Source organism: Mastigoproctus giganteus, chromosome 10 (genome assembly GCF_048544385.1).
Source record: "Mastigoproctus giganteus isolate SK-2022 chromosome 10, ASM4854438v1, whole genome shotgun sequence".
Taxonomy (NCBI): domain Eukaryota; kingdom Metazoa; phylum Arthropoda; class Arachnida; order Uropygi; family Thelyphonidae; genus Mastigoproctus; species Mastigoproctus giganteus.
Genome location: NC_143584.1, coordinates 91,533,954 through 91,606,042, shown reverse-complemented (window position 1 = coordinate 91,606,042; position 72,089 = coordinate 91,533,954). Strand labels below are relative to the sequence as shown.

At 39.3% G+C, this 72,089-nt stretch overlaps 1 long non-coding RNA gene and 1 pseudogene across 1 annotated transcript in view; both read right to left on the bottom strand.

Moving 5' to 3' along the window:
- The window catches only part of LOC150079149 (uncharacterized), a 10,432-nt gene extending 6,253 nt beyond the window's left edge, over positions 1–4,179 (bottom strand). The window contains exons 1-2 of the long non-coding RNA XR_016547538.1: positions 4,151–4,179; positions 618–693 (exon numbers count right to left, since the gene is read on the bottom strand). This is a non-coding gene — a long non-coding RNA (uncharacterized LOC150079149). The remainder of the gene's footprint in view (positions 1–617; positions 694–4,150) is intronic.
- A 13,779-nt stretch (positions 4,180–17,958) lies between these two features.
- Positions 17,959–53,864, bottom strand: LOC150079148 (zinc finger MYM-type protein 1-like; annotated as a pseudogene).
- Between the last annotated feature and the right edge of the window lie 18,225 nt (positions 53,865–72,089).

Here is a 72,089-nt window from a genome sequence, read left to right as displayed (position 1 = left end):
ATCATCCCAGGCGAGACGCAGATCCATGTGGTAAACATTTATTTACCTGGTAACTTTGTATCGGATAAAAATTTTGTATGACAGAGATAAATGTGTCACTTTTACCTCTGTCATCATCAAAAAATAATAATAAAACAATTCAGCAAAACTATAATAATGGCACGTTAATTTTTTTTTCATTTTCATTCTGTACCTGCTAATCAAAAGAACTCTGACGTTAGGTCAAGAACTAGATCACTGTTTTTTTTAATTATTATTATTATTATGAATTTAGACAAAATTTTTCGAGTAAATATGTGTAGGCGTATACTTCAGCTTGTTCGTTCTGTTAATCGATTAACGTAGACAATCAGTAGAGTGGTCATACAAAAGGCAGTTACGAAAGCAAAACTTGGGACTGCCAAGTAAACTGAGGGTTACTTTGAAAATGACTTTTAGGCCACACAACCAAGTTGCTACCAAGGCCTTCTCTTGAAGAGCAATATAACAATTACGAAGTGGAAGAATGGTTAATGCTTGTTTTAGCTCGTACCAATTATAACAGACAAATAATTGCTTTTACATAAATACAATATATTCCCAGGGTACGCTTGATCTATGAAGAAAAAGGTTTGTACCTCGTACTTCGGATGGGACTTATAAGTTGTGACCAGCATTCTCTGAAATACCACATCGATTAGAACAATTCCACACCTGAAAAAAACAAATTTTAATTAAAGAAAAGATACTATGGTGTTATCACAAAATGATTGAGCTAAGATTAAACTTTTTTAACTGTTAGCGTATTGCTGAAACCACTGTTAGCATTTTGTATACAAGGAACAACTCTAATCTGTATGCAAACAAAAATAAAAATAAGTAACAAGTGAAAATTAAAAAGAACGTTTGAAAATACAATGTCTCCACCCACCACTAGATGTGGCCAACACAGAATCCCTCTGGAATTCCTTCAGTTACTTTGAAAAGTTTTTTGGGGTAAATCTTCAGTTATTTATTTTCTTTTATTCCCTTACTTTGTAGTGCGATTTGTTTGGGTTTTTTTTATTTATTTATATACTATATTTTTATTTATTTCCTTATTTTTTGTGTATTTAGTTTGGTCAATCGAAATCAAAATTTACATTTTATGGTTTTATTAGTTTACGTTCGATAGAATGTATTTAAGTTCGTATTTTCTTAGTTGGGTCGTTTACAGGTCGAAAAGGGACCAGTGGACATTGGACTACTTTTCAGTAGTTCAACTATGGAAGTGAGCTTTCGGGGATCTATAGGTGTGGTGCTCCTTGATGAAATCATTCGTAAGATTTCCTTTACCGTCCAGTTTTTTATTTATTATTATTTGTTTTGTTTTTTTCCTTGTATGGGGTGCCTGAGTTCACCCGTGGAATCTCCACCCACCACTAGATGTGGCCAACACAGAATCCCTCTGGAATTCCTTCAGTTACTTTGAAAAGTTTTTTGGGGTAAATCTTCAGTTATTTATTTTCTTTTATTCCCTTACTTTGTAGTGCGATTTGAATTTCCTTGCATAATCTTCCTGCTTGGAAGATTATGCAAGGAAATTCCACGTCAGCAACTGCTGCAACAGGTTTCAGTTGCGTCATACAGCGGAATTGTGCATGGTCGCTTCCCGTGGTGGGTGGAGACGCTCTTTCTTTTTAAATTTTCAGTCGCTAATTACTTACGTTTTTATACTTTTATTTATTTATTTGTTTGTTTTTTGTTTGCATGCAGATAACGGTTGTTCCTTACATGCAAAATACTTGCTGTTTCAACAGTACGCTCAAGTGACAAAAAGGCTTTTAATCTTTAGTTTAAAAAAGTAAAGATTAGCAGTGATTGTGTTAATACGCGTGCGTTTTTTCTTTCATTTCAGCAATGACTCTTTGAGAGAAAGAAATATATTATATCGAATTCAAAAACGCCACAGCCATCAGACGAGCGAAAGGAAATTGTTATTAAAAAATAATAATAAAGTGGAAAGAAATTCTACAGACATGTTTGGATCATTTATTAGCTTCTCCCAGACGCCATTCACGCTATCCGTTCTCGTCGAAACTGTTGGTCTAAGAAACGCAATTATGTGGATGAAGGATATATGGAGCGCGTGCGTGTGTGAGAAAGGGATGGCGAGAGAGCTAGCGAATAACTTCCGATAGCTTGTAGAATTTCTCCACCCCACAGTGAGCAAGTTCTATTGATCTCAGTGTTAAAGGCCTAACGTAGCGGACTGATCAAGTGCGAGAGTGCAATAGTACACGCGTTCGAGCTCGCGTGACTGCTAAATACGATTAACGATTAATTGTCGAAATGGTTGTAAGCTTCTCTGACCTGGTGGTTGTGCCGCAGTTTAAATAGTTTTTTTATTATTATTAATTTTTTAATAATTTCTGCTGTTATGAAATATTGAATACTGTCAGACGAATTACCAGAAATGCCAGAGGTTAGACAAAAGAAGGCTGCAATTGTTCAATGGAAAATTTGAGAGTTGTGAGCATTATCTCGAACTACTTGATACACACAAGACGAAGATAATCATCATCTACGCACTGACTGAGATAAAATAAAATCTGAGTATAAGTATTCGCCAGTTACAAGGAGCGTTCATTATAAAACGCAGCCAGAACTTTAGGCGCCTACTGAAATTTCGGCTCCAAGATGAAACTATAATTGACTGTCTTTCATTCAGTGGACTTTCCCAGATACTAGTTGACGTTGAGGGTGTAATAACCATGGCAAGAAGTGTGTTTTTTCATATCTGTCTTGGTGGACATGATGCTCACACTCGCGTATGTCCACTGAGGCCGAACTGCATTTAAAATTCTAGAAGGCACATTGGAGGGAATAGTGGGAGAGTACAGAGCAAACACAAAAGTTCTACTGAATAATATCTTTTGAAGGAATATTATTCTTCTCGAATTGTAGTGCTAATCCTTAGACGCTATCTATAAGTGATTAGCTAGGAGGTCCCTCGATTTGACAATACGTCTAAGATTTCTTTATGAAATATCTTTTCTTAAACTAGATGAATTATTTTGTTACATTTATAAACAGTAAACTCACTCCCATTACAAGGAACTTTTCGGGGACAAATGAATCATTGCATTGCACCCGAAATTATTTCATTATGTGTTCAAATAAATTCTGCTGTACTTTTCTAATACATCGAAGTAGCAAAATCCGCTTTATTTTATTTGAATTGAATTTTAAATCAATAATAAATGAAATAACAAAATGCATACTTCTTCAAAAGTAAAAATATTTGTTCAGCGATCATCGCTTTAAAAGCATGAATATTTGTTACATTGTATGCATGTATAAAATTTTAATAATGCACTTCTAGAAATATAGTTTCACTGCAGGTATTAATACCTCGCTATAAAAAAGTAGCAAAAGCTGGTAAGTATGCGAATTCGTCTTTCACACCATTCGTTTTGGGGGGGGGGGAGGCAATGTGCTCAAATCCAATCTGATACGCCATACACAGTGGATCTGAGCATTATTCAAATACGTGCACAACTTAGATGGCGTGAAAATAAATCTTTTGAAACTATCTTAGCCAAAGGTGGAGCTCAAAAACAAGTAAATTTTCTGAATATTCAAATTATTCGTTGTAACTTTATTTTCATTCTAAACTATTTATTTCGAGAAATTTAAATAACCAGGAATGTCTAAAAATAAACTTTTCTGAATGAAAATCATTCTTTTGGAAAGTAAAGAAAACATTTTATAAGAGCTCATAGCTTTAATATAGGGTTGAAATTTATCCCAGGATTCATATTCAAGAGATCATTATTATTCATTTTTACAATATCATAACGATAAAATTAAAATTTGAAGCAACGACTTATTAAATATCGTCATGTGTGCAACTACTAGAAATTACTAATAATGGGAAATAGTCCGCTTTGCCTAGTGATTAAATCCCTATATACAAGGATTTAATCACTAGGCAAAGCCGAAATTTCCTAGGAGGATTAACATAAAGGAATACTTTTTTTTCTCTTTGTAATCTTTTATTCAAGTAAGAGAAATATCAGCGACACCGAAGCTCGTTTGCCTGAGCACAAATGGTGAGCAAATCCTAAAGCACATATGAGGTGGAAATAGTAAAATATAAAAAATAGTGGAAATAAGAAATAATACTCACTCGTCTGACTCCATCTGTTCACACCCTTTCTGGGGAACACCGAGAAAATAAAACAGATTATCACTATTTATTCCTCATGAAAAATTTTTAGGATTACCGATTAAAAATCTAATTAAATTAATGTTTTGATTACTTAGTTCTGGAAGTTTGGGTATAACTAAAATAGCGCATAAAAATACAAGACACAGCTGACTTCATGGGATGTAACATTGAGGTATCATGATGAATAGCCACATCAGTATCCACACCTTTGTGGAAGGTATCTTGGTTATCCTTATGGCAGAGTTTTTCAGAGGTACTGGTGGTCCCCCTACTTTAATTTCATGGACAATAATGAGCGTGATGCGAACTTCTAGTGAGGTCTGGGTTCGAATCACTTCGAAGACCGGGGAATTTCTTAAAGATTTTTTCAATCGGGACTGCATTTAGCTGATCTTAGTCGGAGTTCAGTAAGATTTTACCCTTTGAATTATTCAAGGTTTTTCAGCCCACACAATGCCGTAAATACACTCATATAGACGATGCAATTTGGTCCTAACTATCCTTGCTATATAAAGAGCAATAACAATTCCTTCCAAAGGTAAAATTCTTCAAAGGCCTGAATCCGATTAATTTCTAGGTCGTTTTAAGCCAACAAATTAGGGCATGTTGACTACCTCCAGAACTTTCAATGCGCCGAGATGGTTAGAGGCACATTTCTTTTTTCATAAGTATTTTTAAAAGGAAGGAATTATCACATATTTTAAATTATTTTTCCTTAATGTATATACAAATTTTGATGGTCCTTGTCGAAATAATCCCCATTTGATATAAGACGCTTATTCCAAATTTGTTACCATACTGTACTCCTCAACGTTATAGAAATCCATTTTTTGACTTCTTAAAAATAATCTCCTCCATTTTGATCACTGCTTCTGAAGAAATTACATCCCATTTGTTTATTTTTTAGTGATCGTTTCTATTCTTCTATATATATTTTTTTTTTTCAGGATGCCAAGTCCTAATTACTGGAAAGGATACAGTTACGCATTTAGCTGGTGGAAGCAAAGAACCCCATGGCCACTAGCCCAGCGTGAGAGCGCATATTGTCACGATGGAGCATCTAACTACCAGCACGGAGTTTGACATTTCCAGTGGATTTATTCTTTCAGGTGGCGCAAATTTAACAAATTCCTTGGTTTTAGAGTAGTGGCTGCTTAATTGGCTAAACAAACTAATTAGGGAAACAGAACACCATTTTTAGATCCGTACTGTACTCGAATCTCGATGTTATGACTTGTAAACAACAGAATAAAACTCAAAATATCCAAACACTAGCAAAACTTATAACCAGACGCATCGATGCTCCCAGAATCACTGATATCGTCAAGAAATCAAGGATGGTAGGACGTAACCAGGCTGACTCACGATTACCTCTTGAAGCTGGTCTAGATACCCTAGTTCGTCTAAGTTGCATGTTTCTGGAAAACACAATCGAATTTTTCAATAGCGCTTGACCTGAACAAGTTCGGTGGAGAAAATTCGTACTGATCAGAAAAACTGAAGGAAACTTTCCCGTTAATACAGCTGCTAGATCAGTTACCTCGCAGCTGCATCAACGTAAAGGAGCACAAAAAAATCCAGATTGAGGGGTGCCAAGGTTCTCTCCTGATTCATAATGCGTCTGATAGGTAAATCTTATGCTACACAAATTTGCGAACGATATCACAAAATAGTGATCAGCAAGTGTCAGTATTGCGTGATATGAGTTTGTTGCTGTACGTAAGTTATTTTTAAATGTACTGTATTAGTAAATTGCAAATAATTGTAAAATTGATCATCCTCTTGGCTGAGTAGTCGTGTTAGGAGTTTACACCATCTTTATTACTTGAATAAGCTAATTTTAATGAATAAAAAAAGAAGACATGCTGGTATACCATCCTATTAATGTCAAAAAAGTTATGGTCATAATTTTTCCAGCAGATGGCACCATCTTTGCTTTCTTTGGTTTTGGAGACTTCCAAATGGAATCCTGTTGTTGCTCCGGAACGTAACGTTGTTCGACTTATTCAACTTTAAGCAATTATAAAAAAAAAGCTGATTAGTCATTAATTAAAAGGCTACTCAACCCTGTAGCCTGAACACCCATATATCAGACGTGGCCAGGGATCAACACGGAGGCATAGTATTATACATATTTGAGTTGCTGTAGTTCGAGCCCACATGAGTGCAAAATATGGTTTGTTCTTGAAAACTGCTCTGAATTTATAGGACCGTTCCGGAATATAAACAGAAAATTAGTTTCTTTAATTACATTTCTTGGGACTGCATTGTTTCCATTTTTTTTCAAATACTTTGTGTTTCTAGAAGGGGGGGGTAGACATATTGAAAAATCAAAATTATTGTGTAATAACTTTCCTCTCTGATTTAACAGTACTTCAAAAAGTCCTTGAGACTCAAAAAAAAAAAAAAAAAAAAAACTTCGTGGCAATTATAAAATATTTAAAACGGTTGATTCTAAAAAAAATGAAGTTTGAAGTTTCATCAAATAAACTCAAGGTCCTCTTGGTAGAATCAATACATAGCTAATCGGCTTCTCTGACCAGTAACTTAAAAACTGATGATTGCGGCCATTTCAAAGATCCGTTAATACCACGAAAACAAATTCAATAACTTTACTCCTGGAATTTACCATTTCGTAAATCCTAAGAGTATAGGATTTTCTACTCCTATAATAATAACTGCGGGATAAATCTTACAGTTATTATTATTACAGAAGTAAAAAAGTAAAGTGCAGCCATTATCAACCCACTGCAGGATGGAAGCCTCCTCAACAATTCATGCGGAGGGAAATGGACCATAATCTACCACGCTGGGCCAGTGTGGGTTGGCAGATCGACCGTATTCAGCAGGCAGGGCTTGAACCCCGGTCTACTCAAAGAGCGTGTGCTACTGCACTCCCGCTCCTGCCCACTCGGCTACATAGAAGTACATTACCTAAAAAATTAAATATTCCATACACATATGAAGTTGGGAGAACTATCTGGACATTTCATATATTTTTGCGGGCAGCAGGATTAAACTAACTTTTTATAGCTTTTTTTTGTGAGTGTTGTCATTAGAGACCACTTGTTTATCTGATGAGGGACCAGTAAGTCTGAAAAAGGCAGTCATAGCAGTTGTTCATATTTTAAACAAAAGATGAACTGTTTGAAAGTAGTGCAATACCTGGGGAAACACGTTGTGAAGCAAAACTTTGTTCAGCTAGAAGCAATGTATAGTGCTTATTCAGCGCGATATGTCACTGTTCTACCATTAGTTTGTCAAGAGTGATGTTCAATTCCGTAGAAAATGTAAATTTTCTGAAGTCGTCGAGGCCAATTCATTAGCCCATTTAGTGGCGGGAGTGGGGTTCCCCCTCAGAGTTATTCAAAGGTTTGCAGTTCGCGTGTCATGCATATCGGCCCTTACACACTTCTACGAACAAATACACTATAACGATATGAGCGACAAGCTCCAGTGCTGTTAAAATTCGACTAGCTATTTTAATATGTGTGTCATGATCTAACTGAAAAGTTTACGTTTTATTTACGTTTTTGTGAGGACGGTTACAATAGTTTCTCTGTAGAAGGGCTCCTCGATAGGCAGAAAAATGAGTTGTGCTTGAGCCATTATTGTCACTTTATTCTAAAGGCAGTAAATAAACTCTGCCTACGTTTATTACAATCCACACATGGAACTTTTATATTTGAGGTGATGATCAATAACACTGATCCGCATCAATTTCCTCCCAGAAATAATTTTGACAGATTCTGGTAGGAAATATATTCAAAAACTCAGATATGTGCTTAAAAAGTTCTCACCACCATCAGTTTTCAAATATACAAAGTTAATAATCGATAAACAAGACCTGTTTAAAGCTTCATTTTCTATATTCTCATTTAGACTCTTTCCCTGAAAACTTGGGAGGGGTCTCCGATGGACACGTTGAAAAAAAGATAGCAGGGAAAATGGAGTCAAATATGTTGGCAGACTACTGTTGTAATCTCACTCTTAAAATCGACACCAGTGGACGATTATAAAAGGCAAAAAACGACAAAATGTTTTGCATTTTGTTATCAGATAAACATTTTTGTAAATAGAATAAGGTTAATCGACCCATTGTTCAGTATTTAGTACTATATGTAATATTTTCTTAAATTATATGAATTCTTTTTTACTAGAAACAGTATGCTTAATAATAAAAAGAAACAGCATAAAATACTTGGCATAAAGGGATAATTATTAAATTCTCTCAGGACATCAATACAAGTTATTTAGCATATTCTTACCTCATAATACTCATCATAAGGACGGCTTTCGATGTCAAGGGTATACGATACAGTTCTGGCAACGAAAAGACAAATATTAAATTAGGCAGAAGAGATACAAATTATTATTATTATCATTAGCCATATGATGCAAGGAAGCCTGAGGCTTATGTTGCACCAGCCAAAAAAATTTCCCGAATTACCCTGAGAGAGAGAGAAAGGAATCACCAAGAAAGAGAAGGATGATGATATCTAGCTCAGGATTCTGGGTTTGCCAAGCCCATACTCACCAGATGTGAGCCCCTGGGGTTAATTTGTTAAGAGTACGCAAGCGCGCGCGCACACACAATATGCTCATAAACATGAGACTCTAGCGAAGTAGGTCCTGAGAGCTGCAGAATCAGTTGTAAGAGTGTGAAAGGAGCATTAAACAAACAAAACATACTGTACCTTTATGGAACTTTAAAGATGTTTGATTTCGAATATCTGACGACTTCTTTCTTATGTGCTGTTGTAATCTGTTTGGATAATCCTATTATAAGCAGTAGTGTGGTTAGCCTGTTGGTCCAGATTTTCGAGCGCTGCGTGATATCCATGGGATACCACAAAATGTGGTCAGATATTTCAAAAGAAGCAAAATTACTATTCCAATTACAGTATTTTGTAATATCACATGGATTTTAATAAGGAAGCGTGCATAAATTTGTGTATTTATAATGACCACTTGGCTACTATTATAATTCACGATGTAAATCGTGAATTATAATATTTAAATTTATATCTGTAAATTTATTTATTTATTTTATTTAATCAACCGAACCGATGATGTAGCAATCAATAAAGTCGAAATCGGGATTCACTGACCCGCTTAAAGTAAAGAGGTACTCGGGAGTTGCATCTGTAATTCATCACTAGTTCGCTGAAATGGGGGCAGTGGGTAACCCTGGCTGCGAAGATATACAAGCATAGCTAAAGTTAGTGCTTCAGTCTGAAAGAGGTTATGTTTGTGGTGGCTGAACCTACGTAAACTGGATCACAAAGACATCAGGAAATTGAATAAACATTGTCATTTCGTTCAGATTTTGGGACCATTTGAAATTAAAGCGGAGGATTTTGGAAAGTTTGAACACAGGAGGGGAACATGACCCAGATATCAATATTTTTTGAGATATTGTTTGAAGGCGGAGAGAGGCTACGATCAGAAATACTTGAAAGGCTTGGTTACGGAAAGATCGCATTATTAATCATGAAAGGAAAGACAGTCTCTAAACATGGCAGGAGCGAATTTTTGTTATTGAAGATAGATAAATACAAAGTGGGTTGTTCATTTTCTCAATAAGTAGTTGTAGCCCTCATAAATAAGTTTCATAATACATGAAAAATGAACGAGAAATTTTATTTAATTGCTAAAACTTATTCTTCATCACGGAATGCTACGTAATATTGTAAACCAGCCGTTGTTAAATAACAACATAAAGGAAATATAACGCAGTAGAATGGGGATACTCAATCTGAGTTTTATCACCCATACCCAAGAACAAAATAAATGATTCCATATTTTATTTAAATTATTCAAATTTGCGTTACATAGTGCCAATAAGCGAGGAAGAAGAACCTCTTCCAAAGTTCAGAAATAATCAAGTACTTTTAACTAATAGGCAAACAACAGCATGAAAATAAAGATATGTAGTTTTATGCTGACTTATTTACACACTGACTTATGCTGAGGATCGGAAAATGGCATCGAAGATATAGGCGCTGAAATAAGTACAAACAAACCTCGAAAAATTCTAATGAAATGTTACAAATAACTTTGCTTATCTCTTTGAGCGTTAGTTGAACAAACTCCATTTCATGAGAGCAAATCCGATAGAAATGGCTGCGCGTCTCATTTAGCTGAATACGCCATATGATCTCCTTATTACTGAAAACAGGAACTGCACAAATAAGAGTAATCACAAGATCTCGAGCCAGCTTCTTGTCCACTACTACAACGCAGCTAAACAACACAGGCACGGACTACAGCCACCTTTCAACTTGAATAATTCCCCTAGAAAACAGCTTGTCTAAGGTCCTTCTTACTGTTAAACCAGAGCATGCGCACAGCGCAACTACGAAACTCATCACTCATCAAAATAACCACTAAACCAACACTAGAAACAGAGCACCTGTTGATGGTAGTGTCAGCCCTTGTGGATAGTATAGTTGGTAGGATCGCCGTCCTCCCCCCACCGGACGGAAAAAACCCGAGTTCAAATCCGGTCGATGACGGGAGGAATTTTTATGGGTCTTTTTCACACCGAGGCTGAGTTGGTCGAAATCTACTTGCAGAAACTTTTTTTTCACTCCGTGGCTGAGTTAGTGGGTCTCGGGGATAGATAGCAAAGTCCTCCCCCCCCCCCCTGAAACTCCGGATTTTCGTCCAACAAGCAGGCAGATCGACCAGAGAACACACAATTCACGAACATAATACACTTGGGCAGATAAAAGTATATTCTGGTGGCCCTAGTGTGACATTTTTTTTATTAATAATACATATTAATAATAAATTTATTTATTATAAATAATACATTATAAAATTTATAAATAATTTTAATTTAATTGTAATATATAAATAAATTCAAAATTAATTTTCCACAGTGTGTTGTAATATTCGAGTTAGAGAAGTTATAATAATCAAAATAGGGCCATAACAAAAGAAGTCAATGAAAGAAAGTAGCAATGAAATCGTGAATTTGTACATATACCCGACATTGGGAAAGAGGGAAATGCTTTAGCACTTCAGAAAGATATAAAAAATTGGCATAATTATCCGATAATTATAATCGATTTCCGTAATTATTATCATTATTTCGATGCTTACTGGCACGGCTCAGGGCAAAGGGAATAGCAAACTTCGATTTCCTCTTTGGTTAGATCAAAATCACCTGAAAAAAAAAAAAAGAGAGCACTTATTAAAAAAAAACAACTTATCATGTAATTATTTATAAAGGAACCTCATTATCGTTGTATGTCACTGCACCTGCTCAGTTTGTTTACTCTGGACAGAGATACCTAGAGATAAAAACTCTTAGATTATTTTAATGTGAGTATATTCAAAAAACTCAAAAGTTCATATCTATATATAACTGTGGGTGGGATTATATTGTGCGCTGTACTGTTAGATGTGCATTACTGCAATCAAGAATATCATTACCTTTCTTTTCCTTTTTATTTACTATGTTTTTCCAACCTCCCTAAAGTTCAAATCTGATCCCATTAAACTATCATCTCTTTGGTCCTTTGAAGGAAAAACTGACAGGTCCTTCCTTCAAGACTAAACTAAACCTCCCAAAAACTTCTTATTTATTTCACAAAGATACGTATTCTCATTTCCATCCTTAATTATGTCCATTTCCAAGTACAATCTGCTAAGTCACAGTTAATTTTTTTGAAAGAATCCCAATTATTGGTTGCCTCAACGACTACTCATCTTGGTTTTTCTAACTATTTCAGAGACTTCCTTATATGAAATCTTCTCTCCTCTGGCTTAAAATTTCTCTTCTCCTTCATGTAAAATTTATCCTCTATCGTCCTCCAAACTCCAGTAACCACTTGGAATTCTTTAACCTCCTTTCCTTGAAACTCGACTTTCTCCAGTACAAATTTCCTAACAGAGAGGTAATTTTTCTTAGTGCTTTTAATATACACAACTGCAACTGGCTTGTTTTCCAGTTACACAGATCCAGCTGGTCGAGCTGCTGAGGCTTTTGTGATTACTAATGACCTCGCACAGATTGTTCATTTAACCTACCAGAAATATCAGACAGTTCTAAACACACGCTTATCACGCTTCATCTGTTTTTTCACCAGGAACCCTTCAAAATATACGATAGCATTAATGGTCCTTTAAGCACTTCAGATCATAACTTGATGAACTTGATGATAGTCTCTTCTCCAATGGAGCCTCTCTCTCTCTCTCTCTCATTACCATTCTCAACTTCGTCTCGTTTGGCATTACAAGAATGCGAAATGATACGATCTGCATGATTTTTATTCCTCTTTTCCTTTGCTGAATGCTTTCGTGGGAAGGACAGTTGGTATAATTACCATCCTCCCCACACCAGGTGGAAAAGAGCTGAGTTCGAATTCCGTCAATGATGCGAGGAATTTTTATTGGCATTCTTCACAATGGCTGAGTTAGTGGGTCTCTGGCGAAGGTAGCATGGTGTTTTTCTTGCGGAAACTTGATTTTCAGCCAGCAAACAGCAAATCGACCATAGAACACACGCAATTTACAGGCATATTTTATACGGCACAAAATGGCCTAATTTGCCGAATCGCCAAAAAACTCTACCCTAAACCTGTTGGTTGAATTGCAGTTTTGAATCTTCTGATCGTAATATAAAGATGAAATCCTTTATTCGGAATTCGTCATGAAATATGGTCCTTTATCTGAACCCTGGTTATCCATTTAATTTACTAGGCCTATTCATATACCATATCGCAACTAGCTTGTATCCAGATTTTCAGCTTCATTTCCTACCTACACTAAAACTGGTAGCAATTGTGAAACAATTATTAATCAGTCCAAACTTAATAATATTGAACAGGCTTCTTGTCCAAATAAATCTCCTTCCAAAGTTGTTGGCAGCAAATTTTGTCCGTCTATATTTCCATCTCTATTACAACATAATGATTCTATTGCACACTCAGCTTAAGATAAAGCCGACTTACTAGCACCTTACTTTATCCTCGCTGGTAGCAGAGTAATTATATCCTTCTTCCGTATACCGGCTGGAAAAGGTCCAGGTTCGAATCCCATCAGTGAAGTGAGGAACCTATGGGCTTTTTTTTACTCTGTGCATGAGTTAGCCGGTTTCCCAACAAGTGTTGGTTATTTATTCTCTTCCGGAAACCTGGGTTATCCGTACAGAAGAACAGGCAAACCGATCAGAGAATAGATCCAATTTATGGATGAGGTTGTCTCGATAATCCTAATGTGATAGTTTTTTAGCGCCTTACTTTGCTCCTAACTCTCGTCCCGAAGATCTTGGTAAACCATCTCCTGCAATACTCAAAACACTCCCCTCAATGCCTCCCATGTTCTTCCCACCGAAGGATGTTAGAAGAATTCTGAACACTCTTGGTGCCAAAAAAAGCGCCAGATCCTGATGACACTTCTCCAGTTGTGCTACAAATTAGTGCTCTTCAGCTTGCTCACTATTGATATACTGTACTGACTTATATTACTCAACTTGGGAAAAATTCGATTATAAAATTTGACAAAACTCAAGCAGATACTCTTGGCATTTCTGAGGTTTTTCATCATGTTTGGCATAAAGACCCTTTTCAACAAACGTATGTCCCGTCGGCTGTTTTTTGCAATTGGGTGTTCAGTTCTCCCTTTAAAACCTCACTGTGTAAGATATGTAGACAGCTCTTTGTCCTATAACTTCTTCACTAATCATGGTATACCCCAAGATTCAGTCCTTTCTCCCCTCCCATCCCCTCTTTTCCTTCTTGTATATTATGACCTCCTTCCACTGAATGGAAATCCTATCCATAGCTTTGCTGATTATAGCACACTACAAGAGTTTCATTCTACCTTCCAGTTTGAGAAACCTTATCCTGCACAGACAAACTCAACTTCTGAAATATTCGTCACCAATTTCTAAAATGCCAATCTCAAGTTAATTCCCTAATGCAGCAAAGAAAATTTAATTAACTTCCATCCTACTAAAACCAGCTCTTGTCTTATTTCTCTCAAGAAAAAGGGCCTTTCTATGCTTATTTTTGATAACGCTCAGATTTCTAGACAAGATCTAGACATATCTCTATTAAGAATTACCCTGGCTTCTAATCTCTCTAGGCTTAAGCACAAATATTGCTTCCTCTACATCATAAAAACTGGATTTTCTTTTTTTTTTTTACCTAGGAGTTACTTTTCTTCTAAACTACTCCTCATTCTGTACAAATCTCAAAATCCTTTCTACCATAGAATATTGTTCCCAATAACTCCCAGATGTATCCCCAAATTCTCTCTCTCTCTCTCTCTCTCTCTCTCTCTCTCTCTCTCTCAAAGCTTCTTGACTCCATTCAAAAGAGGATAGTCAGGTTATAATTACCCATCTTTTACAGTTTCTCCATTCTCCGTCTCAAGGACGTTAAATTTCTACTGCATGCCTTTTCTATAGATATTTCCATGGACATTGTTCTATTGAAATTGCATCAGTAGTTCCTCTCCCCCCACTATTTTCCAATCCAGTCTGACCTCGTGCTACCACCAATCAGCATCCATTTACTGTCCAATTCCAAACTTACAGAATGAACGTTTTCCTCTTCCTCATTTAGTCTTTCTACTTCTGGTTTCTGAAACAACCTTCCATATTTCCCGAAAATTACAACTTAGAGAAACTCAAATCTAATATCAACAAGTATTTTCTATCCTCTCAGCATTCAATTCATGCACGGTGCTGAGTACTATAGATTCTAATACTTTTCGTGTTTGGGTTTCATAACAAAATAAGATTCCTGGGGTACTTATATTACTTGGTGGTAACGCAATAATTCTTTTGTTCAAGTTCTTGTTTCCTTTCCGAGAACCTTAATATCATCGGAATCTAACCAAAGTAGTATTTTTTTTATGTATTAAGTTCTCATCAAAAATATTTTTTTAAATAAACACGTACCTAATAATTCTAAACTATAACTTAATTTATCATTTAATTAATCAAAACTATTTATCAGGGCAGTTCACAAAGCGATGTGCCTCTTGGTTACTAAGGTACTGTATAGTGAAATATTCCGCACAATGACAAAAGGTATACTTCAGCCAGGTAAGCAATTAAAATTGTATTTTATGGAGTGCTTAAATTAATATCGCAATTTCTTTAATTTTAAATTCTTATACCGAATCACGAAATTAAAAGTACAGTATATAATATTTATATTTTCAAGATTTTCATTAATAAAAAAAATCAGCTTACTGGAATAGGCTTCTTTATCAAGTAGATTTGGATTAAGTATTTTTGTGCCTTTGCATATTTGCAGGCTGTGGGGATAAAGCACACTCCTTACAATGCAACCACGAGTCTTCAAGGAAATATTTAACTTGCATTCCTCTAGACACATCTGAAATATAACAAAAATTGAGATGAAATCAATCTTTCTCTCTCTCTCTGAATTTCCTTTATTTCTTAATTTTCTTTATTCATTTTTATATTGTTTCCTAAAACAGATTTAATGATCAAGAATACTGCGATTATAGGCATATACAACTTTTAGGAGCGAAGCACTCCTAAAAGTGTTAATATCTAACATTAAGCAAAACCATTTATAAATATGACTGCGTTCAGCGTTTATTAATTACCTGTTTTGTAACAGGCCCGTGACCTCCACGGCTTCTCCAAACTGCTATATAATCAAAACATTTGCTTTCATAAGGAGCTGGTAACAGAATTTGCTCCTTCCTCTGTAAAAATAATAAAAAAAAGTATCTCCAGTAAATATAGTACGTCTTTTGACGAGTCAAGTAATAATATGGATCCAAACTACTTTCAATCATCTCAATAGTAACAAAAACATTGTTATTTGTCGATGCGTATAGTGTACTTACCTCTCTTATGTATATTTGGAAATGATGAGCTGCTCTGAGGTTGACTCCCTCGAGAAAAGCGTTTGGTAGATGATATGGCCAATGGACAGCAACCTGAGCCTCAGCAGGCAGAGAACGGGGATTGTACGTCTTGAACTGGAGATTTAGTTTGATTTTTAGAACTGGAAGAGTCAAAGAAACTACTGTTGATAGTAAACACTAAAATTCTGATGTAATTTTTAAATGGAATGACCCTAAAAAGTACAAGTATTTCTTAAAATTCTTAAGATGTTCCTTAAAAATTAATCAAAGGAATGATTATATTAAAGTGAAAACATAATGAGCATTTCGTTGCGATATTATGTTTTAAATTTAAAGCACCAGCGCTGCAGTTTGCATGTATAAGTGAAATTTTAAAAAATGGAAAATCTCGTATTGCAATCGCCCGTTAAATATATTTAAAGTACCGTATTTCCTGCCATATAAGACGCACCCATAATTTAGCAAATATTTAGGAAAAAATAATAACAACAATTTTGAGGAACTGATTTATTTTATTTTGCGTATTACTTTACTTCTAATTCTTTTCAAACAAAAGCATTTCACTATACATGTGACACTATTTTATAATACCATATATACTAAAGTGAACCCAAAATATTCTAATTATCTCAGAATTCATATACAAAAATATTATTGCAATTCATTTTTAAAGAACAATAATAGCATTATGGATGTTTGAAAGTAAAGGTCATGCATATGACCAATTTTGCCAAGCTTGTAGTTTGTAGCCCTCTCAGCCTTGGTATTTCTATTAAAAGCGCACGCTCGGATACCTCATCATAGAAAATGGTCAAATTTGGAATGGACACCTTTAACTCTTCTTCTTCTTTTTTTTTTTAATTTGGTAGTTGTTGGCGCATCGGCTTCTGTGGCCATATTGCACCTCCCAAGGTTTTTGCAGTACTTTGATCCAAGCCCGAGGCGAGAATCGAACCCGCGACCTTTGGGTTGCCGGGCAGGTACTTTACCCACTCGGCTAGCCCGGTCGGCTAACTCTTCTTCAGTAGCAGATATGAGACTCTTCGCTTGCTATAATAATTAATGATAGACACCAGCCAGGAATTAAACTAAAAATTTACTATACAATGAAATAATATACAATGAAATATGATGCAAATAAAATAAAACACTGATTAAATTATAGTTAAAATATAGTTAAAAACAATAAAATTAAAATTAATTAAAATAAACTAGGTTAAAAGCGATAAAACAATACAATCTGGAGCTTTCGGAGAACTGCCGTCTCCTTCTTCAGCATACTACCAGTGCTACAACACATCCTTAAGTAGCCGGTCCACTCTTCGCTTGAACAGCCTCAAACATGGCTACTACTTCCTTGATGGCTGTTGATCTGATCTGGAGTTCAGAATGAAAGCGATCAATGCGCTAAAGCATCGCCCTCTTATTTTCACTGCTGCGATGCTGGACTCATTTTGCCTCTAGCTTTGTCACCACCTTGTAAAGAGTTAAGCCCTTAGTCTGCAGGTACTGCTGTGTAAGATTAACTTCCTGAAGTACATCACACCAGAAGTACAGGTAGCACAGAAAAGAGAAATCACAGACAGCAAGCAAAAGACCTTGTGCTGCACCTCTTGTGTCCAAATTTTCATGTGGATCACAAAGAGCTTCAATCGCGGCCACAAACTTATCGAACTTTTCTTTAACTTGCTTAACTGCAGCATGATGAGCACTCTAGCTTGTTGTTGATAGATAGCCTTTTCACTGACACTCCAGTATGAACAGTTAACACATCCCACCGATGGGTGGAAGCAGCAAAGAAAGAAAACACTGTCTCAAGAGTTCCAAAAAATGTCACACACGATGCATTTTCAGCAAAAGAGTACTGACCGCACAATTTAAGCGAATGCTCCACACAATCATTAAAAATAGCTTTCTTGTTTTTTTCCCTTAAGAATGGCTTGTACACCTCCATGGTTTCCATCCATAGTGGCAGCATTATCGTAACCTTGAGCGCTGCACATCATCACATCCAGTCCATCATTTTCCAGATTTTTAAGAATGTCTGAACTGAGGTCAGCAACTTTTTTCCCCTTTAAAGAGAAAAATCCCAGAAATACTTCTTTCACTTCAACTTTCCTATTGTTGATTTTTAAATATCTAATCACTTCGGAAATCTGGTCAGTATTTGATATGTCAGGTGTGCTGTTGAACATGATACCAAAGTACTTCACAGACTTTGTCCATGACAAGCATCTCCTTCACATGATTTGCCAGGGCACTTATAAATTCATTCTGAGTTTTTAGTGAAAGATAAGAGACTAATACTTTAAGTTTACATGTGCTCCGCTTTAATCTCATTAGGTGCTCTTTCAGCGCTGAATCATATTTTGAAAGCATCTCAACCATCTCAAGAAAGTTCCCTTTATTCAATGAAGGTTCACCTTCCTTGTGGCCACGGAATGCCTGATTCTGCTTGGCAAGAAACAATGTGATATCAAGCAATCTGTGCAAGATGTCCCTCCACTTTTTCATCTCCATTTCCATCAAAGCAATAGTTTCGGCGTCAATGGTTTTGTGCAGCCTAAGTCCTTCTGCCAATGTGTTCCACTTTTCAAGGCAACGTAAGTGCTCTTCGGATATCTCATGGTTATGTACTTTCGGACTCAGTTTCCACCACATCTGAAACCCAGTCACAAATTTAGATGTCGTATCTGTAGCACTAACGGCAAACAGTCGTCAGCAAAAACAGTATAAATTCTCGCTGACGAGTGAATAAACCATCCATGACCGCAGAATTTTCTCACCATTTAGCATCATCTTGTAAAACCACTCTTTTGAAAGCTGGCGCACAGCTCCACAATATTGTAGCTAAAATACCCGAAAATTTGACAAAATCAGCGACTATAAAAACACCAGGAGTAACGAAAACAGCGCGTGCAGACGAAACCACGTGATTTGAAGCGTCATTGTAATTGGGTAATAACGACAGCTCTGACCGGAGCGCACGCGCAAAAATGTTTTTGTGGTTACAACTAACTACAGAGATATTTTTATAAAAAATAATAAATTTCTGCTGAAACACTGCACAAATATTTTATAGACAGTCAGTTTGGTGTTACCCGGTGCGGTCGTCACACACCGACCTCCCTGGTGACGCCACTGGCTCATACACACTTGAAACTATTTTTATAAACTTCTACAAGATTCTAGAAACAACCCTGCATTTTCAGAAAGAGTATTTCATCAAACCTGTTCCAAAACATAACGTAGCAGATTCAGAGAAGTATCGCAGACCGATATCTGAGGATCCAATTTGCTAAAAAATTGAGAAAACCATTTTGAAGCACATTACAGAGCACTGTTTCGGCTACAGGTCTCCTTACGCTCATTCATAAGTTTGGATACAGATCAACAATCATTATCTAATATATGTGATCACGGAATTATGTGGTCCCACCTACCCAATACTGTGTTGCGCCACCGTTCATACGGATAATAGCGCTATCTGCCTGCCTAGGTACTGACTAGATCTCCAAAGACGTCTTGTAACCATGATGCCTACAAGACTTTCTACAAGATTTATTGGATAATAAATCCAGTAACTCTCCTAACTATGAAGCAATCTTCGTTACGTTAGGATACAACTTCGTGACGTTTGACGTCTGTGTGCTGTATATACCCCCAAAGCCGTCCCAGCAAATCATCCTTGAAGTTTCCAACTGGTTAATCAATCAGCTGCATCCCACAGCTTCTCACTTAGTTTGTGGTGATTTCAATTTACCTCCTCAGCTATCTAATCTGAAAAAGGATTTTCTGACACACTTGAGATGTGCTGACCTACAACTTATTAATGAAGCTCCAACCAGGAGGAATAACCTCTTAGATCTAGTTCTAGCCTCTTTCCCTTGCACCCTTGATTACATTACAGAAACGTCATTTGACTCTGATCATGTCCCGATGCATGTAACCGCATATCTGCCAGCCCCCAAATTAGAAGCCAGAAGGACAACAACAAAGGTTGACATTACTAGCCCCAACTTACTTGACGTAGATAAGTGCATCAGAGCCGCCTCTCTCATTCCCTGGGTGGCCTTAGAGACTTGTGACCCAGAACTAGCTGTGAACATTCTCACAAACTGGATCAACACGGTTGCCAAATATGCTGCTTCGAAAAAGATCACAATCAGTCCATATACAAGACTTTGGTGGAATTCTGAACTCAAAATGAGTTTCCAGCTGAAGCAACAGCTCCATCGCACATGGAAACAATCTCAAAATGTCAATGATCGTATCGTTTATTCCAGGGCACGGGCTCATTTTAATCACCTGAAATCTGAGGCAATCAAATTATATGTTAACCGTGAGCTGGCTAAAGGAAAAATTCCATACAAGAAAGTGAACCCTCATTTTCCTTTACAACTTGATCCTGAATTGTGGCTCGATTTCGTCACAAGATTTAACCGTATTCCTATGCCAAACTCAGATCTAGCTCTACTAACAGAACCCATCCAGCAAGAAGTGTTGAACAACATTCAGATTACAAAACAACAGCTGATCGTAGCCATCAATTCTCTACCTGCCTCGTCTACCACCGGTGATGATGGAGTTCCCCAATTCATGCTCAAATGCCTAAGTCCGTACATTATTCAGCCACTTTTAATTATCTTCAACCAGTTACTCTCGAACAAAATTTTCCCACAGCAGTGGAAAAACTATCTCATCAAACCTTTAGCCAAAGTTCAGTCGCCATCGAAACCTAAACACTTCCGACCCATCTCCAACTCCTCCAACCTGCTGAAGCTCCTGGAGAAGGCCTTACTCCCCATCCTCACTAAGCAGATCTTGCCCAGTAATCCAGCCCAAATTCACTACTCCCTTCCAAACAGATCAACGATCACCAATCTGCTAGCCACCACGAATACTATCTTGTCAGCATTGGAGAATAGGCAGGAACTAGCTGTGACTTACTTAGACATTGAGGCTGCATTTGATGCCGTCCAAGTAAACCAACTTCTCACTCTCCTGGAATGCCACTTCCAGATCACAGGGAACATATTATGCTTTCTCTCCTCTCTTCTGAATAACAGAGTTATAAAGCTTCATACAGGAGATCGCACCCTTACTAGATCCGTCACCGCAGGAGTCCCACAAGGAGGGGTCCTTTCGGGCCTTCTGTTTTCATCCATTATCTTCCCACTGGTTGCACATTCTCGATGTCTACTGAGCTATGCGGACGATATCAAGATGCTCACTCCCATCATTCCGGGTCAAGGCCTAGATCTGGTAAAAGTGGAAATTAACAACACTCTCACCACAGTCACATCTTACCTCTGCCAGTTTGGGCTCAAGATTAATCCTGCTAAGTCCGAATTCATGGTGTATTCATTGAAGCAAACTCCTTCTTCTCTCCAGCCTTCGGTCGGCAACACCCTCATCCCAATTGTGTCCAGCCATCGTGATCTGGGCGTTGTATTCGACCCAAAACTTCGATTCAACGCCCACATGGATATGCTCCTCACACGTGCTTCAAGACTCCGGTGGATAGCAAAACAGCATCTCCTTCATATCACAGATAAAAAGATAACCGTGAGGTACATAAGAACAGTTATCTTTCCACCTTTACTCTATGCTGCTGAAATTTGGGCGTCAGCAGCACCGTCAATAAAGAAACCACTCTTTGCCACAGAATTCTGGCTCCTAAAGTGGGCCAACAGGAAGCACAACCTTCCAGCTCTGATTCGTACCACACAGCTTGCCAACTCTCTCGGAATTCCACGGCTTCCCACCTTAATCGATGACCAACGCCTCCTAGCAACAGTCTTCTGGGATACCTGTGGCTGGAGGATCCCCCCTGCTGCCCTTAGGGCCAATCCCGAGCTCTACTCGCATTCAGCACACACTCCATCTCTCGGACAGGTTCCTTCCTCAGCAGATGCTCAAGCAAACCCAGGCACTGGACGCCGACCTGAACAAATTCGCTGCTGACCGGACTTACCGGAAAAAAATTATGACTGATGTATACCTTGCACCTGTTCCTGTCTGATTGAGCTGGTGCTCTTATCTCGATGTTAAGCCAGCTCAAGCAGATTTAACTCTCGTAAGGAGTTCTCTCCTTTGTATTATAATATGTTTTCTTTGTAAAATTACCTTTTTGTAAATAATTGTTCAATTTTCCCAAGTTTGGGAAACTGTAAGTCCCTGGCTTTATGGCCGTGAAGGGTAATAAAAGATTATCTCTCTCTCTCTCTCTCTCTCTCTCTCTCTCTCTCTCTCTCTCTCTCTCTCTCTCTCTCTCTCTCTCTCTCTCCACAGGATGTTTATGACCCTCACTTCCCGTTCCAAAACATTCCACAGGTGTTCAATTGGATTACGGTAAGTCAAATTTGGAGATCAATCAAGATGGATGACATCTTCACTGTATTCCTCAGCCTAAAATACTGAATACTTCGCTGGCTTAATACGATTCTTTTACTAAGCCATTTACCATCTCAATGAGCATGCGTTATATTACATTTGACTGGATCCCTTGGAATTTTCTCATCACAAAGACAAACACCTCAACTTTGAAAAGTCATCATCACATCTGGGATCGAATTCCTGATGTCTGCACCATACTGACGTGCTCACACAGCAGAAATGAATTGCTGGTCTCTTCTGCTCCAAACTAGTCTAAACATCCAGCAAGAGGCTAGGCGTTGGCAGTCTACTTATCTTCAGTGGACGATATATTCTAAACAAAAGTAAGGAAAAGAATATGAAGGATACTGCTCAAATAAATATATATGTATTTTGCAATCCTTAATATATTTATTTCTTAACTCATTGTAACGTAAGAAAATACTCTTTGTAACAAAACAATCACTTATTTTGTATTTGCCATTGTAACCCATCGTCATCATTAATAGCTGTATTACGATAGGTAACAACCCATTAATCCTGTAACCAGTTTATATTTCTGTGTTTCCTGTCGCTTTATAAGTTTTATCCCCCTAACATGTAACGCTGCTATTCAAGGACGAAGTTTGTAGCTTGAAATAAACAAATAAGATAGAGGAGTAAATTTCATTTACGTAAGGATCTCTTGCGCAAGGATCCCTCCAAACTCCCTAATAAGAATCAAAACACTTTGGAACTTTACATTTCAATAATAAATATACATAAATCATTTTTACGTAACGTACGTACTTCCACTTTTTGATAATTCTGGCTTCCTTTCTGGATATCCACTCAATGAATTAATCGTGTAACAGTTCGTCACGGAATAATAGAAATACTTGCGGTAGTAGTGGAGGTAAATCGTTGGAGTCAGGTGAACACTTGATCTATCAAAAAAAAAAAAACTTAACTGAAACTACATACAGTATAAAGAAGTGTAATGCATTAGAACACACAGCCTCTAAGGGCTGTTCACTTAAAACACCTTTAAAGCTTTAAAAAAAAATTAATTTTTAAAAAGTTAACCTTAGACATTCATCCCATTGCTTCAATAATCAATATACACCATCCTACCAAAAGCAGTGGAAAACTTTATTTACGAACAATTTCCACTCCGTAGAACACACAAAATTGTCCAAAACATCAATGCAGAATTCATGGTTTCCATGCACAGAGGTCAGTGAATCTTATCATGCGAAACACCCCAGACCATGATAACTTCTCCCAACTTCACCGTTGAGACAACATACTCAACATACCCGTATTCAACCGCCTCAGACCGGCAGAGGGTGTGGCGTAACATGCTGCTGCACAGGTGCGACTTCTACTAATGCACAAACTAAATTCAGTATGCATTTGTTATCGTTATTAATAGCTTGTTAGCTACAACTCTTCCTTGAATGTTCATGGCCTGAACATTCAGGCCGTGGAACCCGTTAAAGGTTTATCGTGGAACACGTTAAAGGTTTTCTGCCGTCCGCTGGCGTCGCTCAAGATACAAGGCAATGTCTTCTGGAGGTCGATGGCGAGATGAGTTAAACAGCTAGTGTAAGATGTGACGGCTCTTAGGATCAGTATTTTACGTTTACCCGATGATTTCATGGGGTTAGTGTGACCTCTGAACTTCCATTTCTTCAGCACGTTCCAATTGTCGACTGGGAAGAGTTAAATTCCTGCACAACTGCACGCACGACATATTCTTCATAAAACTCTTCCCTCTGGCTCTCACCTCTCCCTCGTGCTTATCGTTCGGCGTGCACGTTTGCAATGAAACCTTTATAGATCAAAATATTTTGATATTTCGTAGTCATACAATTTCCTTCAATCAGAATCGTCCTATGAATTTTAATAGGATTGCACAATTTTTTCCACTGGAGCTACAGCTTAATTTAATTTGTATCTCAGTATTCTCCGAGGGTATACTAGAGTGTGGTCACTACTGCAGATTGAATGATAATTATCATAATCATCAACCAGAGAAGGATATTTTTAACCTCAATACCTGCATTTTATTATTTATTTTAAATACAGAAATGATTTTAAATTTGAGTTTTTCAATCACAAACATTGGAGCTGTAATATAAAGATTATATACAGCTCCAAGGAGTCCATATATATATATATATATATATATACATATAACGACTAAAAAAATTAACAAAAAACATCAATTTGGCACGGGGTATTCCTCTGGCTAAAACTTACAGTATTAAGAAACCTTTCTTTTCTTTTCCTTAAATCTGTAGAATCATTCTTCAAACACGCACACAAGGCAATGACTGCCTGCTGTTTTCATTAGATCTATTATGCTCCTCTCTCTCCACTACTTGTGGAGACTGGAGTGATTATAATGCTCTGTCTTGTGTGTGTGTGCTGAACTCTCACTAAAGACTGTACTTACTGTACTGAAATGTTTACTGTCGAGTACTAATAAAATTATTCTCAGATAAGCTATAATGATTATTTTTACTTTTTTATAATCAAACATATTTGCTATCATTATAGACGTTGTGTTGTTTCATGCCCCAAAGCAAGTAAACCGTACTACCAACCGTCTGTAAAATTCTGTGCATTTTATGTCCTGTTTGCTATTGTGTTGGACGAAAAACTTGGTTTTTCGCAGACCAAAACCATGCAACCCTCTCCCGAAACCGACAAATTCTGCAATGTTATGGATAAAGCCCATAAAAGTTGCTCCCATCCTTGGCAAGACTCGAATCGAGGCCTTTTACATATTGTTTTAAGGGCAGAGATAGTGACCCAGTACCACCTGCGAGGTTATGTATGTGTGTGTGTGCGTGCGTGCGTACTCGTACCTGTTACCTGCAGCAAACTGAATATCATTGCAATGCCGAAATTACGAGAGATGCTTACCAGCTACATAACTCCCTCAGTTAAAGAACTAATCTTATAGAAACTAGTTTTCAGTACCCAAATGATCTCCTATTTTGATTCTCTGAGTTAGGTAACAGACAAAATAAGATTTTGTTCAGCCTTTACAAATTTAAGGCCATATCTGATTGCTCTAAAATACAGATACCAAAAAATACTCACTTGAAATCGGTCGAGTTACCATACTTATCGAGGACTTCCGCATAAGTTATAAAAGATTCTGCATCATATCCAACAACTTCCATATCTTCCCATGTTATGTTTGTTTCTAGTGGGTTAGCAAATCTGATCTGCAAAAAAATTACACTTGATAAGAAATGAAATTGCTACTTACAAAGCATCCAGTTTCAAAAATCAAGACTTTGTTAAATTAAATTGCTAAAATTATGGAAACATAAAACATTCAGTACTTTTTTTAAAATTACATGCCACCGGGAAAAACGTGTTTAGGCAATTATAACGAGTGCATCAGAGTTGTTAAAAGACAAAAAAAAACAATCATTTGTTTATGTTGTAATGCTATATAAAAGAGTATTCTTTTCTTTTCCTTAAATCTGCAAATTCAGCAAATTCGAGCTTTTCATTTGGCCAACCGATGCAGATATAAGAGGACTAACGGAAAAACGGAACCATTCTGAGATAGAAGATGAATAATTTCGTTCAGGTGAGTAAAGCGAGTTTTAAGGAAGGTCGAACGTGAAGGGGAGTTGCGTTTCTTATAAAAAGCTCCCTGAAAGCAATTAGACTGCACCCAGAGGGGTGTAAGATGACTTGAAGTAAATAGAAGATAGAGCATGGTACACGCCAAACGAATTAATAAATAAATACAATTTTTTTAGCAAAAGTTTATTTCCCAGTGCTCACCTTATTTTTAGGGGATTCTTTTATAGTAGCTCCAACTCCCATGGTGCACTGCGTTAAACACGTGGAAAAAATTAGGCGTGTTAGACGCCATATTGACGAAAGATTGGCAGGTGATTTGGCTTTTAGGACAGTCGTTTTTAAAAACAATATTAGTTGTTACTTACCAATAGTTACATGTGTTTCTGTTTTATACAATTGTAAAGACTGTCCAGTAGTCCAACTGTTCAGGAAATATATAGTCTGATTTAATTTCTTCCCTAGTAGAATCTGAGCTTGTAGAGTAGAGCTATAGAAGTTCCTCAAGGCGATTTCCATGTAGCGAGTTTACATAGTATTCCTGAGCTTTAGTCTATAGGAAATGAAACCTTAAAGGTTACCTATAAAGCGATTTATGCCATTCTACAAAATTTATACATCAGGGGACTTACCAGGAGAGGAAGTTCCCAGCATGCACTAAAGCACTCGCAGTAGCACTGAGCGTTCTTGCAGAAGGTTTTCCTATAAACGTAGTTATAAATATTCAGTCAGAAAGCAGAAATTGGAGTTTTTTGTGTTCAATAGGCTTGATGGCATTTCAGGTTATTGCAGGATTCGTCTTATGGGGTGAAGATCTTATTTTATTTATTTATTTATTTTTAAAATAAGATTTCATAAGAGAGAAAAGTGTTGGGATGCACAGAAATATGGATGTTTTTAACTGTATGGTTAAGCAATTATTTACAATTCTTCAAGGTTAGCTTCCTAATAATTTAGGCACGTTTATACACAAAGCTTCTTGGTGAGCCGTCCAGCATCACTTAGAGGATAAAGGGGTCTACCTATCATTTCCTGTTGCGTTGATGACTATCTTCCGATATGTCCTTCCCAAAAGTAAGTTAATCTGGATCATTATGACTCCGCAATAGAAGCCGCAAGTCTTTTCTTGAAAACTGCCGCAGAGAACTGTTGAAATGTAGTGAAGACATCAGAATTTTCAATGAGCAAATGTACATTATTTTCTGAGAGATTTATTTTACTCAGCAGTATCTGTCTTTCATTCAGATATTCATTGCATTCAAAGAGAACGTGCTGCCATGTCTCAGATGCACCGCAGTGACAGAAAGGGTCAGGCTCAAGACCCCTTTCAAAAAGTTTAGCCCTGAGCGACCCGTGGCCAGTCATTAAATATGATGTGGTCATGCTAGGCGCAAACCATTTTGAGACTGTGGGTAATGATGCGAATTCAACATTTGAAATGTATATTCGTGTAACCTCACCACGTTCACTTTGAGCCCATCTTTGCTGCCAAATAGCAGTAAGTTCCTTCCAGAGTCTTCGTTTTTCCTCTTTTATTCTGTTCGCAGGGTCTGTTACAATAAAAATATTTACAGAAATTCCTTTTTTGAGATTGTAGATCATACTCCTGTAGGGGATATAAAGATCCAGAGGCAGGGTTCCTGCTAGAACGTGTAAAGCATTATTCGACACCGTCCTAGGAGCTTGAAGAAGAGTGAGCAACACCGAACGCTGTAATGAAAGAAGTTTAGTCCTAATCTTAGTTTTTGAGACATTCCAAAACCAAACACCTGCTGCGTACGCTGCAATCGGTAGGAACATAGTCTTATAGTATAAAGACAATGTCTTTTTGCTAAGGCCCCCTTCTTTTCGAGAAATCCTTGCAATTCCAGCCGTGAAGTTTTTAATTTTCTCAGAAATTTTGGATACGTGAGTATGAAAGTTTAGTTTGTCATCGATTGTAAGTCTCAAGTACTTGGTGCTGGATACGTAAGGAATTTGTGAACCATTTAGGATAACTCTGGGAGGTCTGCCATAATTGAATTGCTTTCGAAAAACCATAAAATTAGTTTTTGTAGGGGAAATTTTGAGCTTATTGGCCCAGTTGGATAAATCATCCAATGTTGTTTGGATCTTTTGCTCAAAATTGATCTCGACCTTCCAGTAACGCCGACCGCCAAGTCGTCTGCATATGCAATTTTTAGGCAATCCCCATTTTCCTTTGTCAGCCATTGGTCTAAGACTGCATTCCAGAGGAGAGGCCCAGGACTGAACCTTGCGAGCACCCTCTGGAAGCAGTCGTACTGTAAGTCAGATGTTTGGCACAAACCATGATCTGTCTGTCTTGAAAGTATGATCTCATAGTTTGGTAGATATGATTATCACACATGGCTGAACGTAGCGACCCGAGGGCGCTCTCCCACCAGAGGGAGTAGAAAGCACCCTCGAAGTCCACTAACACCACCAAGACATACTTGCTGTGAGATTCCTGGATGTATTTCAGAAGAGAAATTATAGCGTCTTCGGTCGAGTGACCCTTTATGAATCCGTGTTGATGGTCTGACCACAACTGTTGGTCCGATAACATGCTTGCAATTCTGGGAGAAATTAATCTCTCAAAAAGTTTCCCTAAATTGGGCAGGAGGGATATTGGTCTGTACGCCCTTGGGTTTGTTTTCGCTTTTCCAGGTTTATATAAAATTTTCAGTAGAGCTAGTTTCCAGGGTTTGGGAAAAAGGCCGTCGAGGAAGCATTTAATGTACATATTCAGTAGGATATTGGGAAACAGTAAAAAATTTCACAATTACCAAATTCTCTAGCAAGTCAATGCCAGGGCATTTTTTCTTATTGAGTTTAGCAGTAGCAGCTCCTAGTTCCACTAGAGTAAAAAGGCAATTTCTCAGTATAACAACACCGCACACTGAATACACCATAGACGTGGTGTATTCAGTGTGCGGTGAATACACCATAGACGTGGTACACTTGTTCACATAAGCACACTATTGAGTACCCACAGTTGTTCAAAAGCCCACAGAACTAGACGACTGTAGCCTGAGCGAACCACATTATTATTATTATTATTGTTATTAGCCACATGGTACAAGGAAGTCTGAGGCTTATGCTGTACCAAACAAAAAAAACTTTCCGAATTACCCTGTGTCAGAGAGAGAGAAAATCAGAAATAGAGGGGGATCACCAAGAAAGAAAAGAATGATGATATCCAGCTCAGGACCCTGTGCGTGCCAAGCCCATACTCACCAGATGTGAGCCCCTTTGCGGTTCGTTTCTATAGTTCGGATCTTCTAATTAGTCTTTCAAGGTCAATTCGTCAATTCCAATTTGAGATAAGCTGTGGATTGATTCCAACGCCCTGGCTGGTATGAACCTACCAGCCATCCTCAGTCTGTTGACATTCATCTTTAGGGATTTCGTGCCTCTTAAGGCGAATAGTACATGGATGAGCCACTCACAAGGCCGCCAGAAGCACGGTAATGATATCACGCCAGTCATCTTTACTGTAGTTATCAGTCGTTTCCAGGCAATCATGTCTAGTAAACGCTGTAGTTTCAGCTGTTCAGCAAGCTGCGTGGTCCTTAACTGATGGGGAAGATGGTGTTTATCGTTGGCCCACTTCAGCAGCCAGAATTCAGTCGCATATATTTTCCTAATATGGGTAGAGGGTGGCTGACGCCCACAATTCAGCACCATACAATATGGCCGAATACACTGTGATTGTTATATATCGTGCGGTTTTCGGAGCATGTTTCACGTGCAAGAGTTGTTGTTTGGTTGTACAATGTATTCGTTGTACAACCAAACTGTACAACCATTGTACAACCAATACAATGTATTGGTTGTACAATGGTTGTACAGTTCATTCTCTTTGCAAGCAAGTCAATAATGTGACGTGGACGTAAGTTTAGTGTCAAATAGTATTCCCAGATCAATATGAATTCTGAAAATTGGGATAAGCCTCCCATTTAGCTTTGGATGTACGAGCGTGGGTGATTTTTTCAGCGAGTACACCATCATTACAGTCTTCTGTGGATTTAGGGCCAGGCCAAATTTATCTAAGTACATGAATAAATCCATAAGCTTATGATTTATCTGGTCACACAATGCACTATTAAACAAGGACGGTCGGATTGTTGTTGGAATTTTAATATCATCTGCGTACGTGTATACACATCCCTGCCCTCGCAAAATGGGATCATCATTGCGCTAAAGAGAAGCCTGGATAAGACATCACCTTGTGGAACTCCTGCATTGGCTGGTCGTTTTAGGATCTGACTGTCTGTACTCAAATAAATGAAACGACAAGTTAGTAGGGATTGCAGGAATTTCAGCAAGTTTCCTTTTATTTGGAAGGTGTGTTGCAGCAGACGTAGTAGGGCATATACATTCACACTACCGAAGGCGGCCATTATATCAGCATGTATTAATGCAACTTCATTTCCGGCTTGGAAATCATTCAGTGCAGCTGCTCGCACTGTAAGGAGGTTCGTAATTGTTGATCTATTAGATATTGCATAATGAATTTGTTGAGGCTGACTGGCCAGGATCTGATCCGTCAACTTTAGCAGTAGAGCATTCTCCAGTATTCGAATCCCATTGATGACGGTAGGAATTTTTATGGCTGAATTAATCGGTCTCAGGCGAGGGTAGCATGGTTTTTTCTCACAGAAACTCGAGTTTTTCGTCCAGCAAACATAAAATCAACCTCAGAATGCAATTTACAGACAATATACACAAAGCAACATGGCCTTAGCTGCTAACTGATGATGGTGACTCGTGACTAATGATGTTTGTTGGAGAATCTACTGACGTGGTCCATTCCAATCTTCATCGTCAATTCGCTGATATGTGTCATTCCTATGCCTGCATCGGGGCAGCTTTCCCTTTTAAATGTATCTTTCATGTAGCGGTTGATTGCTTTAGATTTTTCCCTATTAAATGTTGCTCTGGCCAATGAGTAGTTAATTCTATTTTTTGTATCATTTGACAGTTTTCATTTTCTGCACAGAAAATGGAAACTATCAAATATAGTTAAAACAATACAGTTAGGTTCGAGTTCCACCAATCTCTCGATCTTGATTAGATCCTAACAAGTCAGGAAGCCGCAAATTCTGCAACAGAGTTGATCCAACTGGTTAAAAGAGATGTTGCGAGTAAGGCGTCACATGTGAGTAGACAATTCCATGGGATACAGCTAGCAAAAATGAAGTCAATATAGGGTAGCATTATGCGGACTGATAATACGCTATAGGGAAACTGATTTTTTTAGCAATCTGGATAATTGTTACTTATTCCAACATAACATAAAAAGTACAAGGGCTTTAACAAGCTTGACTTAATGCTCACCAGGAATCCATTTTTTTTTAAACTATGAAGTGCAGGAAAGAAGCATGAAGAAGTATGCATCGAAGGTATTCACTTATAAGACGGAAAATTACAGCTCAATGAATGTATTCTTATGTCTCGAGGTATTCACTTATACGATGGAAAAGCACATGAAAACGTATAGCTCAATGAAAAGCTTTAAGTTTTCGTTGAAAAGTGTGCTGTATTGTCTTTTGGTTGGACGTAGGCAAAAATTCTATGTGCGGTGTGGATCACGTGGCTGGCTTTGAATATTCCTGCGCGAAACTTATCTCAATAAATGATATGTAACCCCTGGCATTGCTGCTGTGAAGGGTCTATTGTATATACCACGTTTGTATACAATAAAGATATATTATATTTACCTTGAAACCTTTTTCCAGTTTTCCTTTCGAGTCACAAAATATTTTGTAAGATTTACAAAACGAACTTCGCCAGCCGGCAAAATTTGGAATTTCGAAGCATGCATCAGGAAACCTTTCGCAAAACTCCTGCCGTTTAACGCTGAAAAACAGAATAAACATGAAATTCTTAACTCATCAGTGATGCAAGACAGGTCAATTATTTTTAATATCATGGATGACTTCACATGAAATCATTCTTTCATCACCAATGCCTCTAGTTGTAGTTCTTGTGAAAGTAAATAAATAATCTTTATCATGGAGATAACCCCATACATATTCTAAGTGGCATTTGAATGCCTGGGGTTAAAAATTCAGTGAAGCACATTACAGTCAATATAAAAATACACAGTGGGACAATACGAAACAAAAATAAATAAATAAACGACAAAAAAAAGAAAAACACTGCAGATATGTAAATGAACATAGATAGCAGTAGTGTGTGTGTGTGTGTGTGTGTGTGTGTGTGTGTGTGTTATATAAGACGGCCCCTAAACGTTAGTTCAACTCCGCCATGGTTCTCTGTGATGATATACAAAACTCTGTGCAGAAATAAGTGTAGTGCTATGTTTGTGCAGGGTATATATTGTTTAGTTGTTCCTAGCCACTTTGCTACCAGGAAGGTTGCTTCCCAGTTCCCGTTCACACCAGGAGCAAGCGGGCTACCATAAGAAGAAGAGTACCCATAGGAAGAAGCGCAAGTCGTACGAGTGCAGCAGTCTCCTATATTGACGTACGCTGGCGAAGACCACAAAGAGTACCTCATTTTATCCGCATCCACCGAAGATAGTGTAATACCAGTGGATGCCAACAGTTCGCGTACCCAAATCTGGGTACGAGAAGTAAAAATACTAAACTAAACTATTACATGAGAGTTACCTGGAAGGTAACTTTCAACTACCCATTTCTATCGTTGCTATTTGGATTTTTAAGAGCATTAGCAACTAAGGCCATATTGCTCCGGGGATATGCGGTGATCATTCCCTGACCTTTCCGCATCCTCCGTATTTGGTGGAAACGTGCTCGAACCCCGGTCTAATCAAGAAGCGTGTGTTACGCACTGCTGCTTCTGCCCACCTGACTACGGAGGCGCCCCCATATGTATTATGTCTGTAAATTGCGTGTGTTCTCTGGTCGATTCGCCTGCTTTGCTGGGCGAAAATCCCCAGTTTTTTTCTGGGTAAAAACCTTGCTATCTACGCCTGAGACCGATTAACTCAGCCACGGAGTGAAAAAAGCCCATAAAAGTTCTTCACATCATCGACGGAATTCGACCCCGGGCATTTTTCACCCGGTATGGGAAAGGACGGTGACGATACCTGTGCTAACCGTGCAGACGGATACGAGCAGTATGTCGACATGAACATGTCAAGCATTTGGTTGGGAAAGAATCTGTCCGCCAGGCGAACCTGACGGATATGGCTGACGAGCATCGGAGTAGATCTTAGACGAGGTTGTGGGATCCTCCAGGAGCGCGAGTCCCAGATGCTGGGTTGGAAGATCGATCCCAGAGAAGTATTTCAGCAGTGAATATGATCCTCCTTTAAAAAATTAAGGAGGACGTTATTCTAATTGACAGGACGATCGCCAGTTTAACTTCATCAGAATCCCGGGATCACCACCAGGCAAATCCAGTGATCACCTGGATTTGCTTGGTAATCCCGGGTTCACCTTCATCTGTGATGAAGTTTAGCATTGGCCCACTTCAGAAGACACTATTCTCCTACCTAAATTCTCTTCGTGTTAGTGGGAGCTGCTGAAACCCAAATTTCGGAATCGCATTATATTACTAGATCAACTGGTGTTACTAGGGACCTTGTGAGGATCGAAGGGTCCTGTACATAACACAATTGCTGCTTGGCGGTCCACCTAAGCCAAGAGAACTTAGTGGTTGCTATGTCAATGTGGCTACTGAATGTCATCTTGGCTTCAAAGACCACACCGAGATCGTTGTGCGATTGCACATTCAGAATTCTGGTTCCTCCAAGGGAGAGAATCTTTGCTAAGTACCGTGGAGAATTCAGTAAATATATATAATTCTTTAGGAAAAAAACTGCAAAAAAGCAATTTTTTGATATGACAGCTCATAATCTGCATACCACTTCTGAAAATATTTAATAACGCTACGACTGTTTGTTGTTTTGTTATGGAACCCACAGAAGACAGAAGTGTGATAGGTGCGGAACCTATTATTAATGTTGTAGTAGGATTTTAGGAGTATCAGCGACTAAGACCATATTGTTCCGTGTATACTGTCTGTAAACTGCGTGTGTTCTGTGGTCAATTTTCTGTTTGTTGGAAAAAAACCCTAGTTTCCAGGGGGGAAAAACCATGCTACCCTCACCTGAGACCGACTAACTCAGCCACGTTGTGAAAAAGGCCCATAAAAATTCCTCACGTCGTTGACGGGACTTGAATTCGAGTCTTTTCCACCAGTTGTGGGTAGGATGGCAATTTTGCCAACTGTGCTGCCCACGAGGGCAAGTGCGGAAGCGCTTTTCTGATGATGATAATAATGAAGAAGGGATTTTTGGGCATCAAGAAATCAGTTCATATAATTACACAATTTTATATAATTAGCCTCCAAAACAGTTGCATTTGAGGAAGAAATATCTCTCCCTCTAGTGGCCATGCAGAAAACGTTCTTGGTTTCAACCGTCTGTCGCCAGAATGAATATGGATAATTGATTGGATAGATTTTACCCTTCCAATCAAATATCCTAGTTCATTAACTGAATAGGTTTTACCTATCCAAGTAATGAACCGGCCTCATAATGTAAAAAAAAATAACGAGGAAATATTCATTACTTATTAATCACGAATGACTTCTTTAAAAAGGCCCCTTTATCTTTCATAGCAAAAATTAACGATTTCCACTGAAATTCCTGCAAGGAGTATTTTTAATTCAAATAGAATAGATAATGACCATGCATCTTTAACGGCTGTTAAGTAAAACTATTTGTATCGACTGTGGCTAGCAGAATTAGGAAGAAAACCAGTCTCACGAAGACATATGTCATATTGTCTATCTTCAAAGATAGACAATATGACACATGTTCTCATTAATTATTATTATTATCAGTTTGTTTAACAAACACTCCCATACAGAAATTATCTAGGAGGATGGCTCGTACATACATCCAACAACACTTATTAGAGAATAAATATCACAAAATACATAAAATAAATAAAGAGGAAAAATTAAATACATTTTTTACGTACATAGGATAATTAACAATTGCAAAATATTATACATACATACATAGAAAAATTAGTCTTTTACACTAAGAATTGAACCTGATAGTCATTCTGTTGACTAAAAAGGAATATCATTCAGTACAGATTTTTATGAGTTCATGGGCACATGAAGTCTTTTGCTATGAGTACTCTACTTTCTTGAATTACGTTCTTCACTATATTTGTAGTTTGGTAAACAGATCCGCTGCAATGAGCTTCCTGTAAGTTCTGTCATTACCGGTCCTGTAAGTACCTGTCCGGGTTTATTTTGAAGTCTATCAAGAGCTCCAGAGTATTGGCAGGAAACATCCGCCTTAATCCATCCGTGTTATAGAGAACGCTACGGAGACAACGAGGGTAGTGGAGGCGGGCTTCAGGGCGAGGCCTGACCACAAGATTTTCAATTTGAGGGACATCTAAACTCCCAGTCAGAAGTTGTGCTGGAGTGCAGATGTTACGTAAGGTAACCCTCTGAATCAATGAATCTACGTTTAAGTTTTATACAGTATGGATTTTTAAATTGTAAATGGCTTCCTGGCAATCGTGTTCAACCACCGAAGCACCCAGTATTCCAGACTGAGAAACTTTCTAATATAGGTATTTGGGACAGAGGACCAAATTACTGAAGCATAAAGGGATACAGGCACAATATATTTTTGGATGTATTGGGTCACTAGTTGCTGGTTTCCAATCCCAGTTATCTCCTGTTTTACAGCCCATTTGGCACCAAGAGTTTTTGATCTGGTATTCTGAAAATGCCTTTGGAAGGTGAGACCCTCGTCCCACGTCTCTCCTAGATCTGTGTATGAGCTGACTTTCTTAATACGTACTCTATTAATTGATAATTTAATGTGATTCTTTATCTTCCTATTAGTTATTTCCAGTTGTGCTGGCTTGTCAGAGTTTAGCCATAAACCTACTGTATTTTAGATAAGTATGACTGCAGTTCATAAAGCTTAGCGTTGGCATGGATATCGACGTCGGACACAAGAGCTCTTTCGTTAGATTCAACAAAATATTTTATATCGTTGGCATAAGAAAAAAAAACATGATTCTGCGCTAGAAAAGTCACCAGGGCGGCATCGAACAGCAACGCTGATAAAACACCTTCCTGAGGGATGTCCCAGATTTAGGTGTATTCTGCACGAAACTCTTGATGTTGTACAATTAGGTACCTTGGCTTCAAAATGGTCTTGATTATCTGTAATAGTTTTCCTTCAATGCGAAAATAATCTTCCAATATAATTTCGAGTGGAGGTAACAATACCTTATCAAAAGCTGACTTAATGTCAAGAAATATGATATCAATTTGGGCCTTTTCATTTAAAACTTGTTGCACTCCGAAGAGGGTCTCCAACAAATTAATAATAGTGGATCGCCTCTGTACAACGGTATGGAGGCAGAGAAGCCTGTGCGCAAAGCACTGTTGGGTTAACGCAGGTAGGATGACTTTTTCAAAGAGCTTTAATAGAGAATAACTGATTGATATGGGCCGAAAGTCTGAACGGTTTTTAGGGGTCTTCTTTTTTGGCACCGGCCTCACAATTTAGTGATTCCATCCCCCCGGAGGGAACTCCATCTTTCAGGATGTTTCGGAATATGTGCAACAACACATCCACAATATAGGCACTACATATTTTTAATATAAATATAGGGAACCCGTCGGTGCTGATCGTAGATTTGTTGGGCAAGGAGTTAATCTCATTGATGAGATCTTCTCTAGAAATAGTGACCTTGGATAAAGCGTACCCTCCCTTCTGACTATTGTGATTTCACAAGCAAAAAATGTAGTAGTAGAAAGGTTGTACTCCGTTACAGTTCAGTACTATACATCGCTAGTTACCACTCGTTTGGATAGGTCTAATTCGAATTCTGTTGACGATTAAAAACATTTCTAATGCCTCTTCAATCGAGGCTGGTTAGCCGATCTTATTGGAGAAAGTCCAGTCAGTTTTTCAGATTTTTCAACCCGCGCAACCAGCAAATCGATCTGTGAACACACACTACTACATACAAAGGAGACCTAGGCACCGAAGGCAACAGTGAAACACCGTACCAAGCGTGCATAATCACAACTAGTCTGAGCACTTTGCTCCCTGGACACGAAACCCCTTCTAGCAGACGGGACGAATCAGGAGAAGAGATGAAAAGGTAATTGAAATAATTTTATGTGAGCTAATTTTTTGGACTACCCTGTACTTTTCATATTCGTATCGAACCTTCGCACTGTAGAAATACATCTGCCCACTCCCAAGTGCCGTAGTAGAACCACAGAGATCAACATATGAGGATCAGCTTTTACGATGTCCATACAATGAGAATATTGCAATTTTACAAGGGTGAAAAGTATTTTACAATGAAATTTGGGAATCATTCCTCATATACCAATATTCTAACACAGGCGTAATTAGGTGTGGTGCATATGTATGCGTGTGTTAGGCACCAAAGCAACAAAGGCTATGAGGCGTCATTGTTAGTGTATTACGTCTGTATCCTACGTGTTTCTCTCCGTGGCTGAGTTAGTCGGTCTCAGGCATAGATAGCAAGGTTTTTCTCCCCAGAAACTGGAGTTTTTCATCCAGCAAAACAGACAAATCATGCATTTGTCTTAACAGACATAAGACACAGAGTACGGCATATGAATTTAAATATTCGCTTGGCCTAATATAATAGTTTGGTGGGTTTTTTTGGTTTTTTTTTTTTTTTTTTTGTATCCTACGTGTCGGTCGATTTGCCTGCTTGCTGAGAAAAAAAAAACCGTTTGTGGAAAAATATACCTAAGTGAACCTCGCCTGATACCGATTAATTCGTCCACTTTGTGATAAAAGCCAATAAACATTCTTCCCGTTCAAGGTGAAGTTCGAACGAAAGTACTTTCCACACCGTGTGGAAGACGGCGATAGTGACCATACTACTAACCATATAAAGAGAAACCGATCATACTTTGTCAAAATTTATGGAATCTTGTTAAATACTTTCGCAATCATACTCCAACTCAACTCAAGGTCATTGATAAAAAATACAGGTGCAGCTATACCTTGTTTACAGGTATTCCTTGGAAAGGGGGGGTCTTTCAGCAGCCCTAGAGCCACTCGTATCGACCAATAGAAATTAACTGTAATGTGCTGATGATCTTCATTATAATATCATATGACTAAACTGCAACTTTATCAGACAAATTAAGCAACTACAAGGATACAATTTGGTCTTTTTCAGGAATTCTCAAAACAGGGTTCAGACAAATCTTTAATGCCAATTTTACGTACCTAGTGTTTGGGTTCATTATTGTGGAGCCTTGATCAACAGAAGTCATCAGAGACTGTGGGTCGAGGAGTAGTGTTGAGAGGTGTTTTTATATATATATACTCTGGAGTGGGCCCCCAGAGGGGTTTTTTTTTTCTCATAATCTGAGACCATAAGAGTATCCCATTTACTGGAACTGGCCCACCTTCCCATGTTGTGGACAAGTACTCAGAAGCAGCTTTCCGGGTGATTGCTGTTTCTGGGTAGCCAAGTGGCCAACACAACACAATACACACACTGATTACTCAATCATGACATTACTACAAGCCTGGCCTATTTTACAGAGTCTGTTAAATTAACATGGACACGATGCGGATGCGGATTTGAACGGACGTCTTAGGTGCCGCCCTTACATATACAGATGTCCACATGTCCATCCCATTAATGAGAGTATGCCTGTGAGTGTGAGAGTATACAACATATAAATGTCTAAATTAGTATTTACTAACCCCTTCCCTTTAAGTTTATTAAATTTAATTATTAGTTTTTAGCACATTAAGTTACACCATTTCATCCCCCCCTCCAGTGTGAGAAAGAAGAAGCATGGGTGGAGGGGGAAACCGTATAACCTAACAGAAAATGTAAGAAAAAAGTATAAAATTAGTGTAAAATGTAAGAAAAAATAACAAAACCAGAACGAGAGTACAGAATGATTGAGGATCATGAATGGGAGAAATTGCTTGTCCCTTACCCCCCCCCTCCGAACTGACCGGTGAGTAGATAGGCCAGCATGGCCCCCCTGACTACCTAAGCAGACACCATGCCTTAACTACTTAGGCGGCGTGGTGTGGGACGCAGACACTGGTCAGCAGGACTAAACCTCAACCAGTGTGGGAATGAGCAGCAAACAGGCGCTCCAACATACTGATCCCTTTCCCTTTGAACCTTCATTCCTATCACCTGAATTGGTTGTTCTCCCCCTTCCCCATCTCCCCGCCCGCCACAATCTGGGTGGCCCCCTCCCTCTTCGCCTGGTGAGAAACCCCACTGCCACCTATCAACTCCCCCCCCCCTCAGGACAGGATGGGCATCCAGTCTTGGTGGACCTCTTCACTACAGCCCCCCTCTTTTACCCCTTTACCCCCGCTTTTCTGTCTTCCCACTACTATCTTCCACTTCAACTTTCACCTTTTTTTTTTTTTTTATTGGGCTCTCCCTATCTGTAGCCTTGGCTACTACGGGGTTTGACCCGCTAGTGCTTTGCACTCTCTACTCCCCGGCCAGCCTCCTCGTCGAGCTGGACGGTAAACTAGATTTTTATGTGAAAGTACAGGCCCCTAGGCTAAGATGCAGGATGAACAACGCAGCTAACACAACCCCACACTAATACTACACGAACACTCACTAGCCCACATAAATCTGGCCTTTACAGTATTTTCTTTTCATCACATTGCCTGATGCAAAGTTGTGGGAATCTCCAATGCCGCAATACAAATTACACAATCATATTAACCCCACCGCAGAGCTGGTCGAAACTGTTGCGAGGAACATGTAACTCGAAGCGCTGACAAATAGGGTTCAGTTCTGTTCTCTGATGAATGCTGTTTTAGCCTACAAACAGATTCTAGACGTTACTTCATCTGGAGGCAACGAGAAATGCGATACCATCCCTCCAACATCAGAGAAAGGGACACTTAAGGTGGAGGCGGTGTTCTCGTGTGGGGCGGCATAATGAACGACCGCACCCCTCTTCATGTTATTTATAGGGGTACGAAAACTGCGCAGAGGTACTGAGAACAGATCCTCAAACCCCATGTGCGACTTTTTAGTGGTACGGTTGGCCCAAATTTTTGAGGTGAAACATCCTTCTGGGCACCTCAACCGAGTAAATCTGATCGGTCAAGAAAAATGCGACGCGGAAATGACGTCATCTGCGGCTTCCGCCAGAGGCGGATTATCGTAACTTGTATTGTTGCAATCACACTTCTATGAATGCAACAATAAAGTATTTCCAATCAAACATTGCAACAATGTAAATACTGCATTTCTAATCAAATATTGCAAAATATAAATACTGTATTTGTAATAAAACATTGCAACAATACAAGTATTTGTAATCAAATACTTGTATTGTTGCAATCATACTTCCTACAGCTGCCATTTGACTAACGTTGATTCAGTGCAGTAAGCAACGGGCTCACGCCCACTATTTACCCTATCGAATCAACGTTATCTCAACATCCTTCCAAGCCAAACCAAGGACGTTTCACATAAAACTATATACCATGCGTGCTTGGCATACGCGCCATTTTTTTCATGCCTGACAACGCCACTGCACATATAACTCAAGTGGTGGAGGAGTATCTTGAAACTGAAGATAGTGGACATAGTGTATTTGTTAGGAGGTTCCTGTGGTTCCCACAAAGCCGCTTTAAATACTCTGTGATGATGCACAACTTGCAAAGCCAGTCGTTGTGGGTTGTGAGTAGTGTGTTGTTCGACTGTTCTCTTAGTTACAGGGAGGCACGATCACCAGGAAAGAACCTCCCAGCATCCGCCCACGGCAGGGGGAGCCGGACCAGGGATAGTAGAAAACGCCTGCCGGGCTGCGTGCACTCTTGCAATAGCAAGAGTGAAGGGAGCCAGTGGAAAGGAGCATTTTACAGGAAAGATGAAGGCAGGGAAGGCATATGGAGGCGACAAAGCGGAAGGCACCTCCAAGGAGAAAACAGAGGAGAGGAAAATGCTTAGTGCAAGATGAGGATGTCCCTAGAGAAGGGCGTGGGATGTGGAAAGAGAGAGAGAAGGTGCAACAGCGTGAGTAGAAGTTCTGCCTGCTGCGAGGAGTCATCCGGTTGCATTTGACTATGGAAGAGTTGATTCACTGTTGCAGGAGTCTTTTCTGATGGAATGGTCAGGGTCGTGCAGCTAAGCAGAGCAGAGCAGACATCAACCATAAGAAGGGCTTCAAATCCCACCACGGTATTCCCTGGTTAGCTGGAAGAATGAGTATGATGGTGCTTTCAAGTCAGTGCCGTCTTTACTACGAGGAGGATGTCCATTTGAGTATTCATTCAGTTTTGGTTGTGGCCGGTGACGAGGGAAGAGCAGATTCGAGGAGATGTAAAGCGGTTTCAGGAACGTTTGGTCTGGATGTCTCATTTGTAGAATCAGACGTGGAGAGATGATACCAGCACCTCTTGAAAACTGCAGAGGCATGACTGCTAAAAGCTAAAAACGCTTCTTTTGATTTTAACAGGTTGAAACTGAAGATATCCAACTACTGTCGTGGTCAAAACGATCACTGGACTTAAATCCGATCGAACATGTGTGGGATGTCATTGGGCGTCGCATTGCACGCCAACAGCCAACTCCTCGGTTACTTGGTGAGCTAAGGTCTGCCCTGGTAGAAGGAGGTGATTTGTTGCCACACAGTCTTATAGACACCCTCATATCGAGCATGGTTCATCGCTGTCGGGCCTGTTTAGCCGTTGAAGGGGATAATACGCCGTATTGATATCATGCGACCATATTTTCGAGCATCTTGTATCGACTTCTGTAATGTGATCTTTTTTATAATTCTTATAACCCCTTTAAATGGTCCCTTATACCTGCCCGAAGTTTCTCGCTGTCTCCTCATTTCATCGTTATTCTATGGTACCCAACCATACCAAATTTTGTCTCGCTTCGCCGCAAGTTACACCATGCACGTTTTCTACGTATTCTGTTAATTTTATCGAGCAGTGTACACAACATCTAACTACGCTACGTGTTTTGAATATGCTCAGAACCTAAGCAGGAAGCAAGTATAGAGATCAACTCTCGTCTCTGAGACACAGTATATGTCACTAGTTAATTGCTTCATCTGATGGGCAACGCTGAGTGGGTATATGAAATATGAAACGTAGAGGATTCTTACTCATATTTGATATAAATCAAAATTCAAACTTAGCACTGGCCAAATCCTTGTTTAATCTATACTACATGCGCACATCAAGCAACATGTGTCATTAATTAAACTTATGTACCAGTAGTCCATGGCAGTTGAGGGGTACAGTATTCCACCACTTATTACTGGTTCGAAGGAGTTTGGATTCGATTCTATTTTGTGGCTGGAGGAAGCCTTTAGAGTCTCTTAAATCAGGACTATAGTTAACCGATCTCAAGAAGAGGAAATAGCCCCCCCCCGTAACCATATTGACCATATTAGAAGTAACGACCCAATATGAAGTAAGCGGATAGACGACTCGGGAAGGAAGTAAAAATTACTGCTGCCCAGTTGTGGTTGTGGTAAACCATGATGACTTACCAGTGACATAATGAAATACTTCAGAAAGAAGGAACAATATTCGATACTGTTAAATATTCAAGCTACAATATTCATTATATTAAACTCTCTCTTGTTAATTATATAATATTATTTTTGAAATTACAGAATCACCAAACTCACTTATTTCTGTTGCAGACAGTAACAGCAGGAATCTCTATATCCGTAGATTCTGTCTTTATCACTAATACCACAGGATAGGAAAAGTATATAGAGAGAAACAGGTAGACTTGGTAGCAAAAGCCACACGAGCACAAAAGGTATATGAAGCACTTTCCTAATTTCCTAGCATGCCACTTTGACTTGACATTTTCCAAGATGGTGCGTTTCGATGGTTCCTGCCTTTGGTTTTCTTGGGACGATGGCAATACCGCTATATTTATCACGTGCTCCCGAAAACGCTTCATTTAACTAGAAAAGATAATTGTAAAAACGAGGATAATAAAAATAAAAGCAAAGGTGTGTGCAATTTTAGTTTATTTTTAACATTGAAATATGCAATGCCGAGGAAACTCTGCGTGAAGGTAGAGCGTGTTCCTTAAAGGGAGAAAGCAAAAAAATATATAGTTTCTTCTAATTCTTCAGAAATCTTAGTTTGTTTACTTGAATGATACTATACTGAGGCAGGAAAATCATGAACGTCACTAGTGTTTCGTATGAAGAGAAAACATTGTTTAACGAATATTAATTTCTTTTTTATCCTCAAGATTGCACCAATATTTTTCATTCATTTATCCAAGACTCAAGCATCTGGAGTTCATCTTTGCAACTTAATGTGAGATTGGATTAAATATTGTATGCCTAAACAACTTTGCAAAGTTTTACCAAAATAATTTAAAAAAATAATGTATCGCACTTACACCCATGGTGATAGGGATACGGCGCCTCAGGTAGTTTCCCATATCTGCTCCATACGAACTCTATGGAGACAAACAGTATCACTGTGAAAGGCAGAAAGTGTTGGGTTTTCTGGCTTTTGGTAGCAGGTACCCCACGTTGCCTGCACACACCGCTAGGAGGTAGCCAGGCTGCCTATAATTCTCTGGCTGGTCTCAGCCAGGGTCGCCTGAACTTCCTGCAAAGAGACAAAGTAAAAAAAAAAAAAAAAAAAAAAAAGATGGAGTACCGGATGTACTGAACAGAATGAAGGAAAAGGGATATAGATAGAGCAACGACGGATGTAAGGGGAAGGCATCCTTCATAGGTTGGGTGGGATTTCTCCGACCTAAGGCGGAAAGTAGAAGAAGACGGCCCTCCGGAGAATGAGAAAGATAGTCACGTATCTAGAGAGAGAACCGTGAGATCGTCAGGTGGCTTGGAAATGAGATACTACCCTAGATTTTGGGTTTGAAAATCCTATCCTAGAGTCAATGTGACACTACCGGGTTTAGCAATTCAAGCGACGTGAGTATCATGTCCAGTAGGGGGAAATGGTCCCCATCGAGGTGAAGATAGTCACAGTTGGGTTAAGATAGTCGAATCTGGTGGAGATGTTCAATATCTGAGAAGATGGCGTCGATCAGTGTGCATTGGTTCCAGGATGCTGTATCAGTGATCTTCTCGTGAACAGATCATGTACGAAGGCAGAGGAAGTGTGGTACTGCTCTTCCTCATTAATCAGAAGATGTTCACTTCCTCGAAGCAAGGCGTGTATTTTTGTTATGAGCAATACTCACAGGTCTTCGTAGAGTGGGCAGACATAGAATAGGTGATCTCAGTCTTTGTTTTCGCCGCATAGCTAGTAAGGGGCACCCATGATATTCAGAGAGGCAACTTTGTGATTCATGGATCCATGGCTTGTTATCAGGAATGTAGTGTATAAACTTGGGCTATACTATGCTGGAACTTTAGGGTAGATATGGACTATTTGAGGTAAGAATTTTTTAATGATGGAGCTTTTGGGGGTGGTATTCCATCTGTTTTTCCAGGCGTTAAAAAATGGACTGCAAGACGTTTTTTTTTTTTTTTTTGTCTTTGATGGTGTTTGCTGGGTTCATAGTGAAATCCAGGATGGTGGTAAGGCCAGCCGGTAGTGCACGCCTTTAAGAATTACCTCCAGGTACAGGAGAGAACCCTCCACCAGGACTTGGAGCGCTGGGTTGCTTACCGTGCAGCAGGCACGGGTGATGGTGAGAAGGATATTACGCTGAATGGAGGTGAGCTATTTTGATTACGAACAATGAGTGCACGATGATACCAGAGGCCACCCAGTAGGTTTTAGTGGGAATGAATACAACTTTGTATAACGTTTGCAGTGAGCGGAGATTGAGGCCCCAGCCAGACCTGCTGATTCTCGCTACTGTTGCAGTGTGGTTCCTGACTTTGCGGTGACTGTAGTCTAGATGCGAGTAAAACGTGAGCTTGGGGTCGAGAATGAACCCAAGGTACTCCAGCTCCGTTGCCAATTTGGTAGTTCTACCAGCAATTTTAATCTGAGGCGGCCTGCTTTTTTGAATGGTTCCTCTGAGTAAAATTCGAGCGTTTTATCAGGGGGTATATGAAGTTTATGGAGGGTGGTCCATTCTTGTAACTTTGTTAGGGCTTCTTTGGCTGTTATTTCCAGGGGTGTTCTTGAGTTTCCAGTGATTGTCAGGAACAAACCTTCTGCAAAGGCTTAGGCGGAAACTCCACCCAGGTCTAGGTTCAGAAACTCGTCCATAACCACATTCCATAGGAATGAGCCAAGGACAGAGTCCTGGGACAGCCTCTGTAGACATTTCTGGAGACTTGTCAATAGGCATTTCTGACTGTAACACACTTGTTGCGCAGATAGTCCTGTAGGCAGCTGTAAAGATTTGCTGGAATGCTAACTTCTGAGTCTCCGAAGTATACTAGGCCACCAGAGCAGGTGAAAGGCCCCGGCGAAATCCTGATATTACTAAGAAGTATTTGGTGTCTAAGTTTGTGATAGAGTCCAGGAACTGTCGAAGGCCATCATCCCCCGAACGGCTCGCCCGAAATAAACTGGGGTTGTTCATACAGCAAAACAGACAAATCGACCATAGAACACATGCAATTAACAGACATAAGGCACACAGCACGGCAGATGAATTTAATTATTCGAGTGGCCTAAAAATAATAGTTTGGCTCACCCGAACTCTTAAAACGCGGAGAAGTGCTATTGGTTTGTATGACCCTGGCTGCTCTGGTGGCTTAGTCGGACTCTTCAAGATGAGGCGTAGATTGGCCTCTTTCCAGTCATCAGGGAAAAAAATTCAACCTCCAAGCAATGGTTGTACAAGCTAAGGAGGAGATTTGATTGCGTTTTTCTGCGAGCTTCTTAATTACTTCTGCTTCAATGAAGTCTAACCTTGGGCTTTACATGCATGTACATTCCATTCAGGACACCTTAGCCATTCCACTATCCAAATCGTAGTTTATACGTTGATATAGATTTACATTATTTATTTCGTTGCTGTGAATAAAACAAAATTTGAAATTAAAAATCAACATAAAATTATTTAACTATAATTAAAACAGGAGAACACTACCTCTTAGCTCTGACCAAGAGGAATAAAATATCAGTCAGTGTTTAATTTTCACCCCTCACATATCCCAATGGATCAGATTACCGTCCCTGCCACAGGGAGGCGGGTTCTACTAGATAGCCTAGATATGTAGACATGTATAGGTATCTTTTATGGGACGGTACCTGAACGTCAATTCAACTCCGCCTTTGTATATTGTGATCGTCTGCTGCTCTTAGCACAGTGGCAGCGTCGCCGTCCTCCTCACACCGGGTGGAAAACGCCCGGGTTCGAATGCTGTCAATGACGCGAGGAACTTTAATGGGCTTTTTTCACTCCGTGGCTGAGTTAGTCAGTCTCAGGCGTAAAGGGTAGATAGCAAGGTTTTTCCCAGAAACTGGGGTTTTTCATCCAGCACAACAGACAAATCGACCCTAGAACACACACAATTAACAGACATAAGACACAGCAGGGCAGATGAACTTAGTTATTCGGGTAGCCTAAATATAATAGTTTTTTTTAATTTTTTTTTGTTTAATGTAAGGATTACAGAGCACTGTAGAAGGCCTGAAATTTGCGTAATATTGTGTGTGTGTGTGTGTGTGTGTGTGTGTGTGTGTGTGTGTGTGATGTTTAGTTGTTTCTGGCCTCTTTGTCACCAGGCAGGCGATCACTGGAAAGCCTGCCCAATGTCCGTGTACCACGGGTAGGTGGTTTTTCTCGTTGAATGATCCCAAAACGAGTTTGGGATCATTCAACGAGAAAAAAGAAAAGTAAATAAACAGAAAATAAATAAATAATTAAAATAACAAAATAAAAACATCCAAACTCCACTGGTTAAGTGCAAGACTAGTGGATGCTACGATCCCGTACCTAGGGAGCCCAAACCCAATCACCAGCAAAATTCCGCCTCGAGAGAAGGGCAAGAGGTCAGGAAAAGAAATCCCGCACCCATAGACAGTAATAAAGGCATGTTAGCTTGGGGAATACACAGACTAAAAGGTTAACAGTGGCCGCAGGCAAAAGTGATTCTTGCACTGGTTCTATTAGAATGAGCAGCAGCATGGAAAGCAAGGCAATGGAGATTTCCAGGACTGTTTGGAGTCACAGGGGAACAAATAAATACATAGGCTGTGTTAGGGTAACTAAGAGTAGAAACAGGTGCATGTGTACTTTCATGTACACCACTGCGCGGAGTCAGTTAATAAATTTGATGAGCTTGAAGTGCTAGTCAAGACATCAAAGGCAGATATTGCTGGGATATCAGAGACGTTGTGTCACACAGATATAAGTAGTGCACAATTGGAATTTGGGGAGTACTACTACTAATAATAATAATAACAATAATAATAATAAATAGTTATAATAATAAATAAATGATAATGATAATAATAATAATAATAAATAATAAATAATAATACAATACAATACAATACAATTTTATTTATTAAGAGAATTCGTTTACAATAAATGAACTTGTTAAGAAAAGTAAATTTCTTGACAACAAGTTGTAGTTCTTCCTTTACAAGTTTTGTACAAATTTGTTATCTTACAGAAAAGACTATGAAGTCACTACACATAGTATATTCCACACTGTAAACAGAGGTAGTTTATCTGCATATCAATTCTAATCTACTGTGTCATTGAGTATCAAGAATTTTCTTATTAGGAATTTTAATTTGGAGATGGGATAACTTCTCCTGAGCCCGAAATCAATGCTAGCCAACAAGTTGTTTATTACATTCATTGTGTGCCTATCTCCAAATCTATTTAGTATCCTAGGGTGAGGCAAAGTAATTGCTTTTGGGTTCCTTAAATTATGTGAGACATTTCTTTGCAGATTCGACTCTTCAAAAATAGTTTAAAGATTTTTTAAGAATAGATTTAACTTCAGTTTTTGAACTGGATACAATATTTTATGTTTCAACAAAAATTGCCTTCTCTTATTCAGGTCATTCCAAGAGTTTGTCCCCATTAAAAGTTTCAGAATCCTATTCATTAAGTTGTCTATTGCCCTTATTTCTGTTTTATTTGCTCGTGCCCATATATTTACTAAATAATTGAGTTGGGAGTCCACTAATGCATAATATAAGGTTACTTTTGTTCTAAGATTTAACTTATTCTTAATAATAATAATAATAATAAATACAATACAATTTTATTTATCAAGAGAATAATAATAAATAATAAAAAATAACAATAACAATACTATCTAGCCTAAATCGTGTCCACCTTTTAAATCAGAAACTACAAATGTGTTAAAGGAATGATCCGTCTGCGCGGTATCCCAGTGGTATTGTCACCTTCCTCTCCACACCGTGTAGAAAAGGCCTGGGTCCGAATTCCTCGATGACGCGAGAAACTCTTATGGGCTTTTTCAAATTCGTGGCTGCTTTTGTCGGTCTCAGGCGTAGATAGCAAGGTTCACCCCCCCCCCGGAAAAACTGGGGTTTTTCGTCCAGCAAAGCAAGCAAATCGTCTAGAGAACACGTAATTTACAAACATAATGGAGGGTTGAAACACAGTAGGTGATGATGGGAAAAAGAGGGTCATATAACATATTTAATGCTTTTCCTTTGATGTCCCAATCAAATATAATAACTCTTCTAAGCTTCGCCTACAATGTTCGTATTTTTTTTCTTAGTTATTTGCTCTGTGAAATTGAAACGCTCTCCTATGCACACTCACAATACTTCACAATAGTCTCATACCTCAAATAAACTTCTTGTGACTAGACGAGTTGCATTATTGACTGTACCCACATGTACAAACTGAACTATTAAATTATTATTTTATCAGAATCGCCTAGAAAGTAACTTGAAATTGCCGATATGTATTGTCTGTAAATTGCGTGTGTTCTCTGGTCGATTTGCTTGCTCTGCTGGACGAAAAACCTCAGTTTTTCCTGGAGGAAAATTTTTCTATCTACGCCTCCGACTAACTCGACCACGCAGTGAAAAAGGCCCATAAAAGTTCCTCACGTAATGGACGGGATTCGAACCGGTGCCTTTCCCCCCTATGTGGGGGAGGACTGTGACGATACCACTGAACTAAACTAAACTATTATATATTAGGATATTATATTGTCTCTTATATTCCAGGTGACCCTAATATGTATTATATTAGGGTCACCTAATAATGGGTCACATAATAATTATATTAGGTGACCCTAATATAATATGTATTATATTAGGGTCACCTGGAAATTACCTTTCAACTACCCATGTGTATTGTGTCTGTAAATTGCGTGTGTTCGGTGGTCGATTTGCCTGCTTTGCTGGACGAAAAATCCCAGTTTTTCTGGGGGAAAAAAAACCTTGCTGTCTAAGCCTGAGAACGACTAACTCAGCCACGGTATGAAAAAAAGCCCATGCAAGTTCCTTGTCATCGATGGGATTCGAATTCAGCCGTTTTCCACCCAGTGTGGGGAAAACCATAACGATACCACTGTGGTACCCGCGCAGACCAACACACATGTGCATGGTGTTAGGGAAAAGGCACCTCCGTGGTTCCCACATCTGCTCCATATGAACTCTATGGAAACAAAGAGTATCACAGTATGTGAAAGCCAGAAAGTGTTGTGTATGAAGTATTGTGTTGGGTTCTGGCTTTTGGCTGTAGGGCCCTGGTGAGACCTCACATTGCCAGCAGATACTGCTAGCAGCTTGCCAGGCTGCCCATCATTCTGTGGATGGTCTTCACCAGGATGGCATGAGTTTCCTAGGCAGAGACCAAAAAATATATACTGTATAAATAAAACAATAAGACCAAATTAAAAAAAATGAAGTAAGCACGGGGAGATTGTCAAGAAGGGAGTGAAGCAGAAAAAGAATAACTGCTGTAGTGAAGGCGGCAGCTATAAGTTCACTGGAGCTGGAGATGTTCCATCAGCCGAAGGGTTAAGTATGGAAGAACCGCCAGGGTGCTGGAGAGAAAATCACCCAGCATGATTACCGTGGATTGGTCGTCATTGGTCTGCTCGGGTCAGAAAGCCTTGGAGCCCTATCCACCAAGCTGAGTTAGAAATTTCAGCCAGGAAAATGTCAAGGTGAGGAGGTTATTTGGTTGGTGGTAATGAATCCTACCCAGAGCATGCTAGTTTAGCAAATCCTAACCTAAAAGAAGGTTAGCAGGGAGTCAGGGCTGGCTGGGTTGTGTCAAGACTATGGGTGCCATGTCCATGAAGGTTGTTTTCAGTTAGAGGGTACCGATCAAGTTCTATTTTTGTTACCTTCCCGAGGGAAGAGAGTGCCCTTTAGAGATGAAGGTTAAGATGAATGATCAGAAGGCTAGTTATCAAATAAGGCAGTTGCCTGTGCAAGGTGTGATCTTCTTATGGCAATGTACGAAGTCGCAAGTTTGAAGTTGAGTGATCCAAGACCAGTGATTATACATGTGGCACAGAGCCCCAGGAAGAACCAAGGGGGGAAGTTTAGGATAGGTGAGTGTTACATTTGGAATAAAGCGTTTTGTTACACTCCCCTTAGTTGATTGGTTCCATTCATTTTGCCAGTATTGGATAAGATGTGCTGAAATATTCTTTCTGTCCTGTTTCTCAGTAATGCCAGTATAGCTATCACGCTTCATACTCTTACTGCAAGATGTCTTGACATGCACTACGTGTACTAATAATTTCCGCTATATAAATTTGGCTATACTCGCATTCACTTTTCATTCAGTTTTTGTCTCTCTGATAGTTAACAGAAATTAAATTTACCACAGAAATTTACCACCGAAATACCGCTGAGATAACACCATTACAAAGAGCAAAATTGATAAAGGGTGGTTGGCATACAGAAAACATGTTGTTGTTATAGTAGGGTTTTAGGAGCGTCAGCAACTATGACCATATTGCTCCATGTATATTGTCAAAAAAAATAATAATAATAAATAAATAATGATATTAGGGTACCCTGTAAACAATTACATCTACCCATATTAATTTTGTCTGTAAATTGCATTTGTTCTCTGGTTGATTTGCCTGTTTGTTGGACGAAAAAACTACAGTTTCTGTGGGGGGGGGGGGGGGACCTTGCTATCTACGCCTGATACCGACTAACCCAGCCACGTAGTGAAAAAAGCCCACTAAAGTTCCTCGCGTCATCGACGGTATTCGAGCCCAGGTCTTTTCCACCAGGTGACGATACCACTGTGCTACCGCGCAGACTCCATGTATATTGTCAGTAAATTGCGCGTATTCTGTGGTCGATTTTCTGTTTGCTGGACAAAACCCCCGCGTTTTCAAGGGAAAAAACCGTGCTACCCTCGCCTGAGATCGACTAACTCAGCCGCATTGTAAAAAAGGCTCATAAAAATTTCTCATATCATCGACGGGACTCCAATTCAAGTCTTTCCACTCGGTTTAGGGAGGATGACGATTCTACCAACTATCTACCCACGAGGGCCAGATTCTACCAACTATCTACCCACGAGGGCCAGATTCTACCAACTATCTACCCACGTACATCAAACCTTTGGCCATTTTGCTCTTTGTAACGGTGAAGTAGCAACGACAGCAGTCGCTGATGAAGTCGATGAAGGAATATACCACGAAACGACTGATTTACATCTGAATCTAATTCGCAACTGGAAATAAGTAGATTTTTAGATATGACGTAGGTTACAAATGCTCCTCTTTTAATATATTTAGATTACCTACGAGTTATGCCACTCAAGCAACATCTGGGTATATTAGCATTTAGCTCTTTTTATAGGATTTGCAAAAATACCTATACTTTTATAAGTTATACGATCGTCTATAAAAACAGAAATTGGCGTCAAAACTTTATGCACTATTATCTCAAAAGCTAAGCTTGAAAAAAATAAACAAAAGGTTCAATTCAGAAATTTTACCCTCAAAATTGCTTCCCAAATCAGCTCCTCAGGTTATGCGATAGATCAATAAAACACCATAGTCTGGTTTTAGTGATCTATCGTGACCTTCGCGCGTTTCCACTAGCCATTCAGTAACTTTGACAGCCTGTGCTTCCTTGTTGTAAAAATAAACTTTTGTCCCCCAAAAGGAAGAGATTTCGTGGTATTTTGGCATTGTAGAAATCCAGATAAAATCGCAGGACGCATAAAAAAATTCTAGACACTTGAAAGCCACACAAAACTATCCAGATGGTTGCCACTTGAATAGCGCTGGCCTATGCACTTCACCAGACACCTTTTTTCCGATGAATCGAAAAGTTTGTTAGTTAATGAAATAAATGTAGATAAGCAGAAATTATAAAATAATGAATTCTTATGTGTTGTAATAAACCGTTTTTAAGCTGTACTAAAAGTCATCATACAAATTATATATCAAGAAACTAAATGCATAAAATGTTGACCGCTTTCTTACCTTTACACGTGTCACCTTTATGTACTGGACTGTTCCTATATAGGAAGATTATATAAATGACCTAACTAACGACTCATAACATGAGTAATTCCTTACACGCACACACGAGCCGTTATTAATGTTTTCCTTCACCTCGAAGTTGCCATAAGCAACAAAATTAAAATACGTGAAGGCCAGCTACAGTTTTTTGCCTTTTAGTCATTATCAAATATTGACGTGACATTCGGGCAGTCCATTAAACCATTACGCTTTTTATTTACATTGATCGGTCTGTTCCACAGACTTTCCCGTTATAGTGTGCTTGCGGGATAACCTTTATCACCTAACGATTAAGACAATCAACTCATACAATTACTCAACATTCAATGCATAAAATAAAGCTACCGGGCAGGACTATCACTAATATTAGTATTCCAGGAAACCTGGGTTTTATATGATCGACTAGTGGTTTATTTTTTTAGGACTACAATCTCGTGTCCTCAAATCTTATCCTGAAACATGGAGGATAGATCCGCAACAACAAGAATGCGCTGTGATTTCCACTCTGGTCCCTTTTCAGATGATTAGACTCCAGAATGGCCGCAAATAGTGGTTCTTTTGCATTAAAACTTATTCTTTGACTTATGTTTGTTTGTTTTAGAGTTTTATGGCGCATTAGCATCTAAGGCTATAATGCGCCCTGTGACTTATGTGTAACTAGAGAATGGTCAAGAGGCTAGAGTAAACAAACAAAACATGATTTATTAGCCATAAACATATATGATACAAACGAATCAAAGCAGTGGCTGGTTGCTTCTCAGTATTAAAGAGTATGACTCTGTACCTTATTCGCGATATACTGAAGATTGCACAACATACTAAAAGTTGAGACATACTTGGCACATGCATATTAGTTGGTTTGTGTTCTTCGTGAGGCCTTTATTAGATATTCATTGCTCGTACTCAAATGCGTCAATAGGCCTCTTGCTCTCCGAATATTTAGGTAATTGTGTAAAGTAGACATGTAAGCTTAATTGTAATTAACATTACCACATTCAATAATGTATAGTGCTGGCACTATATCCTAGTGCCTATGTACAGTAAGATAAACCTTATCAGGTTATGTATTTCGGAGGAGAGATGTCAGTTGGTAATGACAATACAAAAAAGGGAGGGGGGTGTAGGTGTTATTGTTTGGTGGTTCCGTTCAGTTTGTTATAATATAGGGGCGAACTTACCAACAAAAACTCCAGGGCGATCTGCGAGGTTCTGAGGATTCTCCAGGGCGATCTGTCGATATCAATATCATGTCTCTGCTTGTTATCATCTTCTTTCTGCGTTTATTTTCCAACTTTCTCACATCAGTAGACACAACCTTCACGCCAACAAGACCTACGCTCCGACTCTGGAACAGCTCAACAACTCTCCACCAACTCCAACATGACAACGACCAGTCGACGATCACGACCAACTCCAACATGACAACGACCAGTCGACGATCACGACCAACTCCAACATGACAACGACCAGTCGACTATCACGACCAACTCTGCTTTCCTTTGTCTCCCCTTGATATATATATACGTATCCCCCTTTCTGGGTTTAGAATCCTTTTATTGGTTAAAAGGCTACTTCGTGGGGAAAAAAAATCTCAGGGACTATTGTCGCCGAAATCCGACACAATTAAAAAGGAATGCGAGAACAATCACTCCGTAGTTATCAAGTTCAGATTTCACCCCAAAGATATGTTCCTTACTGGCATTACTTTGATTTCTCTGCCGAGAATCACATACTTTCCCATCGTTTTCATGAAATCTAAATCCATGACGTTTGTTCGACTCGATTGAGTGACAACCTCTTGCTGTGAATTAGCCGAACTCATGACGGTGGAATAGCGTCTCGATTGCCGCTTCCCTAGTGTGGCGTCAAGGGGTTCATGTTTGTTTGGATAAAAATAGCTTTTGGTAAGGTGTAGTTATTATTCTTTAATATAGCCGTGGCAAAAATATAGGGTGACTGCTCTTAAAGGCAAACAGAAGTAAAAATAAAGACATTTTTACAGATCCTTCGATGTCTTCTGCTGATACCGAAACATCATTATTCCGTTTCTATACAGGAAAGCAAACGAAAGAAGCTGAGAAAACATTTTATATTATTAACCTCCTCCTCTCCATCCTCAAGGTTTTCTCTATGCTTAGCGAGCATAAAAGAATAATAACAAGACAGTGAACAAAGGTTTGAGTTCATTGGTCTCTCTACTTTGACAGTACTCTTTATTTTCCCATAAAACGATTATTTATTTATTTATATTTATTTATTGTACTAGGCGGTCCCAACCAGCTTTTCTGGCAACCCCACTACCTATTTACAATGCTGTTCATATATATACAACCACTGAACTTGATATACAAGTATTAGATTTTCTCAATGAGGACCAATTCGTTCTCAATGTAATATCTATGTTACAATGCACTACCATTAAGATACCTGAAACATAAAAGTCCCAACATAAGATTGTGATGACCTCACCTCCAAGGATCCAACTGACACTCATAGGTCCATCACAAAAATTCAAAATCTTTAGCCAGAAGTCCAAACCAGGAAGTCTTAACCAGGAATTGTGATCACAATGAAGTCATCTTTCTTCTCAAACCTAAGCAGTCCCAACAGTGCAGCAGTTAACAGTAAAGAGTAATACCTCAATTAGTCTCCACGTTTTATTTGGTGCGAGGAAATGGACCCACGATAACATCACAGCAGCGCAGGTCATCCATCGAAGAAGCAACCACAACCATCCAGCAGGCTCATCGTGGTGATCTGTCCCACCACTGAAGCCTCAATTTCCATCGAAGAAGCAACCACAACCATCGAAGAAGCAACCACAACCATCGAAGAAGCAACCACAACCATCCAGCAGGCTCATCGTGGTGATCTGTCCCACCACTGAAGCCTCAATTTTTCCAATACAAACCAGCCCGAAAAGCGTCAGCGGACTCTCCAATACTGAATTATAAATAAATAAATTTTCTGTTTATACTCCGGGACGACCAAATTGTCAAAGGAGTTCACAAGATAGACAGAATACAAGAAACAGCACCGTATTCAGCAGTCACGGGCTTAAACCCCGGTCACTCAAGGCACATGTACTTATGCACCCGCGCGCCTGACCACTAGGCCTGCTACGACATGCTGTTACTGATGTTGATATTATTGTATCACAGGTCTCCACAGCTGAAGGGCTATGTTCAATGCAGGCGCCATCAGTCTGACGTTTGTAGTATGGTACCAGAGTTCTTCTCATCTGAAGCATTATGTTCCACGAATGCCGACGAACAGACGCCATAAACCTGTAACTCGTGCTGTAGGAATGGCACACTGAACCCTTTAGGCCGAAGGATTATGCTTCACGAATAATGACAGACAGCCACCATAAGCCTGTAACCCTCACTGCAGAAATAGCATAATTGGCCATTTTGGTCGATCGGAACAGTGGAACTCCTGCTGTAGAAATGGCACAATCAGCCATTTAGATCAATCAAAACAGTATAATTGCACAATGGGCTATGAAGTTATACTTGTATAATGTTCAGGTTATTATTATTATTATTATTATTATTATTGCTCTTATATCATTTCTCCCAGATTGGGGTATCCACTCCGTGACGGGCATTGCTACCAAGTACACAGGGTGGTTGTAATATCTGGTGTTCCTGTTGGTCGAGAAAATCTCTGACTATCCTACAGGTGTTCAGGAGTGGGACTTTCTGGAGTTCCTTGTAGGTGTTCTCTGGGAGACCTATTGCTGGTAGGCTGCTATGTAGAGTCTTTGGTACCATACCGGTGGTTGACACGATAATCGGGATAGTCGATACTTCTTGCATATGCCACATCTTCTTGACCTCATGTCTCAAGTTCGTGTATTTCCTAATTTTCTCCTCATTGGTATTCTGGACATTGCTAGTGTTGAGCACTGCTATGTCAATCAGGTAGGTAACCTTTTCCACCTTGTCCACAAGGGTTATGTCTGGTTGTTGGGCGAGATGGTCTTATCCGCTTTTATGGCGCGGTCCCAGTGCAGCTTGTGGGGTGGGGTCTCTAGTACGGCCTGTGGTTCGTACTTGTAGTATGGTACACTTTCTTTAGTCAACTGGTATTTCCTCGCTAGCTTCTGATGTATTATCCGAGCTACTTGGTCGTGTCTATGAGTCTACTCAGTCTGGTTGATCACCTTGCACCCCGAAGTGATGTGTTCGACCGTTTCTGAGGCAAGGTGGCATTGTCGGCATGTGTCATCTGACATTCCGGGCTCCTTTCCTATGTATTTTCTGTAGTTTCTGGTATTGATTACCTGGTCTTGGATGGCCAGCATGAATCCTTCAGTCTCAGGGAAGAGCTTCCGCTTGTGAGCCATGCATTGGAAGCAATGTTATCGATGTCATCTTGATGGAGATCATTGTAGTGTCTGACATGGAGTATCTTCTTTGCCCATCTCTCTAACTTTGTTTCTTGTACCGTCTGGGCGGGAGGGGTTTCCTCGCTTAGGTTGAGTGAGGTATGCCACTTATCTATTTTGCTTATGGCCTGGTAGAGTGGTACTGTGCTATTCTCGAAGTAATCCTTCTCGAAGTTATTATTATTATTATTGTTGTTGCTCTTATATTATTTCTCTCTGATTGGCTGGGTTCCACTCCCTGATGGATACTGCTATCAAGTACACAGGGTGGTTGTAATGTCTGGTGTTACTGTCGGTCAAGAAAATCTCTGACTCTCTTAGAGGTGTTCAGGATTGCGAATTTCTGGAGTTCCTTGTAGGTGTTCTCTGGGAGACCTATTGCTGGTAGGCTGCTATGTAGAGTCTTTGGTGCCATACCGGTGGTTGACACGATGATCGGGATGTTCGATACTTCTTGCATATGCCACATCTCCTTGACCTCATGTCTCAGGTCCGTGTACTTCCTAATTTCATGGGTTTTCTGGACATTGCTAGTGTTGGGCACCGCTATGTCAATCAGGTAGGTTGCCTTTTCCATCTTGTCCACAAGGGTTATGTCCTGTCTGTTGTGCAGGATGGTCTTATCTGTTATTATGGCGCGATCCCAGTACAGCTTGTGGGTTCGGGTCTCTAGTACTGCCTGGTGTTCGTACTTCTACTATTGTACACTTTCTTTGGTCAGCTGGTATTTCCTCGCTAGCTTCTGATGTATTATCCTGGCTACCTGGTCGTGTCTATGAGAGTACCCAGTCTGGGTGATCACCTTGCACCCCGCGGTGATGTGTTGGATTGTTTCTGAGGCCAGGTGGCATCGTCGACATGTGTCATCTGACATTCAAGAGTCCTTTACGATGTATTTTCTATAGTTTCTGGTGTTGATTACCTGGTCTTCGATGGCCAGTATGGATCCTCCAGTCTCGGGGAAAAGCGTTCAGCTTGTGAGCCATGCATTGGAAGCAATGGTGTCGATGTGATCTTGATGGAGGTCATTGTAGTGTCTGCCATGAAGTGTCTTCTTTGCCCATCTTTCTAACTTCGTTTCTTGTACTGTCTGGGTGGGAGGGGTTTCCTCGCTTAGGTTGAGTAGGGTATACCACTTATCTATCTTCCTTATGGCCTGGTGGAGTGGTACTGTGTTGTTCTCGAAGTAATCCTTCAGGTTAACTATCGCTGTTCTCTGTTGTTCTATCAGGTCTATCAGCCCCCTTCCTCCCTCTTTCCGAAGTATTGCTATTCTCTCCACTGCTAAATTCGGGTGCTGTTGGCGACTCTTGGTCATCATTGTCCTTGTCTTTCGCATGATATCTTCTAGCTCGGTGTTAGTCCAATCTATGACCCCGAATGTGTATGTTAGTACTGGAGCTGCATAGGTGTTTATGGCTTTAACAGTGCTCCCTCCGTTCAATTTTGCTTTGAGCAGGCTTCTGATTCTCTGATGATAATTTTGGGTCAGCACTTCTTGATTTCCTTGTGCTCTAACTGCTCAGCCTGCATCATCCCTAGGTGTTTGTAGGTCTCTTCTTCTGTCATAGCTTCGAGCTCTTTAACAGTCAGCAGCTGGTAGTTTCGGCCAACTAATTTTCCCTGGTGCAGTGTGTGGATCCTGCATTTTTCTAGACCAAATTCCATCCTGATGTCCTTGCTGAATTCTTCGATGATCCGGAGTAGTTGCTGGAGCTGCTTCTCGGTTGCCGCGTAGAGCTTGATGTCATCCATGTACATCGGATGAGTGAGGGTGAACAGGTTCTTTCTTCCTTCTTTGAGGTTATATCCATACTTTCTGCCGTTGAGCATGGTGGATAGCGGGTTGAGTGATAGACAGAACCATAGTGGGCTCAGAGCATCTCCCTGAAAGATTCCTTTTCTAATGGGGATTGGCCTGGTTGTGATGTTCTCGACCTTAATGGTGGTAATAATAATAATCATAATTATTATTATTATTATTTCTCCCTGATTGAGGAATTCCACTCCGTGACGGTTACTGCTACCAAGTACACAGGGTGGTTGTAATGTCTGGTGTTACTGTTGGTCGAGGAAATCTCTGACTATCCTACAGGTGTTAAGGATTACGACTTTCTGGAGTTCCTTGTAGGTGTTCTCTGGGAGACCTTTTGCTGCTAGGCTGCTATGTCGAGTCTTTGGTACCATACCGGTGGTTGACATGATGATCGGGATGGTTGATACTTCTTGCATATGCCACATCTCCTTGATCTCATGTCTCAGGTTCGTGTACTTCCTAATTATTATTAGCCTTATGGTGCAAAGAAGCCTGGAGCTTATGCTGCACCAGCCAAAAAAAAAAAAATTCCCGAGTAACCCTGAGAGAGAGATAGTCAGAAGTAAAGGAATCACCAAGAAAGAGAAGAATGATGATTCTTTAAAAGTTATAGTGTTCACAGTATTCTAAGTTTAATGGGGTCTCGTTTTCTGAATAGGTAAGTTGTAAACCAGTGTATCGCTCGTGTATCCATATCGTGTTCCGCCACTATTAAGTATGTACGACCCGATCGGCATATTTGTTATATCGACAGGGGGTTGAGGTATCAATGAGCCTAGTAGGAAGAGTCATTGTTGTTAAAATACCATCCTAGCTGGTTTTGAAAATTAAAATTACTATTTTTGTTTTTATTTTTATACACCAGAATGACAACATTGGGCCATTTATTCGTTCATTAATTCATTTATCCTTATCTTCATAACTGAGCGAGAGCCCATATACACCTAAAAGACTCTAACGAAAACAAATATGCACTTAATTACCTTCAAAAAGACTATACATCCTGCATAAAAGACATTAAACTCAAACTAAAATAACACTGACGTAAGTTAACATAAATTGGTGGCGCCGATCATTTGCCACTCCTGAATTTTCCAACCCAAGAACACCCAGGTTAATTAGAATCATCTAGTGAAACGAACTATTAAATGGACACTAGATCTAACTCTTAACATTTTTCTCCACAAAAAAACTGAAAAAAAAAAACTAAACTAAACTTATTACCATCCAACATCACAAAATCTAAACTGTTCTCGTCGAAAAAAACACAATGTCACTTTTCAACTTTTAAGTGAACCATGTCCCGAAATAATAAAACAAGTATATATACTTAATAAAACAGGCCTACGTGCTCTGGATTCATAATGGGAAAAATTTATTTTTATTTTGTTACACAGAGCATTAATAAACTACAATAAATAAATTAGCTTTCGGCTGGGTGGCAGCCTTCATCGGATTAAATTACTTGAATGGCAGTTGGAATAGAGATGCACTGCCAGGATGGTGCGTGAGGCACGTGGTTTCCATAGAGTGCAATTTTCGGTAAACACGTGTAAAGGAAGGTTGTTCCAGAAAACAGAAGGAGAGATAAATGAGAAGGAGAAAAAGTTGGTTCTGTGAGTTTGCAGTTGGATTGTGAGTGGATGCTGATTGGTTGTGGCACGGTTTGGAATTAACCACGTGCCTCACGCATCATCCTGGCAGTGCATCTCTATTCCAACTGCCATTCAAGTATTTTAATCCGATGAAGGCTGCCACCCAGCCGAAAGCTAATTTATTTATTGTAGTTTATTAATGCTCTGTGTAACAAAATAAAAATAAATTTTCCCAAGTATATATACTTACATGGAGCACGATTTGGTACCAAGACTGACCTCATTGCCTGCGTTAAAAACATACGTGTTACATTTTCTTTTGTGCTAATCCCAACTAATCTACATTCATGATCCTCACTTTCCATGACTGAAGATTCTCCGGTCTAAATTTTCTGATCAAGTGAAGACAAAAAAACATTAATTCTTGTCTATTTTTTATGAAAATTCAAAACGCAAAAGGTATTAGAATCTGGGTACTGCGCTTGCAATGGAAGTGATGAAGTGAGGAGATAAATACATCATAACATTAGATTTGAATTTCCATAGAGTGCAATTTTCGGTAAACATATGTAAAGGAAGGTTTTTTTTTTTTTTTTTTTTTTTTATTAATGGCCGTCATTCAGTGTAGCCACGTGTTCTGGAGCTCCTGAATGTTGAGTTATTTTAATGTGTTTAAAGTGTTTTCTTCCACTGGAAAAGTGTACCAGCTAAAAGAACTTCGCAAGTGGATTAAGTGAGTGAAAAAATTTTGTTATTACGAGGGTTATCTGGTCTGTACTCTCTCGTCATAGACCTAATCCCTTTAGGCTTAGCATTCTGCTAACGCTTTGCTGTAGTCACACACGCATTGTTGACAGTTAGGCCTAGTGGATATTGCTGGGAATATGATACGTACAAATACTGTTTTGAATTGGAGCAAGTTCGTGCGCGTATAGTGTGTGGCAGCCTGCGAATGAGCTCCAAAGTCTCCAAAATAAGTGTATCAGCTTCCAAAAGAAGTCATCAGGTAAAGTTATTTTATTAATTTTAGATCTGCATAAGCAACCTTATTGACAAAAGATTTTCCAATACAAGTAATTCAGCTCGTACAAGAAGGGCCGATTAAGCTACCCCAAGGTCAAGTTAGCGCACATATTGGGGCGTACTTTTACCGTTTCCTCCTTGCCACTCCTCGCCATATTACTATTTAACCATCTGAGGTAAATACCTCAAGGGCAAAAACCCTTCAGGATGACAGAGGCTTTTAGTGAAGCTTTTAACTTGCCACGTGACAAAGGAGACTTCTCCATACTTGATCCCTCCCAAGAACAAACCCCCAACGTGGAAGAAAATACAGGCGCCACTAATTTGTCGGTAAACACCGATGAGTTTCCACCCCTCGTTTCTTCACAGGAACAAAGTAAGACAAGGGAAACTACAAGTGTAACCGCTCCTAAGGCTAAATCAGAACATCTTGAATCTTCAAGCAAAGTACCAAATTCTACGACCACAAATATCGTTACTGATTCTTCACAAATAAAACATTTTAGTCCGGACATGTTGACTAGGGCTGCTACTGCAACTGCCAGGAAAATTAAAATACCAAACGTCGGGACTATTTTACTTTCAGATCTTTCCCCTGTCGATGCACTTACTTTCCTGCGAGAAGAAATTGAAACTTATTTATTAAACGACAATAGTAAGGTTACAAAAACTGCCATCAAAGCTATTCTTCATTCTTGGAGCGGTCTTGAATTAGTTGTGAATGGCTTGATTACAGAAAACGAAGCTCTTAAGATGAAAATAAAGATGCGGCAGATAAGAAGTGATGACTCAAAAACTATGCCCACACCTCTCTCATATGCTTCTGTGGCAAAATCTTCAACTTCTACAGAATTAGTTGATACTTCTTTGAACGTAGTTTCTCCTGAAAACTTTTCTGAGGCTACTGCACAATCCCTTGCAAAAAATTCTATTAACCAAACAGACAGTCTGCAATCCGCTAATGTTAAAACTACTTCAACCAGAAAACCACATTTATTACTCCTAAAGGCATCCGAGAGTTCTACTCTTACTACGAGCACTGATGTTAAAGAACGTGTAGTTAAAACCTTAAAGCAAGAATTGAAAGAAGTCAAAGTTAAAGCTCTCCGTCTTATTAAAAACAAAGGCGTAATTTTAGAAACTGATTCACGTAAAGATTTGGATACCATCTCTTCCTCAAAAATCCTGTCTGATGTTGGAATCACCCCTGAGATACCTAAGAAATTGAATCCAACCTTACTGGTATATAATATTGATAATGATTTAACCAAAGAGGAAATACTTGATGATTTCTACTTCAAAAACCTGAAAGAATTTAAATTCACACGTGAAGAAATCTCACAAGAGATCACTTCCGATTTAAAACTAGCTCCAAATCAAAGAATACTTCGAATTGGGTGTTTGACTTTACCCCACGTATTTTTTCGGCTATCTCTACTTTAGACAGGTTATTTATTGGGTGGACCTCTCACCGATTTAAGCCGTTCACTGTTGTGACGAAGTGCTATTGTTGTCTTGCTTTCGGACACACTTCAAGTATGTGTAAACAAGAAAGACCTTCTTGTGGACATTGTGGCAAATTAGGCCATATCTTTGCTGAGTGCCCCAGCAAGGATCAACCGCCTGTCTGCATTAATTGCAAGAGGCACAAACATGATGCTAATCATTCGGTCAGAGATATCAACTGTCCTGAATACATAAAGGCTCAAGACACAGTAAGGCAACGAACAATTCCCTTTTAATATCACAGTCTTATCGAGTTCAAGCGCTTCCCAGCCAAATATTTCGACTGTAAACTTAAAATTTCTGCAAGCCAATGCTCACCATTCACGCACCGTGGCAGATGAGCTACGTCGTGTATCTGAGGAGGAACTCATTGACATTCTCATTCTTCAAGAACCATATCATAAAAAAGGACGAATTGTCGGATATCCTTGCTCTTCTCGGATTTTACAACCGACTCATACAGATCCTAAGGTAGCCATCGTAATATTTAATAAAAATGTTGACGTTTTACTCTTGTCCTGTTTAACATCACAGCATGCTATTTGCATTCAAGTCTTGAGTCCTAATCACTCGACTTATGTTATCTCAATGTATTGCCCCCCGTCATCTGACTTGACTCCTCACTTACACTATATTGATTCCGTATTCAGTTTATTAGGCCCTATTCCTCTGCTAATTTTACTCGACTCAAACTCCAAGTCTGCATTGTGGCATAGTTCTTTCACAGATGCGCGGGGATTACTGCTTGAGGATACCATCTTCTCCCATCAACTTACCGTCTTGAATCAACCAAACCAGCCATGTACCTTTTCCAATTCCCTGGGTGAATCAAACATAGACATCTCTCTGGCTACAGCCCGTATTGCTCCTTATATTATTGACTGGCACGTAGAAACTGACCTAACGACAAGTGACCATCGCTCCATCGTCTTCCTGCTGGGATCAACTCTTGCTCTTCAACAACCTCTTCGTAATCTCATACGTTACTCTCTTAGAAACATAAAATGGGAACGTTTTAATCGTTCCGTTCTCTCTCAATTGCCTGAAGACAACCTAGAAAATTTTAAATCTCTTACCACCGAACAACTAGCACTGCAGATTCAAAACATTATCATCACTGCAATTCAGAAATCTACGCATAAAAAGAAACTAAAAACTAACTGCACACCCTTGGTGGAATAACGAACTATCCTCTACTCGGAAACTTGTACATAAAGCCAGAAGAAATTTTCAGCGTAAACGGCGTACTTGGTCTCAAGAAGAAGTCAACAGATTACATGAAGAATACAAAACTCTCAAAAGAAAATACGTAAAATTGATTTATGAAAGCAAATTGCAATCCTGGCACAATTTTGTCCGTACGTCTGGTAATAATAATCCTTGGGGCGTCATCTATAAAATTGCTAAAAATAAAATGATCTTGGGTGACATTTTTAACTCCGTTACCTCCAACAGTATGGAAACTATTACACTAACAGACTCCATAAATGCCATCTTGGACCAACTGCTGCCTAACGATGATCTCACTATTGACACTTCACACCATCTATCTATTCGTGATTTAAACCAAAAATACCTTCCTTTAGAAGAAACAAGTCCATTCACTGCAGAAGAACTTACTTCAATCTTGAATAAAATTCAGTCAAACAAATGTCCTGGCGATGACCTGATTGACAACATATTTATCAAACACTTTTATGACCTAAGGCCCAAAGTTCTACTTAAATTATTCAACAACTGCTTAAATACTGGAACGTTTCCCAAACCGTGGAAACACGCCATTCTTAAGATTTTACATAAACCTGGTAAGCCACTAGATAATGCGAGATCCTACCGCCCCATAGCCTTGCTCTCTCACCTGGGAAAAGTGTTAGAGAGATTAATTGCCAATAAAATAACCACACTGCAGGGAGCCACAAGCTCCACATCCTCTCTTCAATACGGATTTAGGCAAGGGCTTGGATGCGAAGACGCCTTATTAGAACTCCACCACCTCATTGACTGCTCCACTTCCAAGTACGTTATGGCAATCTTTATCGATTTTGAGGGCGCTTTTGATAATTTATGGTGGGAAAGTGCCCTCAGCAGACTCCGTTCCAATCACTGCTCTCTTCAGCTTTATAAACTTGTTAGAAACTATTTTGCTGATCGCACCGTCACCGTCATCACTAAAAGCACGAAGATTAACAGATCTGTCTCCCGTGGTTGCCCCCAAGGATCTATTTTAGGTCCCTTGATTTGGAACCTAGTTCTCGATGATTGGCTGCTTAGGACTCCTGAATTTCAAAATGTGCGACAACTTGCGTATGCAGATGACATTATCATTTTAGTGAATGGAAACTCAAGATCTGAATTAGAACTCTATGCCAATAAAGTACTCTTTGAACTATCGTCCTGGTCCTCTAAGAACAAATTAAAATTATCCCCAACAAAATCGAAGATCATGATTTTTAAACACAAATTAGACTATCGCAGACCACCAGTTGTAAAACTTGACAAGAAATCACTTCCACTTGTCCGAAGCACCAAATTTTTAGGAGTCATCATCGACGACCGCTTTTCCTTTACTGAGCATATTCAACATCTGTCTGTCAAAGTTAAGAGTTTTACCGCGATGCTGCTCCAAATTACCAGACATGACTGGGGACTGAACACTAAAACCCTACATCTATTTTACAATGCTGCCATAATCCCAATTACAACCTACGCTGCCAGCCTTTGGTTTAGACGTACTGCACTCAAAACAGTACAAACCAAGTTATCCACTATTCAACGTTGCTTTCTCCTCAGCCTACTTCACGTTTGCCGAACAGTATCAACTCCAGCTTTACAGACTCTTGCAGGCACCATACCACTTGACTTGCATGTTGTGTTTAGAGGGCTTTGCTTTTACATCCGCAAAGGCATTTCCGTGGAATTTCAGGGAATCATTGTTAACCCTCAGACTGATCCCAAAACTGAGCGAACCAGATGCTGGAATTTGTTAGTGAATACCTGGCAGAATAGATGGAATTCTACCGAAAAAGGAGCTATCACCAAAAACTTCGTTCCCGACGTAACTGCACTACTTGCATCATCCACCAGAAAATGGTTTTCACCCTCACTGTTTACCTCCTACATACTAACTGGGCATGGTTCGCTTAACGCAAAACTCTACCAATTCAGACTTTCCAATACAGTCTCCTGTCGATGTGGGCTACCGGAAGACTCTCCTCACGTACTTTTTGAATGCTCCATTTACGATGATCTAAGATCGGCTCTTAAGGCAACAGTACCAAACTTGTGTCCCGGAGGTGAGAAGATACTCATTTCTGTCAACAATTTCCAGGCCCTTCAAACCTTCTGCAATGCTGCTTTTAATCGCAGGAAGGCTCTCAACCTCAATGTTAATTCAAGAAATGAAACTGAAAATGCATCATAAATCATAATACAACTGTGCGCTGCCTCGTCGTCCTGATGACGTCATATACAAAATTGTTGTGGCTTTCAAGAACACACAAAGATTTTGACAGATGCTGCACTTCTCTGACTCATCCTTTATCAAGACTCTCTTCAACTAAACCTCTGCTCAGTGATACCGTCATCTACCAGAGACTTCTGACACCACTCCAGATTAACAGAATTCAGAATTATATCTAGAACTTGTTCCTGCCGATCATGATTGAATGACATTACAACTTCTGTTTGACAATACACCTTTTCTCTTTGTGGACCACTTTGGGCAGCACTGCATACAGATGTGGGCAAGAAATGGATAAAGATTTTATTTTTATTTTTTTTTTTTTTTTTTTTTTTTTACTTTATGCTATTCTCATCCTTATTTCTTCGTCTTCTGCTGTCCTTTCTCCTGGGAGTGTGTGTGTGTGTGTGTGTGTGTGTGTGTGTGTGTGTGTGTGTGTGTGTGTGTGTGTGTGTGTGTGTGTGTGTGTGTGTGTGTGTGTGTGTGTGTGTGTGCGTGCGCGCGCTGTTGCCGGCTTGCTGGCGCGGGGTTCTTTTGAATGGCTCCAAATCCTCTTTGGACATTCAGTACGTGACTGTTGAGGTTGGCCATGGTTCTTGCGCAGTTGTGGCCTACCTCCCCGTGGTGTAGACGGACACTGGGCAGGCTTTCCAGGTGATCGCCTGCCTGGTGACAAAACGGCCAGAAACAACTAAACAACACAACAACACACACACTGCACGAACATAACGTTACACACATTTCTGGCCTGTTACAGTGCTTTCTGTAACCATCACAGTGTACAAAGACGGAGATGAACTTTCGTTCAGGTGCCGTCCTACATAAGATACTATACATGTCTACATGTCATATGTAAAGGAAGGTTGTTCCAGAAAACAGAAGGAGAGATAAATGAGAAGGAGAAAAAGTTGGTTCTGTGAGTTTGCAGTTGGATTGTGAGTGGATTCTGATTGGTTGTGGCACGGTTTGGAAGAGAATGGGGAACAACAGATGCCAATTCAGAATAATGAGATCCATGGAAATATCTGTATAAAAGGTATACAATAGATTAAATATCTATGAGACAGAGAATGGAGAGACTCTGCAACAGATGGGTAATGAATTAACCTGATTGGCCTCTTTTGAATGGAATCAAAAAGCTTTGAGGGAGGTTTTGGGGCACATGGGGAGGAATTGGGAAGAGCATCCCATAGTAGCACAGATTTGAGAAATAGTACAGAATAAGTACGTCACTGGAGAAAAGTAGCTAACGCCGAGAGTGAAAAGGAAAGCACAGATCTTTGGATGCAGAGTAAGAAATATTTGTCATAGGCTTATGCCAAGGGTGATTATAAGTCAGGGTAATCGCTGATAAAGATATGTGATGTTGTCTTGAAATCGGAGCATCATCGAAGATAAGCATAAGAGCAACGTACTCTTTTTTTTTTTTTTTTTGAAAAAATAAGACAGCAGTTAGCTTTACAAAGACTGGAGTTCAGTTTTCTTTGCATCGTTGAGGAGTTACCTAGAGATCGATATTTAAGGAATTGGTGATATTCGAGAAGTTGCACCTGTTTGTGCAAATCAAGGTTTCTCAGACAGTAAGCTGAAATGTAATATGCTATCATCAGAGAAACTAGGGACAGGATTTCTAGTTAATTCCCAATTATCCAATATTTATCAGAGAAAATGAAATATTGTAAGATCATAGCAAGATCTATTGGTATCTTACCAGAAATTTATACCTTAAAAAACAATACTGTTATCATCCTACATAATCCTGTTGCAATGACGGTATGGCTAGAAAAGTTAGGCAGATGGGAAATGATAATTGAAGTTTAACATTAGTAAATGCAAAGTACTGCATATGTGTAACAGTAACCTCGGAGTAACGTACCAACTGCGTGGTACGACACTCAGGGTAGTGGAATTGTGTAGTCTAATACGCAGTTCTCTAAGCAGTCAATGAGGTTTTGTCAATGAACAGGAATTTTGCAAGCAGGTAGGTGATTATTCCATTGTATAAGGCAATGATGAGGCCACATCACTGTGGCCTCGTCATTGCCTTTTGAAGTTTGCCTTTAGCCAGCAGGTGGTTGATTGCTGAAGCAAACTTCCATCTGTTGTTGTGGTAGTGGATAGTTGGATTAAATTCCAGGAAGAACTAGACTATTGAAAGGAATGGATAGGTAAAAAGGGGAATTTTCTTTTTTTTTTTTTTTTTTTTTTTGAAGTGAAACTTCTTTAGGCGGTCCCCAGGAAGTTTTCAGATGGGAGTAACTTGCGTCCGCAAATTGACAAAAGTCGCCACGAAAATGCGACACGAAATGATTCATCGCCCCCACCTTGTACCACTTCGTACCAGGCACGAGCGACGCGACGCCGTACGTAGCAGCTACGCATGACACAATCAGTATCCTTAAAGCGCGGCCACGGTGTAACTCGCACGCGTGTCGTGTGTTTACGTTTAAAATCGTTATATCTCAGCTTCTAGCAGTCCGATTTTAAAAAATTTACAATAGAACAATCGATTGTATTGTGAATTTTTACAATACATAAAAAATTATGTATAATACATAAATACATAAATACATAAATATTATAATATATTTATTGTAATATTTATGTAAATATTACATAAATATTACAATAATTATCAATTAATTACAATTGATTGTAATTGATTGCCTGTAATTGATTGCTTGTAAGCAATCAATTACAGGACGGCCTCCGTAGCCGAGTGGGCAGGAGCGGGAGTGCAGTAGCACACACTCTTTGAGTAGACCGGGGTTCAAGCCCCTGACTGCTGAATACGGTCGATCTACCAACCCGCACTGGACCAGCGTGGCAGATTATGGTCCATTTCCCTCAGCATGAGTTGTTGAGGAGGCTTCCATCCTGCAGTGGGTTGATAATGGCTGCACTTTTAATTGATTGCTTGTAATTGATTACAATTGATTGTTGGAACAAACTTCCATCTAATGTTGTGGAAGCGGATAGTTTGAATAACTATTTTTTTTAGTTTTTTACTTTGTCTAGTTGAAAGAACTAGACAAACAATTAGAAGGAATGGACAGGTGATATGGGAAATGCTTTTTTTTTTCTTGCATCGTTGGCACCTACTAGCACTAATTATTTAATTTTGAGGTTTTATTTTATTAAACTCATCATTTATATTACACTGCATATATACATTATTGTTACTTTTAGTTGTAATCCTAGTCTCTGGCAGTGATGGTCGAAGCTGTTTATAGAGACCCCTTTTTTAACATCCCAACACGTTCTAACGTCCTATATGATCTGTCACGGCCAATTTCTCATTAACCTGATGCTATTTTGCATTCAATATAACGACATTGAAAACAAAAGGATTTCTCTATAACGACCATAAATTTCTTCTTCTTAATCTGAATTTTGACTTTTTTTATTAAAATGTTAGTTTTTAAAAATGATAGAACGCTTCAAATATATTGAAGTACTGTAATTGACGAGCTTGCAGCCTAACCGTGAGAAATCATTTGTTAGATTTCTCACGTTCTTTTCTTGCATTGCGTTAATAAATTGAACATCGGCTAGAAGTTAATTTCATTAGTTCGAGTGTATGTTTATTGGTCCGGCACTAAGAAAGAGCATAAGTTTGCCACTTGCAGATAAAATTAGGATTTTGCAAACATAAGGGTATGCATTCTAAGACTGACTCGTCAAACAGTTCGGCCTTCCTAAGAGTACTGTGTTCGCTACTCTGAAAGATCGGAAAAAAATTTGAAAGTTTAGAGAAATCTGCTACACTGAGTAGGATTTGAGCCCGAAAGGCGAAGTATCCGGATCTTGATAAGGTACTTTCGCAATGGCTAATGATGATGCGTGCAAAAAACGTTCTCGTAGATAGTAATCTTTTAAAAGCTAAGGGTGAATCGTTTGTGCATCGAATGGATATTGAAAAATTCAAAAGTTCAGATGAATGGTTCCAGAAATTTAAAACTCGTCGTGCCCAGGCCTTTTCCACCCGGTATGAGGAGAATGGTGACGATACCTCTGTGCTACTACACAGACATCAAACAAGATGAGTTGAATGATTTGGTCGGAGATTTAAATTTGCCGAAAGAACGAGCTGGACTGTTGCGTTGTAGGTTACAGCAGTGGAATATACTCGTATCAGGAACAAAGATTTTATTGTTTCGAAAAAGACATTAAAATTTTCGAAATATTTTGGAGGACAGTATGTGTTTTTGCAGAGACATTATTGGGCTTCTGAAAGAACTAGGTGCGTGCATAAGTCAGAGGAATGGCGTTTATTTACAGATGACTCAAAATTAAGTTTAAAAGAAGTTTTGCTTCATAATGGCGACGAATTTCCATCAGTTCCTGTGTTTCACTCAGTTAGACTTAAAGAAAGTCATGAAAGTGTCTAAAGTTCTACATGCTATATAATACAAGGATTATGGTTGGAACATATGCAGTGATCTTAAGGTTATTGGTTTGCTTGTTGTTCTGCATGGGGGATTTCACAAAATATGGTAGTTTTTTGTGTTTGTAGGGCAGCCGTGCGACAGAAGAACATTACATTGTGCAACATTGGGACAAGCCGGACGAGTTCATACGGGCAATGTAATGTAAAATATATTCCTTTAGTGCTGCAATCAAACAAGGTTCTTCTTCCACCACTGCATATCAAACTTGAATTGATGAAAAATTTCGTGATGGGACTAGATAAAGAAGGTAACGGATCTGCATACTTGAGAAGTGTGTTTCCTAATTTAACAGGTTCCAAACTTAAGGAAGGAATTTTTGTAGGATCCCAAATTAGGAAACTCCTGAAAGACGATGTGTTTGAAACCCAGTTAAAGAAGGCTGAATTGGCAGCTTGGCGATCATTTAAGGCGATAATAGGAAAGAAAAAAACTAAAAAAATGTTGGTGTCTAACTTAGCATTACTTGGGGCATATGATGCAAGAAAGCAAGCTTGTACAGCACTTACTCGAGTGCTACAAAAACATGGGCTGTCAAATGTCGTTGAAAATTCATTTTCTTCATTCCCATCTCGAATAACCCCAGGGGCTCACATCTGGTGAGTATGGGCTTGGCACACCCAGGGTTCTCGGCTGGATATCATCATTCTTCTCTTTCTTGGTGATTTCCTTCTACTTCTCTCTCTCTCTCTCTCTCTCTCTCTCTCTCTCTCTCTCTCTCTCTCTCTCTCTCTCTCTCTCTCTCTCTCTCTCTCTCACACACACACACACACACATACACACACACAGGGTAACTCAAATTTTTTTCGGCTGGTGCAGCATAAGCCTCAGGCTTCCTTGCACCATATAGCTAATAATAATAATAATAATAATAATAATAATAATAATAATAATAATAATAATTTTCCCCTGAAAATCTGGGGGATTGGAGTAATGAAAAAGGGGAGCGATTTCATAAAGATATTTCCACGATGAAACAGCGGTACCAAGGTCCTGCAACGATGCGGGATTACTGCTGGTTCCTTGTGAGGGAGAGCAAGCAGGAATACAAGAGAAAATCCATTAGTAGCAAACATAGTAGTACTCTGATTCTTGAGGAACGATCTCCCAAGGCATAAGGTGTGGATACAGTTTATTATTATTATTATTAGCCATATGGTGCAAGGAAGCCTGAGGCTTATGCTGCACCGCCAAAATTCCCGAGTTACCCTGAGAGAGAGAGAGAGAGAGAGAGAGAGAGAGAGAGAGAGAGAGAGAGAGAGAGGAATCACCAAGAAAGAGAAGAATGATGATATCCAGCTCAGGACCCTGGGTGTGCAAAGCCCATACTCACCAGATGTGATCCCCTGGGGTTAGTCGCGTTCCTTTGGGCCATTGCATCCACGCTGAAACTACATAAAACAG